This window comes from Papio anubis, chromosome 1 (genome assembly GCF_008728515.1).
Source record: "Papio anubis isolate 15944 chromosome 1, Panubis1.0, whole genome shotgun sequence".
NCBI classification, from domain to species: Eukaryota; Metazoa; Chordata; class Mammalia; order Primates; family Cercopithecidae; genus Papio; species Papio anubis.
This window is the reverse complement of record NC_044976.1, coordinates 24,379,372-24,448,672: the sequence shown is the minus strand read 5'-3', so window position 1 is coordinate 24,448,672 and position 69,301 is coordinate 24,379,372. Positions and strand designations below refer to the sequence as shown.

At 44.7% G+C, this 69,301-nt stretch overlaps 3 protein-coding genes across 5 annotated transcripts; 1 reads left to right on the top strand and 2 right to left on the bottom strand.

Moving 5' to 3' along the window:
* Positions 1 to 25,798: 25,798 nt before the first annotated feature.
* Positions 25,799 to 37,891, bottom strand: PDIK1L (PDLIM1 interacting kinase 1 like). 2 transcript variants are annotated; one of them, XM_003891376.4, is made up of 3 exons: positions 37,313 to 37,451; positions 34,490 to 34,791; positions 25,799 to 27,111 (listed from the first exon to the last, which is right to left on the bottom strand). In XM_003891376.4, exons 2-3 carry the CDS (start codon positions 34,772 to 34,774, stop codon positions 26,371 to 26,373), a joined length of 1,026 nt encoding a protein of 341 aa, XP_003891425.1. In that variant the 5' UTR covers positions 34,775 to 34,791; positions 37,313 to 37,451; the 3' UTR covers positions 25,799 to 26,370. The 2 variants fall into 2 exon arrangements, with proteins under 2 accessions (XP_003891425.1, XP_009200539.1); XM_009202275.4 differs by lacking the exon at positions 37,313 to 37,451 and adding an exon at positions 37,809 to 37,891 and having other exon boundaries at positions 26,371 to 27,111.
* On the top strand, positions 37,329 to 61,334 carry LOC116274614 (translation initiation factor IF-2-like). 2 transcript variants are annotated; one of them, XR_004183387.1, is made up of 4 exons: positions 37,329 to 38,284; positions 39,409 to 39,487; positions 58,475 to 58,509; positions 60,867 to 61,334. XR_004183387.1 is itself a non-coding variant. In XM_031665756.1 (3 exons), exons 1-2 carry the CDS (start codon positions 37,344 to 37,346, stop codon positions 39,458 to 39,460), a joined length of 993 nt encoding a protein of 330 aa, XP_031521616.1. In that variant the 5' UTR covers positions 37,329 to 37,343; the 3' UTR covers positions 39,461 to 39,487; positions 58,475 to 58,716. The 2 variants fall into 2 exon arrangements, 1 of the variants encoding a protein (XP_031521616.1); XM_031665756.1 differs by lacking the exon at positions 60,867 to 61,334 and having other exon boundaries at positions 58,475 to 58,716.
* Positions 46,153 to 47,703, bottom strand: LOC101004600 (protein SET). Its single transcript, XM_003892194.3, has one exon. It carries the CDS (start codon positions 47,677 to 47,679, stop codon positions 46,816 to 46,818), a length of 864 nt encoding a protein of 287 aa, XP_003892243.2. The 5' UTR covers positions 47,680 to 47,703; the 3' UTR covers positions 46,153 to 46,815.
* Positions 61,335 to 69,301: the final 7,967 nt, after the last annotated feature.

The window sequence follows — 69,301 nt, the reverse complement described above, 5'->3', positions numbered from 1 at the left end:
TTTTTTTTTTTTTTTGAGGAAGTCTCACCAGCCAGGCTGGAGTGCAGTTGTGCAATCTCAGCTCACTGAAACTTCCACCTCCTGGGTTCAAGTGATTCTCCTACCTCAGCCTCCCGAGTAGCTGGGATTACAGGTGCATACCACCACACCCCGCTAATTTTTGTATTTACCCAGCGCCATGTTTACATGGTCTTTGTTCAGGCTGGCACAGTGACTCATGCCTATAATCCCAGCATTCTGGGGGGCCGAGGTGAGAGGATCACTTGAGCCCAGGAGCTTGAGAACAGACTGGACAATGTAGCAAGACCCCATCTCTGTTTTAAGAAAATAAAGGAAAAAAGGTGTTTCTCAGCCGATGCTTTGGAGTGAGGATTGCCCATCAGTGTCCCACTTTGGGTCAAAAGGCCAGACCTTGGCCCTCTCATCTCCCTCAATCACAGAGGCGGGCTGCCCTGGGAAGAGCATAACCTTGGGGAAGGCGGATCTCAGCAGCTGAGGCAGACCCTGAGGGAGGTGATGGCCATAGGCAGTCAGCTGCCTACACTCCCTGCAGATAGGCAGCAGGCTCTTCCTTGGAGGAGTAAAAAGAAGTACAGGAGAAGAAAAAAGGAGAAGAATAAAGAAGTACAGGAAGAAAAAAGAAGTACAGGAACCAAGGGGTGGAAGGAAGAGTAACCCCACTCCAGTGGCCCAGAAGGAGACTTTGTACTCGCCAGCCCTGCAACCCTGGGCTCTGCAGGGTTAGAGGTCCCGGTCCTACAAGGGGGCACATTTTTGCCAAAAAGATCTGTATTGAAGGGCTGAGCATGGTGATTCATGTCTGTAATCCCAGTACTTTGGGAGGCCGAGGTGGGAGGATAACTTGAGGCCAGGAGTTCAAGACCAACCTGGCCAAGATAGTAAGACCCCATCTCAAAAAAAAAAAAAAAGAAAAAAGAAAAGGAAAAAGAAAAACAGATCTGCGTTAAATTATAAGCAATGTCTATCTCCTGGGTATACTGAGCTGCTTGTGTCCGGGACTAGCCATCAAGAAAAGGGGTCGCTGGGTATGGTGGTTCATGCCTGTAGTCTCAGCATTTTGGGAGGCTGAGGTGGGTGGATCATCTGAGGTCGGGAGTTCGAGACTGGCGTGGCCAACATGGTGAAACCCTGTCTCTACTAAAAATACAAAAATTAGCTGGGTGTGGGGGTGTGCACCTGTGGTCCCAGCTACATGGGGCTGAAGCATGAGAATCCAGGAGGTGGAGGTTGCAGTCAGCTGAGATCGCACCATTATGCTCCAGCTTGGGCAACAGAGGGAGACTGTCTAAAAAAAAAGAAGAAGCAGCAGGGTCTTGGGTCTTGGCACCCCTGTCTTGGCATTGGCACAGGTGTTTGACCCTGATTATAAATAGGAATAAGGCTGCTCTTATACAATGGGGACGAGGAGGAATCCCTGTGGATCCAGGGTGATCTCCTTGGGTGCTTCTTTGTGTTCCTTTGTTCCACTGTAACTGCAAATGGACAGGTCATGCAACTCTGGCCTGAGAAGGGCATGATGACCAGGGGCTCAGGCTTCTTGGGGATGAAGGTCTGGATCCCACCACCACGTGAGCCACCAAGGCCAGCAGAAGTGGCAGCTGAGGGTGAGGGGAGTCTAGAGCCAATAGAGGAGGAGGGAGATGAGGGCCATCACTCGCAGCCCCAGGACCGGCTGCCGTGGTGGGGGCTGTAGTTTGTCCCACTGGCATTCCTCCCCTAAGTTCCCCCTTGGGAAGAGGGCCAGAGGAATTCTGAAGGGGCTGCGCCTTCAATGTGTATAGACAGCAGCTTTCGACGGTATCCATTGCTGCCCACTAGTATGGAGTGCAGTTGGCAGATGGCCTGCCGCTGTCACCTCCTTCAGGGTCTGCCTCAGTGGCTGAGAACCCACTCACCCAAGGTCCCACCCTTCCCAGGGCAGCCTGTATCTGGCGATTGAAGGAGGTGGGGTGTAAAGGTCAGGCCATTCCAGTTTAATGCAGGACACTCAGACAGACAATAGTCACTCCAGACCTTCCAGCCAGGTCGGTTGAGCTAGAGAGGTCACGCTTGCCATTCCTAGTGATCTAAAAAAGGATAGGTCACTGGGAGATGGGAGCCAAGTCCTGTGGGGACCTATGGTAAATTGCTTACCGTTTAAAGACTGCCCCTAATGGAAGGACTCTGAGTTTAGGTGAGCTTGGCACCATGAGGTACAGGTCACAATAATTTTGTTTCCAAAATTATCCCACCCTACCCCGGAAGATCTGCAGAAAGCAAGACCATGGAATTAGGGAGATGTGAGACTCTGAGGAATGGTTTCCCTGAGGATGTGTGCAAAGCTCGTCTGATTGAGTCTGAGCAAGGGTCATCCACCAGAGGGCGGGCTTCACCCTCCGAGAAGCTTTCCTGGTACCACTTTGCCCACGGGCTCTTCCTGAGCTGCAGCAGCACAGGGGGCCGCACTGTTGCCTGGCCTCGCCGCGCACTGCCTGGACATTCTCAGACTCAGAGCTGCTGTTTCACCTGGGGACCGCTCACCTGGTTGCTTACCTTGACACTGGTGCTTGTAATACCAGTTAACTGGTAAGAGCAGCAATTTCTGAGTTTATATTGTTCTCTGTAGTGTATGAAATATCTTCACATATGTTATTCTCATTTGGTTCGCAAAGCAACTTCAAAAATAATTTATTATTATGGCCACTTTTCAGAAGAGGTAACTAAGCCCCATAGAAGTCAAATGGCTTTACCAGTCACAGAGTATGTTCCTGCTGCTGCTATCACTGACATTTATTAAGCACTTGCTATGTGCCCAGGATGATGTTAAGGGTTCACTTATTTAATTCTACAGTAATTAAGACAGTGAAGTGTTGACAGGCAGTGTTATTAGATGTGTGCAGTTTAGAAATATTATCTCTGTCTCTGATGAATGGAACTTTTATCATTAGGTAGAAACTATCTCTAGTGATGCTTTTAGCTTCAATATAGCTATTTCATCCTCTTTTTTTTTTTTTTTTTTGCCAAGTTATTTCTTTTTCTAAACTTTGCCAAGCTATGTCCTGATGTTTTAGATTTGTCTTTTGTAAACAGAACATATTAATAGTGGATTTTATTCTTTTATTTAGTGCGACATCCTTTATCTTTGGAGAATTTAGCCCACTTGTAGACAATGCTATATTTTTATTTATTTCACTCATTTTGTAATGTGCATTCTATTTGCTGTACTTTCCCTCTCTCTTAAAAAAAAACCACTTTTTTTTTCTTAAAAAAAAAAAACAAACGTGTTTAAGATGGAGTCTCACTCTTGTTGCCCAGGCTGGAGTGCAGTGGCGTGATTTCCGCTCACTGCAACCTCTGCCCCCTGGGTTCAAGCGATTCTCGTGCCTCAGCCTCCCAAGTAGCTGGAATTACAGGCATGTACTACCATGCTCGGCTAATTTTTGTATTTTTAGTAGATATGGGGTTTCACCATGTTGGCCTGGCTGGTCTCAAACTCCTGACCTCAAGTGATCCTCCCACCTCGGCCTCCCAAAGTGCTGGGATTACAGGTGTGAGCCACTGTACCCAGCCTAAAAAATACCTTTTTTACATTGATTTTTTTTTCCCCACTCTTAGTTTGGAAGTTATTGGTTCTAGGTCTGGTTTTTTTTAATGTTTATCTCAACAATTCTAACCTAATGATGAGTCTGTTTCCTGAGTTTTCCATTTCAATTAGCATAATTTTTTCATTTTCAGGAATTGCATTTGGTTCTTTTGGAAATTTACTTGCTAACACATAGTATCAAGACTTTCTTTCTTTCTTTTTCTTTTTCTTTTTTTTTTTTTTTTTTTTTAATGAGACAGGGTCTCACTTTGTCACGTAGGCTACAGTGCAGTGGTGTGATCTCAGCTCCCTGCAGCCTCCACCTCTTGGGTCCAAGCTATCCTCCTGCCTCAGACCCCCAAGTAGCTGAGACTACCGGTAGATGCCATGACACCCGGCTGATTTTTGTGTGTGTTGTAGAGACGGGGTTTTGCCATGTTGCCTAGGCTGGTCTGGAACGCTGGAGCTCAAATGATCCACCAGCCTCAACCTCCCAAGTGCTGGGATTACGGGTGTGAGCCACATGCCTGGACTATTTCCTTAAACATATTAAGCAAGATTATCTTTTATTCTGTCTGGTAATTTTAATACCTTTGAAGGTCTGTTTCCACTGCCTCCCAATCCTGCTTGTTCTTTCTCATGGTGCCTTATTACCTTGTGTTCAGGTATTTTTTGTCACTAGCCGCTCATGTCATTTGGAAATCTGTGGGAATTATTTTAGACTTGTGTTGAAGTTGAGTTTCTTCAGAGACAATTTGCATTGATTTCTGTCAATAACGTGCTATTACTACCAACTCATACCACTTTAAATTTTAAATTCTCTGAGGATTTTAGGATTACATAGTAATATTATTTGACTTGGGATTTCATGGGAGAGCTGGCTTGAAAGTTACGAACTCTTCGTTTTTTGGAAAGTTATTTTTTTTTTTTTCAGATGGAGTCTTGCTCTGTCACCCAGGCTGGAGTGCAGTGGTGTGAGTTCAGTTCACTGCAAACTCTGCCTCCCAAGTTCAAGCGATTCTCCTGCCTCAGCCTCCCGAGTAGCTAGGACTACAGGTGTGCACCATCACTCCTGGCTAATTTTTGTATTTTTGGTAGAGGCGGGGTTTCACCATGTTGGCCAGGCTGGTCTCAAACTCCTGACCTCAGGTGATCCGCCCACCTTGGCCTCCCAAAATGCTGGGATTATAGGTGTGAGCCACTGCGCCCAGCCAAAAGTTATGAATTTTTTTTTTTTTTTGAGACGGAGTCTAGCTTTGTCACCAGGCTGAAGTGCAGTGACATGATCTCAGCTCACTGCAACCTCCGCCTCCTGGGTTCAAGCGATTCTCCTGCCTCAGTCTCCCAAGCAGCTGGGATTACAGGCATGCGCCACCACACCCAATTAATTTTTGTAATTTTTTTTTTTTTAGTAGTGACGGGGTTTCATTATGTTACTCAGGATGGTCTCAATCTCCTAACCTCGTTATCCGCTTGCCTTGGCCTCCCAAAGTGCTGGGATTACAGGTGTGAGCCACCCCGCTCGGCCAAAAGTTATGAATTCTTAAAGATGATTTTATTTTCTTCTCTTCCCAGGGCCAGAGTTGATATAGGAAGATTTCATTTGTCCTCCCATCTGAGTGCTATGGTTTATTTATTTATTTATTTTCTGAGACAAAGTCTGGCTCTGTTGCCAAGGCTGGAGTGCAGTGGCGTGATCTTAGCTCACTGCAACCTCTGCCTCCTGGGCTCAAGCCATCCTCCCACCTCAGCCTCCTGGTGGACACGCGCCATCACACCCAACTAATTTTTTTTTTTTTTTTTTTGAGACGGAGTCTCGCTCTGCCGCCCAGGCTGGAGTGCAGTGGCCGGATCTCTGCTCACTGCAAGCTCCGCCTCCCGGGTTCACGCCATTCTCCTGCCTCAGCCTCCTGAGTAGCTGGGACTACAGGCGCCCGCCATCGCGCCCGGCTAGTTTTTTGTATTTTTTAGTAGAGACGGGGTTTCACCATGTTAGCCAGGATGGTCTCGATCTCCTGACCTCGTGATCCGCCCGTCTCGGCCTCCCAAAGTGCTGGGATTACAGGCTTGAGCCACCGCGCCCGGCCTCCCAACTAATTTTTTATATTTTTTGTAGAGAAGGAGTTTCATCATGTTGCCCAGGCTGGTCTCCAACTTGTGAGCTCAAGCAATCTACCTGCCTCAGCCTCCCAAAGTGCGGGGATTACAGTCGTGAGCCACCACGCCCAGCCGATTTATCTTACTTTAGCTCTTGCACTGTAGTTATGACCCTCTGCGGTCTCCTATTAGAATTCCCATTTTGGAGAGGCCTTGGGATTTATCTCCTGTCCCCCATGTATCCTGTGCAGACATGAAAGGAGGATGTTAAGGTCTCTGGGGTTTGGCAGGCATCCTGAGGGTTAAGCGCGATGTTGGTATTTACTCTCCTTTCTCCACAGTTCCTGGTTTCACTTCATTTTGGGGCTTATTTCTTACTTTCATGCAGCTTAGCAACATAATAAAAAAAATTAAAAACATTATACAATAATTTAGTTTTTATCATCAGGAGGATCACTTGGGTATCTAATTCACCATATTACTGGGATTTTTTTTTTTTTTTTTTTTTTTGAGTTGCAGTCTCACTCTTGTCCCCCAGGCTGGGCTGCAGTGGTGCAATCTCGGCTCACTGCAACCTCTGCATCCCGGGTTCAAGCCGATTCTCCTGGCTGGGATCACAGGCGTCTGCCACCACACCTGGCTAATTTTTACATTTTTAGTAGAGACGTAGTTTCACCATGTTGACCAGGCTGGTCTCGAACTCCTGACCTCAGGTGATCCGCCCACCTCGGCCTTCCAAAGTGCTGGGATTACAGGCATGAACCACCACGCCCGGCTACTGGGAAAATATTAAAACACGGATTTCATAGTCATAACTCACATTTGTTTTATGACATTTTATAGTCTTTGCACATTTTAATTTGAGTTTCATACAATATGGTTTGTGCATATTATTATTTATAATAATAATATATAATTTAATTTTTGCAACCATGAAGGTAGATATTATTATTCCTGTTTTACAGATGAAGAAACATAGGCTCCAAGTTTTAAGAGTAAAGCTAAATGACTCAACAGAGCCTTCAGCCATTGGTATTCATACTCCAATGTTCTCAGCCCTCGGAGGACAGAGACCTCCCCTCACCCCATTAAGAATCTGATAAAAGCTCTAGACTGTCTTACCAGAAATATGTGCATTGATACAAGGACACTAAAACTTTAGGAGGGTTGGGATTCTCTGAGATCTATCCATGGATTCTACAGTAAAAACTCCTGTATATTACAGTGCTGAAAGGTTGAACAAAAAGACACATACATTTTTTAGCTTTGATCACAAATTCAGATTTTTCTGCCTGTCTTTTTTTTTTCTTTTCTTTTGTTTTTTTTTTTTTCTCCCCCCAGAGTCTCGTTCTGTTGCCCAGGCTGAAGTGTAGTGGCATGATCTCGGCTCACTGCAACCTCCGCCTCCTGGGTTCAAGTGATTCTCCTGCCTCAGGCTCCCAAGTAGCTGGGATTACAGGCACACGCCACCATGCCCAGCTAATTTTTGTATTTTTAGTAGTGATGGGGTTTCACCATGTTGGCCAGGCTTAACTCCTGACCTTAGGTGATCTGCTCGCCTTGCCCTCCCAAGTGCTGGGATTACAGGCGTGAGCCACTGCCCCTGGCCTGCATGTTTCATAGAGACGGGTTTTCTCATGTTGCCCAGGCTGGTCTCAAACTCCTGGCCTCAAGTGATCCGCCCACCTCAGCCTGCCAAAGTGCAGGGATTACAGGTGTGAGCCACCATGCCCAGCCTCTTCTGCTTGTCTTGAAGACCCTTTATTCATCCAACTTTTTTTCCTAACACACATTTCCAGCCGTTTTCCACCCAGGCAGCTGTGCTTGCGTCTGTGATGATTAAGATCATGAGCTCTAAGGCCAAGTTTCCCTGGGTTCAGATCCTGGCTCTAAAACTTTCTGTGGGCCTTCGCGGGTTATCTGACCTCTCTGTGCCTCTGTTTCTCTACCTGTAAAACGGTGAAGAAGGGTACCTACCTTGCAGGGTTGTGGGGGATTATGTGAGTCGATGCATGTGAGGCACTCACAGTGGTCCCTTGCACAGAGCAATTGGTTGCTACAGTTTTGCTGTTGTTACTGTTCTATCCTGTATCGTGTGTCATTATTAGTTTCTTAGATCTCATCTGTAAACTGGGAGAGGATTCTTACAAATAAAATCGTTTTTAAAGGTATCTAACAGGCTGGGCACAGTGGCTTATGCCTGTAATTCTAGCACTTTGGGAAGTTGAAGTGGGAGGATCACCTGAGTCCAAGAGTTTGAGACCAGCCTGGGCAACAGGCTGTCTCAAAGACCTTGTCTCTACAAATAAAAAAATTCACTGGGCATGATGGCACAAACCTGTAGTCCCAGCTACTTGGGAGGCTGAGGTGGGAGTATTGCTTGAGCCTGGGAGGTCGAGGCTGCAGTGAGCCGTGATTGCTCCACTGCACTCCAGCCTAGGTGACACAGCACGACCTGTCTTCAAAAAAAAAAAAAAAGTATCTAACAAAGTAGCCAGGTACAGTAGTAGTCCCAGTTACTCTGGAGGCTGAGGTGGGAGGAGTCCATCCTTGGCAACACAGGGAGACCCTGTCTCCAAACAAACAAACAAAAAGCTAACGAAGTGCCTGGCACATAGTAGGGCTTATTTTCTTGAGAGGCAATTTTCCTTTTGCCATTTCAAGATCGCAGTGGGACTTTAATGTACTAGAGGCTTCACTTGTCTCAGTGGAGAGACAAATGTTTCACTTTTCAAGTCTCAAGGGCAATGAAATAGCTCAGTGTTGAAAGACAGGGGAGTGATCCACCCCTTCGACCTCAACAAAGGTGGTATTTCCTCAGACTAGAGGAAATAGGCAGGTGGCTGATTCTGTGAGCGCTAAGATCAACCACTGACCCCTGACAGCAAGACTTCTGATGAGATGGAATAGAATGAAAGTCCTAGTGAGCGTTTGTAGGGTGTGAAGAGTGCTCCATGTACAGGAAATACAGGCTCATGTGGACTTGGTCAATAAGCATCTCAGAGAGAGTTGGAATACCAGAGGCCCTTCTCCGAGCTCTGTGGATATGCTGGAGAGGATTAAGAGCCCCCTAAGGCATGGCTGTTTCGGAAAGGTAAAGAAATGTGATGTTCCTTAAACCTTGATGTCTTAGGGCAAATTTATAACAATACATATATATGTTAGCCTTTAATTTTCCTGCTAATTGTAACCTGTGTATTTTGTTTTCTGAGCTGAGGGCAGGAGCTGTGTGACATTCCTTTGTGGCTCACATAATCTTTTCACTAGTAATTTTTCGTGAATGAATAGAATCCCTGAATTTTAGAGGTGGAAGTACACTCAGGAATTATACCTGGTTAGTACCGATAGTGAGTCACTATTATGAAGGCCAAAGATACCAATCTACTGAAGCCTTTTGGTCCTATGCTTTTTTTTTCTTTTTTCTTTTCTTTTTTCTTTTTTTTTTTTGAGGAGGAGTCTCACTCTGTCTCTTAGTCTTGAGTGTAGTGGTGCTATCTCGGCTCACTGCAACCTCCACCTCCCGGGTTCAAGTGATTCTCCTGCTTCAGTCTCCTGAGTAGCTGGGACTACAGGCGTGCGCCACCACGTCTGGCTAATTTTTTTTTTTTTTTTTTGAGACAGAGTTTTGCTTTTTCACCCAGGCTGGAATGAAGTGGTACAGTCTCGGCTCACTGAAACCTCTGCACCCCAGGTTCAAGTGATTCTCCTGCCTCAGCCTCCCCAGTAGCTGGGATTACAGGCCTGTGCCACTATGCCTAGCTGGCTCCTGCACTTGCAGCAAGGCCAAACAGCCCCAAACCCTATTCCCTGTCCCACCCCACCAAGCCTCCAAAGTGCTGGCTCCCTACAGGCACGAGCCACTGCACCCAGCCTCTTTTTTTTTTTAGACAGTGTCTTATGTGTTGCCCAGGCTGGAGGCAGTGACACAATTCTCAAGCCTCACTGCAACCTCTGCCTCCCAGGTTCAAGCAATTCTCCTGCCTCAGCCTCCTGACTAGCTGGGATTACAGGTGTGTGGCACCACGCCTGGCTAATGTTTTGTATTTCTTTAGTAGAGACAGGTTTCACCATGGCTGGTCAGGCTGGTCTTGAACTCTGACCTTGTGATCTGCCTGCCTCGCCTCCCATGCTGGGATTACAGGCCTGAGCCACGCACCCAGCCCAGTCTTTTACGCTTTTTGAGACGGAGTCTCGCTTGTCGCCTGGCTGGGAGGCAGTGCTGACCTCAGCTCACCGTAAGCTCACCCGGTTCACGCTTTCTCCCTGCCTCAGCCTCCTCCCTGAGTAGCTGGGACTACAGGCGCCAGCCACACCGCCTCGCTAATTTTTTGTATACTTTTAGTAGAGACGGGGTTTCACTGTGGTCTCGATCTCCTGACCTTGTGATCCGCCCGCGTCGGCCTCCCAAAGTGCTGGGATTACAGGCGTGAGCCACCGCGCCCGGCCTCCAGTCTTACGTTCTTAAAGGAAATCCTGAGGTCAAGAAATTTCACCTGTAGGGACTGGGCCTAGGCTGAAAGGCAGGCCTTAGATAAACATGAAATTTAACAAATACATTCTCCACAGTCCACTGTAGCCCACAGGCACTGATATTCCTTTAGGAAGGACTAGAAGAACCCACTATCCTCCCCCATCTGCAAGCATTGATATAATTAGAGTGGACCAGTTGAGGGCCCACAAGGTCTCTCATTAGCTTCAGGAAATCCTGCCCACAAAACTGGGAGAAGCAGGGCCCATGTCAAGACTCTGGAGCAGACTAGTGAGTTTGTGAGCCAGCCGGAGCAGGATGAGAGCCCTGGCAGACACAGGGTTTTGTGTTCTGACAGGTAGGCCTGGACCAGAGTGGTTGCCTCCTTCAGGGGACAGCCAATCAACTCCAGCCTGCCTTGGGCCAATCTGCGACTTTGCTCTCTGATCCCTTTGTTGTCCATTCTTTTTTTGTTGTTTTTGTTTTTGTTTTTGTTTTTTTGAGACAGAGTCTCGCACTGTGGGCCAGGCTGGAGTGCAGTGGCATGATCTTGGCTCACTGCAGCCTCTACCTCCCAGGTTGAAGCGATTCTCTTCCCTCAGCCTCCTGAGTAGCTGGGATTACAAGTGCCTGCCACCACATCCAGCTAATTTTTTGTATTTTTAGTAGAGACAGGGTTTCACCATATTGGTCAGGCTGGTCTCGAACTCCTGACCTCGTGATTTGCCCGCCTCAGTCTCCCAAAGTGCTGGGATTACAGGTGTGAGCCACCACGCCCAGCCTGTTTTTCTTTTCAAACGGAGTTTCGCTCTTATTGTCCAGGCTGGAGTGCAGTAGCCGGATCACTGCAACCTCTGCCTCCCGGGTTCAAGCAATTCTCCTGCTTCAGCCTCCTGAGTTGCTGGGATTACAGGTGCCCACCACCACGCCTGGCTAATTTTTTGTATTTTCTTCTTTTTTTTTTTTTGAGATGGAGTCTCGCTCTGTCGCCCAGGCTGGAGTGCAGTGACGTGATCTCAGCTCACTGCAAGCTCCGCCTCCCGGGTTTTTACGCCATTCTCCTGCCTCAGCCTCCCGAGTAGCTGGGACTACAGGTGCCTGCCACCTCTCCCAGCTAGTTTTTTGTATTTTTTAGCAGAGACGGGGTTTCATCATATTGGCCAAGCTGGTCTCGAACTCCTGACCTCAGATGATCCACCCGCCTCGGCCTCACAAAGTGTTGGGATTACAGGTATGAGACACTGCATCTGGCCCAGATTTTCTATTATGTTATCTTTTAGGTGTTTTGCATTTTACGTTTAGGTCTGTGATTCATTTTGAGTTAATTTTTGGGAAGTATATAAGACCTCTGTCTAGATTCTTTTTTTTCCTTCATGTAGATGTCCAGTTGTTCCAGCACCATTTGTTGAGAAGACTGTCTTTGCTCCATTGTATTACTTTTGTTACCTTTGTCAATTTCAGTTGATGGTATCACATAGGTCTATTTCTAGGCTCTCTATTTTGTTTCATAGATCTATTTGTCTATTCTTTTGCAAATACCACACTGTCCTGATTACTGTAGGCTGATAGTCTTGAGGTTGGGTAGTGTCTGTACTCTGACTTCATTCTTCTTTGTTCAATTTTGAGTTGGCTATTCTGGGTCTTTTGCCTCTGCAAAATTCTCCTGTCTCAGCCTCCTGAGAAGCTGGGATTACAGGCGTGCACCACCACACCTGGATAATTTTTGTAATTTTAGTAGAGACGGGGATTTCACCATGTTGGTCAGGCTGGTCTTGAACTCCTGACCTCATGATCCGCCTGCCTTGGCCTCCCAAAGTGCTGGGATTGCAGGTGTGAGCAATCCCAGAAGTTGACCACACCTGGCCAACTTCTATGATATTTTTCATCAGAGGTTTGTAGTTTTCTTCACGTAAGTCTTGTATACATTTTGTTAGATTTATACCTAAGTGGCTGTTTTGAGTAAACAATTTACATCAATTTAATGTAATTTATACACTTAATTTGTACAACTTAATGTAAGTAGTAATGCCTCTTTAATTTCAAATGCTACTCACTTATTGCTGATAAATAAGAAAGTGATAGACTTTTGTACATTAATCTTGTATCTGGCAACATTGCTATAACTGCTAATTAGTTCTAGGAGTTTTTGTTGTTGCTGATGATTCCTTTGGATTTTCTTTTTTCTTTTTTTTTTTTTGTTTTTTTGAGAGGGAGTCTCGCGCTGTCGCCCAGGCTGGAGTGCAGTGGCCAGATCTCAGCTCACTGCAAGCTCCGCCTCCCGGGTTTACGCCATTCTCCTGCCTCAGCCTCCCGAGTAGCTGGGACTACAGGCGCCCGCCACCTCGCCCGGCTACTTTTTGTATTTTTTAGTAGAGACGGGGTTTCACTGTGTTAGCCAGGATGGTCTCGATCTCCTGACCTCGTGATCCGCCCGTCTCGGCCTCCCAAAGTGCTGGGATTACAGGCTTGAGCCACCGCGCCCGGCCTCCTTTGGATTTTCTACATAGACAATCATGTCATCTGTAAACAAAGACAGTTTTATTTCTTTCTTCCAAATCTGTGTTTTCTTTTCATTTTCTTGTTTTGTTGTAATAGCTAGGACTTCTAGTATAATGCTAAAAATCAGTGGTGCCTTCTAATTCCGTTTCCTGAGAGCTTTTTTAAAAATCATGAATGGGTGTTGGATTTTGTCAAATGATTTTTCTGTATCTATTAATATGATACTGTGATTTTTCTTCTGTGGTTCATTGATGTGATAGATAAAATTAATTGATTTTCTAATGTTGAACCAGCCTTCATACCTGGGATAAATCCCACTTGGTCATGGCATATAATTCTTTTTTATACATTGAATTTGGATTCAAGTTGCTAATATTTTGTTGAGAATTTTTGCATCTATGTTCATGAGGGAGCAGTATTAAGGCAATGCTGGTCTCATAGAAGGAGTTAAGAGGTATTTCCTCTGCTTCAATTTTTTGGAAGAGTTTGTAGAGAGTCAGTATAATTTATTCTTAAACATTTGGTAGAATTCACTAGTGAAACCATTTGAGCTGATGAATTCCGTTTTGAAGGTTACTATTTATTGATTCAATTTCTTTAATAAATAGGCCTATTAATGAAAAGGCCTATTCAGATTGTGTTTCTTCTTGTATGAATTTTGGCAGATTTTATCTTTCAAGGAATCGGCCCCTTTATCTATGTTATCAAACTTGTGGGGATAGAGTTGTTCATAATGTTTATTCACCTTTTGATGTCCATGGCGTCTGTAGTGATGTCCCCTCTTTTATTTCTGATATTAGAAATTTGTGTCTTCTTTCTTTCTGTTTTCTTTTCTTTTTTTTTTTTTTTTTTTTTGAGACAGGGTCTCACTCTGTCACCTAGGCTGGAGTGCAGTGGCATGATCTCTGCTCACTGAAACCTCTGCCTCCTGGGTTCAAGTGATTCTCCCACCTCAGCCTCCCTAGTAACTGGGACTACAGGTGCATGCCACCACATCTGGCTAAATTTTTTTTTTGTATTTTTGGTAGAAATGGGGTTTCACCATGTTACCTAGGCTGGTCTCAAACTACTGGGCTCAAGTGATCCACCTGCTTCAGCCTCCCAAAGTGCTGGGGTTACAGGCGTGAGTCACCACGCCTGGCCTTCTTTCTTTTTTTCTTAGTTAGCCAGGTTAGAGCTTTGTTGACTTTATTGATCTTTTCAGTACTAGTTTTTGGTTTCATTGATTTTGTCTGTTGATTTTCTGTTTTCAGTTTTACTGATTTCTGCTCCAATTTTTATTATTTTTCTTTGGCTTACTTTGGATTTAATTTGCTCTTCTTTTTCTAGTTTACTAAAGTGGAAGATTAGATTATTGATTTTAGATTTTTATGCTTTCTAACAATGCCACAAATTTCCCTCTAAGCACTGCTTTCACTGCATCCTCAAATTTTGATAAATTGTATTCATTTTCATTTAGTTCAAAATATTTTAAAAATTATTTTGAAGTTGGCCGGGTGCGGTGGCTCAAGCCTGTAATCCCAGCACTTTGGGAGGCCGAGACGGGCGGATCACAAGGTCAGGAGATCGAGACCATCCTGGCTAACATGGTGAAACCCCATCTCTACTAAAAAGTACAAAAAACTAGCTGGGCGAGGTGGTGGGCGCCTGTAGTCCCAGCTACACGGGAGGCTGAGGCAGGAGAATGGTGTAAACCCGGGAGGCGGAGCTTGCAGTGAGCTGAGATCGCGTCACTGCACTCCAGCCTGGGCGACAGAGCGAAACTCCGTCTCAAAAAAAAAAAAAAAATTATTTTGAAGTTTCTTTTTTGATTTGTGTGTTGTTTAAAAGTGTGTTGTTTTAATCTCCAAGTATTTGGGGAATTTTCCAGGTACCATTGCATTCATGTTTCTAGTTTAATTCCATTGTGGTCTGAATTTGCACACATCATGTGATTTCTATTCTTTTTAATTTGTAGAGGTGTGTTTTATGACCCAGAATGTGGTTAATTTTGGTGAATGTTCCATGTGAGCTGATAAGAGTGTGTAACATGCTGTTATTGGATGAAGTCTATAGATGTCAATCATATCCAGCTGATTGAAGTGTTGTTGATTTCAACTATGTCCTTACTGATTTTCTGCCTGCTGGGATCTGTCCATGTCTGACAGAGAGGTGTTAAAGTCTTCAATTTAAATAGTGGATTCAGCCGGGCATGGTGGCGCACGCCTGTAATCCCAGCACTTTGGAGGCTGAGGCGAGCGGATCATGAGGTCAGGAGTTCGAGACCAGCCTGACCAACATGGTGAAACCCTATCTCTACTAAAAAAAAAAAAAATTAGCCAGGCGTGGTGGCATGCACATATAATCCCAGCTACTCAGGAGGCTGAGGCAGGAGAATTGCTTGAACCTGGGAGGCAGAGGTTGCGGTGAGCTGAGATTGTGCCATTGCATCTCAAAAAAAAAAAAAAAAAATAGTGGATTCATCTACTTCTCCTTTAACTCTTGGCTCAAGCCATCCCCTTGCCTCTGCCTCCCAAGTAGCTGGGATTACAGGTGCATACCACCGTACCTGGCTGCCTGCTCTTATTTATTCATTTTTGAGACAGAGTCTCACTCTGTCACCCAGGCTGGAGTGCAGTAGTGCAATCTCAGCTCACTGCAGCCTCTGCCTCCAGGTTCAAGCAATTCTTCTGCCAAGCTAATTTTTTGTACTTTTAGTAGAGACGGGGTTTTGCCATGTTAGCTAGGATTGTCTCCATCTCCTGACCTCGTGATCCACCTGCCTCGGCCTCCCAAAGTTCTGGGATTACAGGCGTGAGCCACTGCACCCAGCGTTTTTTGTTTGTTTGTTTGTTTTTTAAGAGACAGAGTCTGACTCTGTTGCCTGGGCTAGCCTTAAATTTCTGGATTCAAATGATTCTCCGACCTCAGCCTCCTAACTGGGACTACAGGTACATGCCACTGTACTTGGCCCTCCATCACTTTTTTTTTGAAACAGGGTCTTGCTCTGTCACCCAGGCTGGAGTGCAGTGGTGTGATCATGGCTCTCTGTGGCCTTGACTTCCAGGACTCAAGCCTCAGGGCTCCCACCTCAGCCTCCTGAGTAGCTGGGACTACAGGTGTGCACCACTGATGCAGGATAGGCATGCCCCAAAATTGGAGCTTTGCCCAGGAGGGTTGTTGGCTTTACCTAGGAAAGAATTCAATAGGAGCCAATGGTGGTAAATAGCAACTTTTATTGAAGTAGCAGTGTACAGCAGCAGCAGAGGTATGGCTCCTTGTATGGCAGGGCAGTGCCCAGAGTAGCAGCTCAGAATATGTTCTTCGCTCATATTTTTAACCCACTTTTAATTATATGCAAATTAAGGGGTGGTTTATGCAGCAATTTCTAGGATGAGCATGGTAACTTCTGAGTCGTCAGGTCATTGCCATGGAAAGGGGTGGTAATGTTCAGGTGTTGCCATGACAACGGTAAACTGACATGGCACACCGGTGGGCTTGTCTTATGGAAAGCTGCTTCCATACAGGGACCTGTGTTAACAAGTCCTCAATTTGGTCTGGTGTCCAAGCCCCGCCTCTGGAGTCAAGTTTGCCTCCTACCTTACCACCACACCCAGCTATAATTTTTTAAATTTTTTCATTTTGTAGAGACAGGGTCTCACTACATTGCCCAGGCTGCCCAGTGATTCCCAACCTAGGCCTCCCAAAGTGCTGGGATTATTGGTGTGAACCACTGCGCCTGACCGCTCCATCACTTTTGAAGGACAGTTTCACAGGGTACAGGATTCTAGGTTAGTGGGTTTTCTTTTTGTCTCAACACTACACATTTTCCTACACTTGCTTCTTGCCTGCATGGTTTCTAAGGAGTTGAGTGTAATTCTTATCTTTACTCCTCTATAGGTAAGGTGTTTTTTTCTGTCTGACTTCTCTTAAGATTTTTTCTTTATTTTTGATTTCCTGAAGTTTGAATATGTCTAGGTATAGTCTGAATATGTCTAGGTGTCATTTTGTGGGGTTTTTGGCATTTATCCTGTTTGGTGTTCTCTGAGTTTCCTGGATCTGTGGTTTGGTGTCTGACATTAATTTGGGGAAATTCGACTGAGCATGGTGGCTCATACCTGTAATCCTAGCACTTTGGGAGGCCAAGGCAGGCAAATTGCTTGAGCTCAGGAGTTCAAGACTACCCTGGACAACATGGCGAAACCCCATCTCTACAAAAAATACAAAAATGAGCAGGCGCCTGTAGTCCCAGCTACTAGGGAGGCTGAGGCAGGAGGGTGGCTTGAGCCCAGGAGGCAGAGGTTGCAGTTAGCCGAGATCGCACCATTGCACTCCAGTCTGGGTGACAGAACCAGATCCTGTCTCAAAAAAAAAAAAAAAAAAAAAATTGGGGGAGATTCTCAGTCATTATTACCTCAACTATTGCTTCTGTTCCTTTCTCTTTTTTCTCCCTGTGATAGTCCCATTACATGTAGGTTATACCTTTTATAGTTGGCCGACAATTATTTGATATTCTGTTCTTTAAAAAAATTTTTTAAGACTTTTTCTCTTTGCTTTTCAGTTTTGGAAGTTTGTCTTGTCATATGTTCAAGCTCAGAAATTCTTTCCTCAGCCATGTCCAGTCTACTAATGAGCCCATCAAAAGCATCTTCATGTCTATTACGGAGTTATTCATCTCTAGCATCTTTTTGATCCTTAGAATTTCCATCTCTCTGCTTACATTATCCATCTGTTTGTGCGCATTGTTTACTTTTTCCATTGAAGTCCTTAGCATATTAATCACAATTAAAAAAAAAAAAATCCCTGGCCCGATAGTTCCAGGATTCTTGCCATATCTGACTCAGATTCTGATGATTGTTCAGACTTTTCAGATTGTGATTTTTGCTTTTTAGTATGCCTTATACTTTTTTGTGAAAGGTGGACGTAATGTACTGGCTAAAAGGAACTGCCATAGATAGGCTTTTAGTAACGCAGTAACCTGTGGGAATGGCGGGTGTTCTATAATCCTATGATTTGGTCGTGGGCTTTTCATAGGTGAGCCTGTGCCCTTGGACTGTGAACTTCACCAGTGCTTCTCTTGGTGAAGTTCCCTTAGGTGGCCAGAATGGCTAGAGGGGGCTGGAATTGGGTATTTCCCTTCCCTCAGATAGGTTAGCCTCTGCTGATAAAACCATAACACTAGTGTGTGTTGGGGGGGAGGGGGTCCCTTGTGATTGGTCCCCCTGGACTTTTTAACACTCAGAGTTGTCCACACTGAGCAATTCATCAATTACAGTTTAGGTTTTCCTACCCCTGCACCTTTTCCACACTAGTAAATTGTGATATTCTGTATCCACCAGTGCATCTCTCCAATTATGGGGGCAGCAGTTTGCCCTGTGACCTCACTGCTCTGACATATCTAAGAATTGTTGATTTTTCCATGTGTTCAGCTTTTTAATTGTTGTTAGGATGGAGTGGTGACTTCTAAGCTCCTTTTGTCCCAAACCAGAAATGGGAAGTGCTAATTTTTTTTTTTTTCTTTTTGAGTTGGGGTTTTGCTTTGTCATCCAGGCTGGAGTGCAGTGGTGCGATCTCGGCTCACTGCAGTCTCTAACTCCTGGGCTCAAGTGCTCCTCCCACCTCAGCCTCCTGAGTAGCTGGGACTACAGGCACGTGCCACCACACCAGAACCCCCAGCTATTTTTTTTTCCCCCAGTAAAATGAGGTCTCACTATGTTGCCCAGGTTGGTCTTGAATTCTAGGCTTAAGCAATCGTCTTGCCTTGGCCTCCCGAAGTGCTAGGATCACAGGCACGAGCCACTGCACCTGGCCCCTTTCTAATATTTTTAATTGGCTGGCAGACATTTTGAATTTTATATTGTTGAGAAGTGGAATTTTTGGACTCAAGTATTTTTGAGCTTTGTTCTAGCACATCATGTTACTTAGAAAAAAATGTATTTTGTTAAATAAAATGTATAGGAGACCATTATTTTGGACTAGCCTCGTACACTAGGCACTAGCAGACCAGGCCAAATCGGAATGGAGTCACTCATGCTGGGTGCCACATAATTAAACTGAACTCTGAAACAGGCCAGTCTACCCCCGACCCTGCTACCAAAAAAAATACCCCCAGGAGATTCATAGCAACCAATCAAAAGGGGCCCAGTTTATCTGAGCTGGCATGAAAATGAAGTTCCCTCTGTTTTTGTTGTTGGTGGTGGTTTTTTTAATTTTTAAATTTTAATCTTTTTATGTATTTAGAGACTGGTTAATTTTTGTTAAATTGCTTGTCTTTCTGAGTTTCATGGCAGAGTTTTTGGTTTGTTTAAATTCATTCTAAATAGACATTTAGGATGTCAGCTTCTGACTTCATGGACTCTGAGCTTATGACTCCCCTGGTCTATCACAGGCCATGCGTATGAGGAATGAAAAAATCAAAACATTTAAAATAAGTAATTTTGTTATAAAGAAATATAGTTATGCACCCCAAACACAGAAACAATTTCATTAAAAATTGGTCTTAGTTCTGGTGGGTGTGCCAGTGATTCTTTTAGGTTTGGACCTTGACTGAGAGAATTTCCAGTAGCTCTCTCCTCTCTGAACAGAAGTTCCAGATGATGTGATGGGCAGGGACTTAGGCGGTGTCCCCTGGGGGCTCTGGTCAACTAGTTGTTGGGACTGTCTGGGAGGGCGCAGCAACCCACTATGCCTGTGCCTGTTTTAACCCTATGAGGAAAGTAACTTTGAAACAACCAAACAATTTTTTGTTCTCTCTTTCTGCTTTTCTCAGCCCTTTTCTGTCTATAAAACCAAACTCTTCCACTTGGCTTATCAGAACACTCACTGTATTTTATAGAATAAGGTGTTGCCTTTTTCTAGAATCACAAAGAAAAGCCAATATAGATCTTTAAATCAAATTTGCTGTAATTTTGTCTGAGTACCTTTCAAGACTTACTTTTAAGCTTTGATAGACAGGTCCAGAATAGCTGTTAGCCTTGGCCTCACTACTGAGACGATACTCTTCTGTGATGCTCTGTGTATTGGAAGATCTTTCTGTTCTGGCTGGTAGAAATATCAGTTATTCTTGGTCCTGTGTGAGCTCCAGGATTGTTCTGCCTAATCCTTTCAGGTGATCTTTCCTGCATTCAGGTCCGATAGTTTCTTCATAAGCATGACTGATTAGTACTTAGCTGATACCGTGTGTGTGTGTGTGTGTGTGAATGTGTGAATGTGTGTGTGTGTGAATATGTGTGTGTGTGTGTGTTTTCTTTAAGGCAGGTCTTGCTCTGATGCCCAGGGCGGAGTGCAGTGGGGCGATCGCAGCTCACTGCAGCCTTGACTTTCCCGGGCTCAGGTGATTCTCCCACCTCAGCCTCCGAGTAGCTGGGACTATAGGCATACACCACCCCACCTGGCTAATTGTATTTTTTTTGTAGAGATGGGGTTTCGCCATGTTGCCCAGGCTGGTCTCCAACTCCTGGGCTCAAGTCATCCTCCTGGCTTGGCTTCTTAAAGTACTGGGATTACAGGTGTGAGCCACCTGGCCCTGCCCCAGCTGATGTCTTGAAGAAAACTTTCTGCAAAGGTCTGGAACTCTCACTGACAAATAAAAAACAAAACAAAAAAGAAAAGAAAAAAATAAACAAGGTCTGGAATTCTTTGTTTCTCTCTCTCTCTCTCTCTCTCTCTCTCATACTCCCATGAATCCTAGCTGGCTTGTGCTGCCTGAACCCTGAACTCTGTCTCCTCAACTCAGGGAGACTGTTGAACTCTGTTTAGGTACTTATTCCCTGTACGGCAGTCTAAAGATTCCCTCCAAGTTGGGGCAACCACAGGGCTCACCCCATTTGATCGTTTTCTCCCGGGAATCACTGTCCTGCACTGTTAGTTTCCCAGTGTCTGACATTTGAGTTGTTTATGGCAGGAATAGAACCCTGTTACTCCATAATGGCCAGAAGCAGAAGTCATCAGGATTTTTGCTTGCTTTTGCCCTCCTCAGGTTAAAATTATAACATGCAGCCAGAGTTGAGAACCATTGAGTCTACTGTAATTCCAACTTCCAAGTTCTAGACATTGCTGCCCTGCTCAACGCCCCCCTCGCAGCTGTGCTTCTACTGTTGCTTCTCAAATCACATCGGTAAACGCTCCCTGCCTTCTACCTAAAGTCAGGAGAAATGGCATGTCATTCTAGTATTTGGTACTTATTACTGCTTTCCTAATTTCCACGCGTGGTAGTCTATCTGAAAGAGGCAGTAAACATTCTGTATTACTATCAATCATGTTATCAGCAGGTAGAAGGAGGAAAGAAAACTGGGCTAAGGGGATTTTTATTGAACTATCCTTGTTCTTAAATATGGCTGCAGGGCAAAGAGACACGCAGGACATTATCATAACTGAATGTATTTCTCTAATAATTGTGGTAAGAATGTAAGCTAAACAAACCAATCAACGTGCTCCCTATCAGCAGTACAAATTAGCAGTAAAGGTAGCTCAGAGTCATTTCCTATGAGTCCTCCTGGGTGAACGGGAAGCACTGACATTTCCTGAGCATGCCACACATTTCTACATGCATCGGCTCCTTTTATCTTCATAGTGCTCTGAGTCAGGTACTGTCTCGCTTAAACATGTGGGAAACTGAATTTGAGGGGCTAGAGAACTCATGAAAGTCATACAGCTAGTAACAGAAAGGTAAAGAGTCTATTTTCAAAGTCTGTGTCCTTTCCTTCTGCCTGACAACAGCTGTCACCAGTAGCCCTAATGCACATTTTTTAAAAATAAAATTTTTCTTGAAGTATAACATACCTAGAGAAAAATGTAAACATTTTAAGTGCAGCTTGATGAATTTTCTTTTCTTTTCTTTTCTTTTTTTCTTTTTTTGAGACGGAGTTTCGCTCATTGCCCAGGCTGGAGTGCAATGGCATGATCTCGGCTCACTGCAACCCTCGGCTTCTTGAGTTCAAACGATTCTCCTGCCTCAGCCTCCCAAGTAGCTGGGATTACAGGCACCTGCCACCACACCCAGCTAATTTTTGTATTTTCAAAAATATAGATGGGGTTTCACCATGTTGGCCAGGCTGGTTGCGAACTCCTGACCTCAGGTGATCCACCCACCTCGGCCTCCCAGAGTGCTGGGATTACAGGCTACCATGCAACATCTGCTACTCTAAAGCCTGGGCTTTTTCTGCTAGACCAGGATGCCTTTGGTAATACCAAGTTGCCCAACTTCTGCTCAGAACAAGCTGAGCTTGAAATACCGGGCTGAACAGGAAATAAAAGAGGAAAGTCAAAAGCCCAGGCTTTTTTTTTTCTTCTTCTTCTTCTCAATTTCCTTCTAACCAATGAAAAATGATTTCAAAGGTGAAAGTACTGCCTTTAAAGACGCACTTGGCCTTCAAGAGGTGTGGCAGCCTTGTAGGTTTTCTCAAGTGGGAGTTATTATCTAACCACAAACCAACCGTCTGTCATTACACTGCACTTTAGAGGATGTCTATGATTGGTTGGCAAAGAGAGCAACATTTGAATTTAAAGAAAAGACCAAAACAACTAAGTGTCATTACTTCAGTGAGAAAGATAAAGTTTCCTTGTCAGAGAAAACTCCAACTGGAGTCAGAGATTAGGCACCAAAACCCTGCCTTAAGGTAAAACCTTTTGTCATCATCTCAGTAACTGGTGTTATTACTGTTAATTTCATCAGGAAATCAGCCCCTATTTTAAGTAAAACTCAGTGAAAAAGATACGTAAAAACCATGTGAAGGTGCTTTGTAAACTGCAAATGATTACAAAATGCTAGTAAATACCAATATTTAAAGCTTCAATTAAAAACAATCTCTAGAAAGCAAAATTTGTCTGTCTATAAAGGGAAAGCAGAAGAGTCAGAAGCTACAAGTCTTTTTTTTCCCCCATTTTTTGGGTTTTATTTTTGAAGCCACAATTCGTGATGCCTACTTTCACTAGGTCACATATAGAGTTGTTTTGTGTCTTCCATATTCCCCTCTGCTGTTCCACTAGACCACTAAATAGACTGTATCTTCAGGCATAAATGATAAACAAAAAAGTAGGCCCGACTTTTTAATAGAAAATTAAACCATGGGCTCAAGTTATAGATTGAAAAATTGCATCCCCTCATTTATTTAATATATACTATGCTTAGTCTGAGCTGCATCCTCAGCTTAATGAAACAGAAGGATAAATGAATAAAAAATTTCATCTCTGGCAATACGAGTTCTTCTTGTACGCAAAGCAAATACAGCAAGACAGCATTAAAATTTTAGAGAACTTGAAATGCTGAAACTCCTATAATTCAATCATCTTTTCCTTGGCAATCAATTCTATTTCAGAAAGAATCATTTAATAGGTTAAGTCTGAAAAATACATTGCTTCAGATTTTATACCTTCTATTTTGTGCTCATGAAGTAAAGTACTACAGAACTACTCACAAAGCCACTAAAGCAGCAATGTAGAATTTTCATGGTTTTTTTTTTGTTGAAACTCACTTTATTTAAAAAAAAAGTCATGAACAATAAATTACAATCATTTCCCCCTTTTATAAATTCTTCATAAAATATATTTGACAATTTTAACAGAAAATTTCAAAAGTTGCTTTCATTTCTTAAGTGCTGATGACTTATTTTTTGACCATTTTGTCATGCTGGTGAATTATTTTGTAGCTGCTACAATAGTTTGATTGATAACAATTTACAATTAAAAACAACAACAACGAAGAGAAAAAACAGACCAGCAGAAAGAACTATTCTGTGTGCTATTTATGTGACACTTAACACTTACTTCATCATAATGACAAAGTATCCCTTAGCACCAAAAAATCTACAGGAACCCCATCTTTCTAAGTGACAACTAGTGCAAAATAACATTCTAGGAACTAACTGTACAACCCCATATTTTAACTGGCCACAGTTGCCTATAAGCTCATTTGAAATATTTGGTCTTTTTTCAATTAAGACAAATTTCAAAAAACACCATAAACCATGGCAAGAGACTCTATGAGGAACAATTGCTTATTGAGTACCTATTATGGGCAAGGCACTGTGCACAAAGTTTTGCTTTCATTTTTCCTCTAGCAAATATCCAGGTATTTCCAAATATCACTAATCATCTTTTCTTACTCCTGGCTGGAAAAGGCCTTTGGCTAAATGCCATTTTTTAATTGTCATTTTATCAACAAACCTTTAGTGCTGAGCACACAGTAGGTACTTAATAAATACCTCTGACTGAAAGAACAAAGACAAAGAATTTACTATCATTTTGCTTGGCTATTTTAGAATACAAGGACTTGAGAAAATTCCTGAAGAAACTTCCTGATTACCTCATACCCTTATGCCCAATCAAAGAATTACACTTCACAGGTAAAATCTTTCCAAGTAAATGATAATCATTAACTATTTTACATGAGGCAGGACCAAAAACTATGCGCTTAGGAAACTGTGGCTCCAAGCACATAGATATTTGAAAAGCAAATGATGCATGGGCATACCATAATCTATGAATCTCTGCTGAAGTGCCATGTTATTGATGAGACATTATCATGATGCTTTTTCTTACTCCCTATAGCTCAACTTCCTTGGACATATCTGTTAAATTAAACTAATCTGGTGATCCAGAGGGTCAATTATCATGAGGTTCCAGGGTGTTTCCACTTCTAATTTCCAAAAGAATTCTTATACTTATTAGCTTGAAAGTGATGTTAAAAGTATATGATTTTTCATTTTAAGAGGCTTTATTTCAATAAAACCTTTAGTCCAAATTTTAAACTTCCAGATCAAGTAACACATAGTCCAGAAATTTTATGTACTGCAATTTTTTTGGTGGTGTTTTATATTGTTTCCTCTGAACACATTTGAAACAGGGAAAAATTATGACATATTCTAAAAGTTGTGGAAGTTCAAAAAAGCTGAGATTATGCAAGCTATCAATAATTTCAGTATTCTAGGCCGGGCGCGGTGGCTCACGCCTGTAATCCCAGCACTTTGGGAGGCCGAGGCGGGCGAATCATGAGGTCAGGAGATCGAGACCATTCTGGCTAACACGGTGAAACCCCCGTCTCTACTAGAAATTTAAAAAAAAATTAGCCGGGCACGGTGGCGGCCGCCTGTAGTCTCAGCTACTCGGGAGGCTGAGGCAGGAGAATGGCGTGAACCTGGGAGGCGGAGCTTGCAGTGAGCTGAGATCGTGCCACTGCACTGCAGCCTGGGCAACAGAGTGAGACTCCGTCTCATTAAAAAAAATAATAACAATAATTTCAATATTCTAATACTATTTTGTTCGACTTTTCACCAAAAATTCTAGTGCTTTATAAAGATTAACTTAGATACAATGTAAAGTCTATTTAACCTTAAAGGCTAATGTTCTGTTTTAGGGAAGCATTCTATCCTTTAGATTTTAACTATCTGCATTTACAGGAAAACAAATCGTAGACAATCATACAAAGTTAAAATCAAACTAACTTCAAGAGGAATAATGGTCTGTTGGTTTTTGACATAGACTATATCAGTGATTGTATAAAATGGATAGCTTTTCTACTTTAAAAGTAGTGGTTGCCACAATATTTTATCCATTTGCCATACTGTATACGTATCTTCTCCTATGTTAGATAAAGGTGATCAACATTTTCAACAACCATATTACTATCATTACTGTCTCAAATCAGACAAGAGAAAACAGCATCAGTGCCAAAATGAAAGAACTCCAGTGACTCAACAAGTGACCATATCAGGGCAGGCAAAGTGAGAGTAGAGCTCATTTGGTTTCTTCAACTTCAGTATAATGAGGCTTAGACAAAGTCTTCAAACCAAAAATATATCAAGTATTACAGTTCATACATAGCAAAGTTTTCAGAAACAGAATCCTGTATTCAGATTTATATCAGATTGTAGAAGCTCAAGTGCGGACGTCCCAATGCAGTGGTTTAGTTGGTTAAATAAATGCTCGGTTACCTAAAGAAGGTCGGACTGAATCACCAACCTGCTACCATATGACTGCGTGACTAATTCAACTCTTGCAGCTACAGGGCACTGGAGAGTTCAAACATATACTTCAGCAGCTTTGGATCACTTAATTTCATTTATGTTTTACCAGATAATTTTAGACCCTCCAAAATGATGCCTTTAAAAAAAAAAGCTGTATATTACAAAAATAAAAAAAACCCTAATATGATTTCATTAGGGGAAGGGGCAGAGTAGGAAGATAAGGGAAGGTTTGTTTATTTTTCATCACTGATTTCACCAGCAAATCTCAAAAACCCAAACCTACATCAAATAATTTAAACAGACGTGGCATTTTTTTCATATGGAATGCAAAATGCGTACATTCACATACTTACATATACATAAATATATACATATATGTTTCCTTTACAAAGTTTCAAAGGTTGCATTACCAGCATGCAAACCTCTTCTCCCATGGAAATTCCTAATACTGACAAGGAATGTCTAAAATACTTAAGAGACATATTTCCAGAAAACTGGACGCTCTTCTCTTCTTAGCTCTTAGAGAATTTTCCTGCCAAACTTCTATCAATAATCATTTTTTTAAAATTTACACCCACATTGGTAATACACATTTGAAACATACTAATATAATAAAATGGCCAACTTGGATTTAAGAAAAATGAGGAAAAAAAAATCCCACAAAAAATCTAAACCCTTAGAGGGTGGAGTCTAGCTTTTTATATTCTTTTTCAGCCACATAATGTTGCATCACTGTTAAACAGAAGCAGCATATCATCCATGGTATTTGCAAATAATATGTGTCACGTTTCCCAGCTGCTATCTTTAAATGCAATTTGTACTAATCTGAGTTCTAGTTCAAAAGCATCTGGGCGATCCTGAGGGTTTGCAGCCAGCATTTCCTTAATCAGTTGTTTCATTCGCCCATTCATAGATTTTTTCTTCACAGGAATGAGAAGTTCCATTTTGGGATTTTCCAGAAGTGCCTCCCCAACAGGCACAATCTCAGTTCCTTGTTTTACGTAACTCCCCAAGAGTTCCTTCTTTGTCTCTGTGTCTATGAATGTGATCCTTTCCAGCATTGCCCAGATGATAATCCCCAGAGCAAAGATGTCAGCTTTTGCTGTGTAATGTCCTTCCCAAACTTCAGGAGCCATGTAAAAATCGGTTCCACATGCTGTGGAAAGGAAACACTTGTTTACACTGACAGGTTCTTCTGGGTTCTGCCCAGAGGCTGAACAAACTTTACTTAGACCAAAATCAGCCACCTTGAGTGTAGGTTCCAAGTCACTGGTATCCAACCTGGTTTGAGAAATCAGGATGTTATCAGGCTTAAGATCTCGGTGGATGATCTGGTTTTTATGCAAGAAAGCCAGGGCACTGCTCAGCTGAAGCATGAAGCTGGTGTTAGTTTTACGATTGGGTTTCCTGGACAACAGATACTCATTCATATCTCCTCCGTCACAAAAATCCATCACAAACCACAAATAATAGGCGCTTCTGGGATCAAAGGCAATTTCTCCTTTTAATGAAGTTTCTACAAGCTACAAGAAGGAAAAAAAAAGATTACGATCATTTGCATAGGTTATACAATTCAGTTATAGGAAAAGAATAATTTAAAGGTTAAGTCAGTCTCCACCTTTAAGTGGAAACTCTATTAATATTTAATCAGTGCTTTAATATATACATTTTATTTTAAACTTTAAAAAATGCTTCAAACTGTCATTTTGTCCCTGATAAATATACACCAAAGCTCTAAACCAAGGGGTAAAAATTTTAAAATAGTTTTATTTTGAAAAGCGTCCAAGTGGCCACACATTTTCTCCATGTGTCAGTGGAGCTGAATTCTACCCACCTAGCTCATAGCTTCATAAAAAGACCAAAGTTTCAGCAGATAGACCTAGGAAATTGCCAGCTGGGGCATAAACCTCAATTAGGAAACTCTATTCAATGAAATCGCCTGAAATACACTTCTTACTCATTGCACATACACTGTCAACATAACCTGTGAAATCGAGAGAAAAATGATCAAGGAACAACTAGTTGTTGCAGAAATAGCTGTTCCTGTAGTCACTAATAAAGACTGACATCGTTACTTCATAAACTTCTATAGGCAGAATGCAAATATGTTGGCTCTTTCACTGGATGACTTTTAAAAACCAATTTATAAAAATCAAATATGCATTTTTAAAATTTTTAAATATTTTGTTTATTATTTTGTTTTCAAATATGCATTTTGATATACAAAATCAACTCAATTTGTATATTTCTTCTTTTTTTTTTTTTTGAGACGGAGTCTCGCTGTGTCGCCCAGGCTGGAGTGCAGTGGCGCGATCTCGGCTCACTGCAAGCTCCGCCTCCCGGGTTCACGCCATTCTCCTGCCTCAGCCTCCCGAGTAGCTGGGACTACAGGCGCCCACAACCGCGCCCGGCTAATTTTTTGTATTTTTAGTAGAGACGGGGTTTCACCGTGGTCTCGATCTCCTGACCTCGTGATCCACCCGCCTCGGCCTCCCAAAGTGCTGGGATTACAGGCTTGAGCCACCGCGCCCAGCCGCTATTTCTTCTTTCATACAAGCTGAAAACCTAGACTAAATCACAGTTTTATTTGTTATTATTATCTAGTTACAACTCTCCTTTACTTGAAATTCAATAGAATTACTTCACTGGACATGAACTATCATTCTAAAACACAGTATATAGTCTTTTTTTTTGAGACAGAGTCTTGCTCTGTCACCAGGCTGGAGTGCAACAGCGCAATCTCGGCTCACTGCAACCTCCGCCTCCTGGGTTCAAGAGATTCTCCTGCCTCGGCCTCCCAAGTAGCTAGGACTACAGGTGTGTGCCACCATGCCCAGCTAACTTTTGTATTTTTAGTAGAGACAGGGTTTCACCATGTTGGCCAGGATTGTCTCAATCTCTTGACCTCATGATCCACCCACTTCGGCCTCCCCAAGTGCTGGGATTATAGGTGCGAGCCATGGCGCCCGGCCCCGTATATTGTCTTTTAAAAGCATTTGTTGTATGGTGTCCTTTTCAGACCCATGAGTTGAACAGAAAAGACCAAAGAGTTGCTGAAGAGTGAATGAATTGTTAATTTCACATTCAAATCTACTGGTACTTCCTCTACCATTTGGCCAAGCACAAGCAAAGAACATCCCTTCACGCCATCTCTCCACACAGCAGACAATAGTAATTGCAATGATCTGCAGTTACCTCTTTTGCATGAGTTTTCCTTGTTGCATGTGTTGGCCAGTGAGACAGAAAATGAAAGAACAGAAAGGTACAGATCACATAATTATTTACCAGGTGCACTGATACTAAACATGCTTTTCTTCTTCTGTCTTTACTCTCAAAAGCAAACTTCCTCAATAGCTTTGAGCAATGCCGAGTCCCAGCGTTCAAAGAATGTTTTAGAGTAAGGCCAGATAGTAAATATTTCAGGCCTGACAGCCACATAAGGTCTCTGTACCATATACTTTTTCCTTTCCTTTTTTTCCCCCACAAGTCTTAAAAAAAAAAATCTAAAAACTATTTTTAGCATCGAAAACCATATGAAAACAGGCCACAGGGCCTCTGGTTGAGAGCTATGGAAATGCAGCACCCAATCTGCTTATTTTAACATGTAGAGGATGTTAGCCATTGGTTTCTCTTGACTAAGGCCCTTCAATGGCTTCCCTGTTCTCTTAGGATATAGTCTAAGCTCTTTAACATGGGTTATGAGACCTTGTGCGCTCTGACTCCTGCTGTCCCCTTCTAACCCCATCTAAAACAACTCTCACTATCTTCTTTCAATTTTTTTTTTTTTTTTTTTTTTAAAGACAGAGTCTCACTCTGTCACCAGGCTGGAGTGCAGTGGCATGATCTCAGCTCACCACAACCTCTGCTTCCCAGGTTCAAGAGACTCTCCTGCCTCAGCCTCCCAAGAAGCTGGGACTACAGGCATGCACCACTATGCCCAACTAATTTTTGAATTTTTTGTAGAGATGGGGTTTCACCATTGTGGCCAGGATGGTCTCGATCTCTTGACCTTGTGATCTGCCCCTAGGCCTCCCAAAGTGCTGGGATTACAGGTGTGAGCCACTGTGCCCAGCCTCTTCTTTCAATTTTTAAACACTTCATGCGTTTTGCTTCAAGACCTTTGTATGCACAGTTTTTTTCTGCCTAGGAAATTTTTCTCACTTATCTAGCTGACTCCTCTTCTCACTACAAGTTTTAGACAATTATATATATATTTTGTGTGTGTGCGTGCAAGACAAGGTCTTGTTCTATTACACAGGTTGGAGTGCAGTGTCACAATCATGGCTCACTGCAGCCTGTCTCCCTGGCTCAAGTGATCCTCCTGCCTGAACCTCCCAAGTAGCTGACACTACAGGCACGCACCACCACACCCAGCTAATTTTTAAACTTTTTGTAGAGATAGGGTTTCACCATGTTGCCCAGGCTAATCTTGAACTTCTGGGCTCAAGTAATTCACCCGCCTCAGCCTCTTAAAAGTGCTAGGATTACAGGCGTAAGCCACTGTGCCCATCCAGCGATTCATAACTTTTGACCCACAGGATTATATAGGTTTCCCTGTTGTATGCATCCTGTACTTGTCATTCATGTTATTTATCACAAGTACACAGACTGGCCACTAGGTTCGCATGAGATTGTAACCTCTGTTAATTGTTTTACATTTTCTTCTAGGTGAGGCTTTTGGCTATCAGGAACTGATTTAATGATTCTAACTGAGAACAAGGAAGAAGACATCTGGAAAAACATGGAGAAAAATTAAAATCTGTATGGAGAATACCATACATAGGGACTCTGTAGTCACAGTACAGATTTGTTTGTCTTTACTAAATGTAAATATTGGTTGTCTTTACTAGATGTAAATTTAGAGAAGGCACTTGCTAAATGTGTTGATGAATGTCTGGACAACTAAATAAATCCATAGAAAAGACAATTTTAATAGAGGTACCAATTACTGAGTACTTACATGTACCAAGTATTGTTTTTGCAACATCTCTAATTTTGACAACTCCTATACAAAGTAGATATTATTACCCCTTATCTTAAATATGAAGAAATAGATGCTAGGAAGAGTTGGGTTATTTATCCAAGGTCATTCAGCTAGGAAAATGTACCATAAGTGAAACACAAGTCTATTAGGCTTTAAAAGATGAAAGAGATTTACTAAGCAAAAAGGTGCTTTAGATATAAAAATCACTGAATCAAGTCTGGTAGGCCTTTACATCTTAACTTTACGAGCTAATGCCTAGCTACTATAACAATTGCTGGATCTGGACTCAGCACTAAATAATATGTTTGTTTGTTTATTTATTTATTTTTGAGACAGGGTCCCACTCTGTGACAACAGCTAGAGTGCAGTGGTGCAATCATGGCTCACTGCAGTCTTGAACTTCTGGACTCTAGCAATCCTCCTGCCTCAGCTTCCTGAGTAGCTGGGACTAAAGGTGCGTGCCACCATGCTCAGCTAATAAATCTTCTGTTTAAATATCTTTGCTTTTCTGGTTCAAAACAGATCATGCCTCTCAGTCTCTAAAACTCAATGTAAAGTTCAGCAAGGTTCTATCCACCTTTTTTTTTTCTTTTTTTTTGAGACAGGGTGTCTGGCTGTCGCTGAGGCTAGAGTGCAGTGGCCCAATCTTGGCTCACTGTAACCTCTGCCTCCAAGGCTCAAGTGATCCTCCCACCTCAGCCTCCCAAGGAGATAGGACCACAGGCGTGTGCTACCACACCCGGCTAACTTTTTGTATTTTTCGTAGAAATGGGGTTTTACCATGTTGCCCAGGCTGGTCTTGAACTCCTGGCCTCAAATGATCTGCCTGCCTCAGCCTCCCAAAGTGCTGGGATTACAGGTGTGAGCCACCATGTTTGGCTTTCTATCCACTTTTTTTTTGTTTTTGTTTTGGAGATGGAGTCTCGTTCTGTCACCCAGGCTGAAGTGCAGTGGCATGATCTTGGCTCACTGCAGTCTCCGCCTCCTGGGTTCAAGCAATTCTCCTGCCTCAGTCTCCTGAATAGCTGGGACTACAGGCACACGCTGCCACGCCCCGGCTAATTTTTTGCATTTTAGTTTTACCGTATTGCCGAGGCTGGTCTCAGACTCCTGAGCTCAGGCAATCTGCCCAACTCAGCCTCCCAAAGTGCTAGGATTATAAGTGTGAGCCACTATGCCTGGCCTCTATCCACTTTTCAGAGAATATAGTAAGAATGTTTCCAATATTTTCTATCAATTCAACTTACATAATAAGCACTTTTAGAAAAGCAATAAAATGAACAGAGGCTAAATAGTTATTTTTACTGTCATAAAACGGAAAACTGCAGGGCATTGGCTGGGCGAGGTGGCTCACACCTGTAATCCCAGCACTTTGGGAGGCTGAAGCGGATGGATCACTTGAGGTCTGGAGTTCAAGACCAGCCTAGCCAACATGGTGAAACCTCGTCTATACTAAACACACAAAAATTAGCCGGACATGGTGACAGGCGCCTGGAGTCCCAACTAATCAGGAGGTTGAGGCAGGAGAATCACTTGAACCTGGGAGGCGGAGGTTGCAATGAGCCGAGATCGCACCACTGCAATCCAGCTCGAGCGACAGAGCAAGACTCTGTCTAAAAAAAAAAAAAAAAAAAAAAAGAAAACTTCAGGGCACAGAGTGCTAAACTGCAATATAAATTCTCAAGACTAATATTGCTCATCATACAAGGAAACTTGCAAGTTTCTTAATACATGCATTCATGTATTTGTTTTCTTTGTTGTTCCTAGTCCAAAACTTTTGTTTTAAAAACAGAGGTTTGGTTTTGTTTTGAGACAGAATCTCGCTCTGTTACCCAGGCTGCAGTGCAGTGGCATGATGTCAGCTCACTGCAACCTCTGCCTCCTAGGTTCAAGTGATCCTCCCACCTCAGCCTCCCAAGTAGCTGGGACTATAAGGTGCATGCCACCATGCCTGGTTAATTTTTGTACTCTTATTTTGTACAGATGGGGTTTTGCTATGTTATCCAGGCTGGTCTTGAACTCCTGGGTTGAAGCTATCCTCCCGCTTCACCCTCCTAAAATGTTGGAATTAGAGGCGTAAGCCACCACACCTGGCCAAAAACAGACTTTTTCTTTTTTTCTTTTTTTTTTTGAGATGGAGTCTTGCTCTGTTGCCCAGGCTGGAGTGCAGTGGTGAGATCTTGGTCCACTGCAACCTCTGCCTCCTGGATTCAAGAGATTCTCCTGCCTCAGCCTGCTGAGTAGTTAGGACTACAGTTGCATGTTATCATGCCAGGCTAATTTTTGTTGTTTTTTAGTAGAGACAGACTTTTAAGTGGTAAAAGTCTGATGGTAAATTCTGAATTTAGACACACTCAAAGAAAGTTGTTTTCCAATAATGACTAGCTTTTTTTTTTTTTTTTTTTTTGAGACAGTCTCATTCTGTCGCCCAGGCTGGAGTGCAGTGGCATGATCTCAGCTCACTGCAAGCTCTGCCTCCTGGGTTCACGCCATTCTCCTGCCTCAGCCTCCAGAGTAGCTGGGACTACAGGCACCCACCACCATGCCCGGCTAATTTTTTGTAATTTTTTTTTAGTAGAGACGGGGTTTCACTGTGTTAGCCAGGATGGTCTCGATCTGCTGACCTCATGATCCACCTGCCTCGGCCTCCCAAAGTGCTGGGATTACAGGTGTGAGTCACCACGCCCGGCCAAGAATGACTAGCTTTAAGAAATTCTGCCCTAGCCTTTAAGAAGCTATGTCTTAATGTATTTTCTATTCTTTGAGTATAGAGCTACTAGAGATTTCAATTTCTGGCAGAAGCCAACAAAAGAAAAACAGAAAAGCTTTTCCATTTCCTCAGGTTTACAGAAGAGTAATTTGGGAGTTAAGAAAGCATAAGTTTTAGCTGTCAGTCTTAGCTCCTGCTCCCAATTCTACCACTTACTATGTATGTGACTTTGGATAAATTCATTATCTATACTAAGCCTCAGTTTCTTCATTTGTAATGAAGATAATAATAGTCCTTTCCTCACAGGATTTTTTTTTTTTTTTTGAGGCGGAGTCTCGCTGTGTCGCCCAGGCTGGAGTGCAGTGGCGCAATCTTGGCTCACTGCAAGCTCCGCCTCCCAGGTTCACACCATTCTCCTGCCTCAGCCTCCCAAGAAGCTGGGACAACAGGAGCCTGCCACCATGCCCTAATTTTTTGTATTTTTAGTAGAAACGGGGTTTCACCGTGTTAGCCACAATGGTCTCGATCTCCTGACCTTATGATCCGGCCACCTCGGCCTCCCAAAGTGTTGGGATTACAGGCATAAGCCACCACGTCCGGTCCTCATTGGATTATTTTAAGCAGTTGCTTTTAAAGCACTCAGCACAGAGCATGGAACTGAGGGCAAATTCAAATGTTAGCTGTGAGCACTGTTAATAACATTCAGGTGTTAAACCATGTACTTCACGAAAATTAACCGGAATTGCATGGTGAAGAAACCAAATATCCCTCTAAAACAGCAGAGGCTTACATTCAAACCAGTGATTTATAAAAGAGATGCCCAATTACCTAGGGGTGTTGCTACTGGTTGTGGAATTTTTCCTTTTCTTCTGTCCTCAAGTCCAAAATTATTGATTTCAAAGAAATGAAGTTATTAGACTGTAGTCTCAAGCACTTCTCTAGCTCCTATCTTGCCCCATTCCTATGCAGACTGGCAAGTACCATTGCATAACAGGTGGCTTATGTTATTTTTAGGTATGTGCATCACAGGTTTAAATAAAACCTTGTTTTAAGCAAACATCTACTCAATTCTTGGCAGACACTTATCTATTTCTAACTACAAAACACCTGCATTTAAAGGGAAAAGTTCTTCTGACCCTTTCATTCCTCTTCTTGCTGACCAATGCCATGTTCAAATCATTTCTATTTCCCAATCAACAACACATACCTGTAAATAAAGGGAAGAATTAGAGCCGTGGGACATCTTTTGCACCATCCCATCCTTTTGTAGGATGCATTCCTCCAAGTGAATCACATTTGGATGTTGGCTCTTGATACTGCTTAGTGCCCAGAACTCACGAAGGGCTAGTTCAACATTTTCAGGTGCGTGACATCGAATTTTCTTCACTGCCACCCGTGCAGAGGTCTTTCTGATGACTGCTTCATACACAACACCGTAACTACCTCGGCCTACCTCCCGTATTAGATCGTACTTTGGCTGGCTACTCACCATCTTCAAGGTCGAGGTTTCTGGAAAAATCAACAAAGTGCTCTGTTGAAATTATGTGTACCTACTGGCTTGTATTTCTTCTTATGTATGATTTACTTGTCATCTGTCTGTCTGCAGTGCTTGAAGGATATTTGCTATATCTAGGGGAAATCTAATTTTAGGAATAGTAACAATAAAGCTAACAGGTAGTATTTACCATATATCAGGAACTGTTTTAAGTTCTTTAGAATATTAAATTCAGTTAATCCTTATAATAATCTTATGAGGTGGATACTATTATGGTCTTTTTATAGATGAAACTATATAATGGAAAGGTTAAATGAAATGCCTAAGGTCAATAGCTAGTAACTGGTGGACCTGGGATTTGAAACCCGGCCATCTGCTTCAGACGACCAAGATATGAAGCACTACAGTATACTGTCTCTTATATGAACTGCTTGAAAATGTCACTGTTAAAAATACATCCCCAAAATTCAGCATTCTTATTTACTGATCAGGAAAAAACAGGCAAGCAAGCAAAATCCCAGCTTCTCCTTCAGGCTACCACACACATAATGGTCATAAAACAGCAAAAACAAAACCCCCTCACAGTTAGAAATACACACACCTGGCTTATGCTTAAGGCCTGAAAGTGAACCAAATCATTTATAGAACTGAAAATGTTTGTTTTCATTCGTAAAAGTGGCCAAACTCTATTTATATTTTAATTTTGTCTTTTATGTCATCTCTTTATTTCTTACAAAATAAATGAAAATAAAGTTTGTGGAAAAGAAACGTTTCTGTTTTAAAAAAATTTTTTATTATACTTTAAGTTCTAGGGTACATGTGCACAACGTGCAGGTTTGTTACATATGTATACATGTGCCATGTTAGTGTGCTGCACCCATTAACTCGTCATTTACATTAGGTATATCTCCTAATGCTATCCCTCCCCCCTCCCCCTCCTTTTTTTTTTTTTTTTTTTTTTTTTTTTTTGAGACTAGTCTCGCTCTGTCGCCCAGGCTGGAGTGCAGTGGTCCAATGTGGGCTCACTCCAAGCCCCACCTCCCGGGTTCACGCCATTCTCCTGCCTCAGCCTCCCGAGTAGCTGGGACCACAGGCACCCGCCACCACGCTGGGCTACTTTTTTTGTATTTTTTAGTAGAAACGGGGTTTCACGGTGTTAGCCAGGATGGTCTCGATCTCCTGACCTCGTGATCTGCCCGCTTCGGCCTCCCAAAGTGCTGGGATTACAGGCATGAGCCACCACACCCGGCCATTAACGTTTATTTAAAAATAAAATAAGCTACTTAGAATACAGTTACCTTTTTGTAGTCATTTAACAAGAGCTATTTTAAAATTTTTATGTTTCCTTTTTACTAATCATAAGAGAGCTGGAGTAAACAATATCTATTTAGTTCTAGGTCATTTTTGCCAATAAAGATCCTGGATATCAAGGGGCTCTCTGACAGAGTTCTTGGGAATTCAACTTAATGAACGGTTTAAAGGCGAGAGCAAAGGCCCTGCACAGAAACGCTGAGTTGAATGCAGAAAGTCTAAAGTGTGTTTCCTCACTCCCCAAACAATGTCTAGATTCTAACGAACTTCACGAACGAATTCTCGTTTGTAGATTGTGACCACGGGCAAGAAAAGTAACCTGAGATTGTACAATATTTATTCTGTACAGCTGGGGAAGCAAAAGGCTACTACTGACCCTAGAGCCTGAGAAGTTGGGATCCACTACTTTAAGTCCGTAGGATAGATTTAATAAAAAGAAATGACTTCTGAGATTGCTTTCAGTCCCACTTCCTCTAATTGGACACCCACCCTTCAAATCGCTACTGAATTTCCTAGTGTCTAATTTCCTGCCACAGAATCCTGTGCCCCGGCTGCACAGCAGACGAGCTTTCCTGCTCTACGGGGATCGCCAATCACATCCACTCAAGGTGGCTCGTGTCTCTGAAGCAGTCCCATGTCCTCTCCAGCCTGGTACGGTCCCCATGGGGAAGAGCACCCTCCTGAATAGGGAGGAGAGGGGTGTTTATGAAACCCGTGGGATCCCGGATCAAATGATGCATTCGGTGCGAACCTAAGTGACTTTCGACCGAAAGTGGCGGGCCCTCGCTCCCACTGCTCTAACCAGGCGCTGGGACGCGGGCAGGCCAGGCCAGACACCTGCTGGCACCCGGGAAGGGCTAGTCCCGGCCAGAGGTGTTGCCCGACGCGGCCACTCAGGCCGCGCTCATTGGCCAAGTGTCAGGCCCTCCCCCTCCTCGGCCGTGCTCAGATGAAGCCCGGAGGGGAGCCTCCCGAGCCCCTTTGCTCACAGGAGCCAGCCCAGCAGTTGCCTCAACTCCTCGGGGCTGGGGGCTGAGGGCCGGGGGGAGGTGGCCCCAGTGTGAGAGGAGGCCGCGGCTGGGGCCGGTGGCCTGAGGAGCGCGGGGCCTTCCCCGGGATGACTCCGCTGACAGGTCTGTGACAGGCGTCCCAGGGAGGGAGACACATGCAGGGCCGTCGGCTCTGCAGCAGGGCCTCTCCGCCACGCCGAAGGGCCAGATTTACCTCAGGGTAGACGCCGCCGCTTCTCCCTCTCATGGGCTCTGCAGGCCGCCATTATCGGGCAGCTCGCGCCTCCGCTGCCGCCGCCTCCAGTCAGCAGCCGGCGCGCGCCCCCGTGGTGCGCGCGGACACACCCCCTTACGCCGACGGCCCCGCCCCCCTCCGGCTTTCCGTAGCGCGAGCCGGGACGTTCCGCGCCACCGACGAAGCGCGCGGCCGGCGGTCCGCTCGCCTCCTCCCTCTCCCGAGGATTTGCAGAGCCGGGAGTCGTCGGAGGTGTGCGCGCTCCGGAGCGCACCACTGGTGCTGCTCCCCACAGGGGTGGCCGGGCCCTGGAACCGCGAGGCCACGCCACGCCGGGGCTCGGCCACCCTCCAGCTGCAGCGGGCGCTCAGGGCCCGCGGCCCCAGGGACGGTCTGCAGCGGCAGGTCCGGGCCTGGGGCTGCGCGCGCCCGGCCGCGGCCTCCCCTCCCCTTACCCGCCCCTCTTCCGACCTACCGAGCTGCGGGCTGGGGTGCGGGGCTCGCTGGGGTGGAACGCCCGGTGCATCTTCCGCGCGGGTGTCGGGTGCTTGCGGGGCGCGGTGCTCTTTGGCGGGCCCGCCGGGAGGTGCGGCCCGACCAAGGAGGCCTGGCGTCCGCCCCGCCGGGAGGGAGACTGCAGCTTTTGTTCGAGTCACTGAGCCATGTTTGCGGGCAGTGCAGTTACCGAGACGGCGGCGGCGGCGGCGGCGCGGGGCTGGGTGCGATCATCTGGGAGGACGCCGTCCCCTGCCCCGCCGGCGCGGTGGTATCTCCCTTAAAGAAGCCAGCGCCTCATTGTTCCCCGGCCGCGGCCGCAGGGAGCCAGGGCCACCTCCTCGGCGTGGGGAGTGAAGGGACGGCGGCGCCTGCACCTGGCTGCGGTGCCCGTGGCGCCCCCCGGAGGCTCCTGGTGGAGGGTTGGCCTGCAGTCGGCGCGCGGGAGAAGCCTCGGTATGAGCCAGGATCCACCGCGCTCCGTCCGCTCTCGGGGCGGGACAGTCAATGGGGGCCCCGCCGCTGCCGCAGTCGCTCGGCTGCCACACGCTGTCAGTCAGATCCCTCACGCTGTCGGCCTCACAGCCAGCCCGGGGTCACTCAGGCCCGCATCTCTTAGTCATCCAGTTGTTAGATCAGTAAGCATCTGCCAGAAACGTCCATTCCTTCTTCCCCAATTTTTTCTGCACCCATTACTTACTTCTCAGCAGGGTGATGAATCCTCCTCATATAGCGCTCGCTCTATAAGGCACGATGTACAAAGAATCCCTGTCGCTGTGCTCCAAGATCAACCCATTTTATTTTCTGCCTCCATTTATTCCCCTTCTCCCGAGAGTCTGGCACTGGGTTAGGTCTTTATATAAATGATCTTGCTTAATCCTAACCAGACCCCACAAGGCGAGGTTTTATTATCCTGTTTTTACAGGCGAGGAAACACCTGCCTCTTTTCACTGAAGTGTCTGTTTTGGGATGTGTCTACCTTGAATACCCACTCCTAGTGTAACACCCCCTCCCCTTAAAAAAAAAAAAAACTAAAAAACCCACAATGATTCTGTAATCTGTTAAGATTTTTGTCCTGAGTGCCATCCAAGTGTCAAGTCTTCAGCTGTTTGCTGGAAACACTGGTGTCAGCCAAGACTTATTTCGTGCCCTCAAAAGTAGCGGGAAAATATAGAAGGCTCTGCGAAGACAGCTAACTACCTGTGTGGGTTATTGATCCGAATCAGGGGAGGGACCTCTTTCTCAATCAAAGTAGCGTTTTCATTTTGTCTCAATCGTTAAGTATCATAGGAACCCTTGCTCTCAAGTTGGCTGCAGATGAGATTCGAAATCCACTCTCACCCCCAATTTAGGCTCACAGTTAAGTCTGTGAGGTGGGTTTAGATCTTGTGGGGCCTGAAGCTTAAATAATTTGGGGTGTCCTCCTGAGAAGAAAGGTTATAAAATGGCCCTGGGAACACATACCTGGAACATTGGAAAGGGTCCCTATAAGTAAAGGACTCTGAAGCTTAAGATTCATTAGCTTCAGGGTAAATGCTCCCTGTGCTTATTATGTTATGTAATTTTTTTTTTGCCTGTAGGCCTCCTGGAGGACTGAGAATTCCTGGGGGCAGGAACCTTGTCTGTGATTGATCTCTGCAGCCTCCTCAATCTGATACGGTATCAAAATACACCTAAGGCTAGCATTCTCATACATGGCTGGTGGAAAGGCAAAGTGATACTGTTAACAAGGAAATTTGGCAATATATAGCCATATTATTTGATCCAGTAGCCCTAGATCAAATACTAGATTTCGAGGAATCTAACCTAGTAATATACTGGCAAACACACACACAAAAAACCAACAAACCTGTATGTACAGGGCCATTCATTATGGCATTAATGAATAGCAAAAGATTGGAAACTGCTCACATGTCTAATGATAAAGAACTGGTTGAATAAATTATAGTACATACACAGGATGAAGTACTATGCAGCCATGAAAAAGTATGTGGAAGAGGCCTGGCGTGGCTCGCACCTGTAATCCTAGCACTTTGGGAGGCCGAGGTGGGCAGATCACTTGAGGTCAGGAGTTCGAGACCAGCCTGGCCAACATGGTGAAACCCTGTCTCTACTCAAAATACAAAAATTAGGCGGGCGTGGTGGCACTGGCCTATAGTCCCAGCTACTTGGGAGGCTGAAGCAGGAGAATCTCTTGAACCTGGGAGGTGGAGGTTTCAGTGAGCCAAGGTCACGCCACTGCACTCCAGCTTGGGTGACAGAGCAAGACTGTCTAAAAAAAAAAAAAAAAAAAACAGAGCAATACTCTGTCTCAAAAAAAAAACCAAAAAACAAAAGATGTGGAAGATTTCTTATATATACTAATAAACATATACTAATATCAAGTGATCTCTATTAAGTGAAATAAGCAAAGTGCATACAGTGTTTATAGTATGCTATTACATGTGAGTAATGGAGAGATAAATACGCATTAAGTACTTATATTTAAAAGGTAGACAATGGAAGAATAAATCCCAAACTTCTACAAAAATAGTTGCTTATATGGGATGGAGGGCATAGGGATGGGAATGAGACTTCTATGAATATACCTTTTATATAGTACAATTTTGGAACCTTATAAACATTTCACATGTTTATAAGACAGTTCAATAAAATAAAGCACTCCATAAAAATTAAAAACAAATGGAAACGAACTATCTAATGTCAGATTGGTGGTGTAACACAGAGAAAATAATTTCAAACGGCTTCTTAAGTATTTTGATTTTTTTTTTTTTTTTTGAGACGGAGTTTCGCTCTATCGCCCAGGCTGGAGTGCAGTGGCCAGATCTCAGCTCACTACAAGCTCTGCCTCCCGGGTTCACGCCATTCTCCTGCCTCAGCCTCCCAAGTAGCTGGGACTACAGGCGCCCGCCACCTCGCCCGGCTAGTTTTTTTTTGTACTTTTTAGTAGAGACGAGGTTTCACCATATTAACCAGGATGGTCTCGATCTCCTGACCTCGTGATCCGCCCGTCTCGGCCTCCCAAAGTGCTGGGATTACAGGCTTGAGCCACCGCGCCCGGCCTGATTTTTTTTTTTTTTAAGAGATGAGTTCAGGCTGGGTGAGGTGGCTCACGCCTGTAATCCCAGCACTTTGGGAGGACTAGGCGGGCAGATCATGAGGTCAGGAGAATGAGACCATCCTGGCTAACATGGTGAAACCCGTCTCTACTAAAAATACAAAAAATTAGCCGGGTGTGGCGGCGGGCGCCTGTAGTTCCAGCTGCTGGGGAGGCTGAGGCAGGAGAATGGTGTGAACCCAGGAGGCGGAGCTTGCAGTGAAGCTGAGATCCCGCCACTGCACTCCAGCCTGGGCCACAGAGCGACACTCTCCATCTCAAAAAAATAAAGAGATGAGTTCTCATTCTGTCACCCAGGCTTGAGTGCAGTGGTGATTATAGTTCACTAACTTCCAACTCCTGGGCTCAAGGGATCTTCCCACCTTATCCTCCTGAGGAGCTGGGACTATAGGTAGAGCTAATTTTAAAAATTTTCTTGTAGAGACAGGGTCTCACTGTGTTGCCCAGGCTGCTTGTAAACTCCTGACCTCAAGTAATCTTCCTTTGTCTCTCAAGGTGTTGGGATTACAGTCATGAGCCATCACACCCGTCCTTGATTGTACCTTTCTAATGGGGTATAGTCTAAGGACAAATAAAACTGCATAGAAATACGATTGCATTCATTTGTCTTATTGCTAGTAGTAATATTGATGTTGCTATTTTGAAACTATGATATAAGAACAAACAAATAAGTAATTATGTCAATAGCATTAGGAACCAAGATTTTTCAGTGTATGAGAAAGTGTTTTAAGGAGAAAAGAAGCTTAGGATAAACTTAGATCTGAATTAGATAGCAGTATGTATTTTCTTTTCAAAAATGTATTTTCAGCCTGGCGTGGTGGCTCACGCCTGTAATCCCAGCACTTTAGGGAGGCTGAGGCTGGTGGATCACCTTAAGTCATGAGTTCCAGACCAGCCTGACCAACGTGGCAAAACCCCGTCTCTACCAAAAATAGAAAGATTAGCCGGGCATGGTGGCGGGCACCTGTAGTCTCAGCTACTCAGGAGGCTGAGGCAGGAGAATTGCTTGAACCCAGGAGGTGGAGATTGCAGTGAGCTGAGATTGCGCCACTGCACTCCAGCATGGGCAACAGAGTAAGACTCCATCTCAAAAAAAAAAAAAAAAGTATTTTTTAGCTCTGTCTGCCAAAAAGGCCTAGAAGCAATGACCAACTCAGTGCACAGATTTAGTCTCTAAATACCATTTAGAGGAACCATGTTGGCCAGGCTGGTCACCCACCCCTGGAACACCCGTAGTGCACAGATTTAGTCTCTAAATACCATTTTCCAGTTTTAAAAAAATTAAAAATAATTTAAAAGTCATTGACCAACCTTAAAATCACTAAAATGTTTTAAGGTTAGTGTCTGTTTCTCAAACAACAGTCCTGGAATTGAGTCTTGTTGGACTTGATTGGCTAGGGGATAGAGGATTGGAGATAGGGTCCTTGGGCCCTTCCTCGACAAGCTCTCTGTGTCTTGAAGGATGGGACTTACTAATGGCCTTAAATCCAGAGGCTGTGGGGGCCACTAACAAATGTCTTGACATATACCTTCCCTAAAGAGTCAACTAGTGCCTGGCATGTGGTGGCACTTTGTTCATTAAGTCAGCAGTGCTCTCCACGAAATATTCTTGCCGTTAAAAAAAAAAAAAAAGGCCGGGCGCGGTGGCTCACGCCTGTAATCCCAGCACTTTGGGAGGCCGAGACGGGTGGATCACAAGGTCAGGAGATCAAGACCATCCTGGCTGACACGGTGAAACCCCGTCTCTACTAAAAAAACTAGCCGGGTGAGGTGGCGGGCGCCTGTAGTCCCAGCTACTCGGGAGGCTGAGGCAGGAGAATGGCGTGAACCCAGGAGGCAGAGCTTGCAGTGAGCTGAGATCTGGCCACTGCACTCCAGCCTGGGTGACAGAGCGAGACCCCGTCTCAAAAAAAAAAAAAAAAAAAAAAAAATGTCTGGGTTTAGTGGCTCACACCTGTAATCCCAAAAGTTTGGGAGGCCGAGGCAGTCAGATTACCTGAGGTCAGGAGTTCGAGACCAGCCTGGCCAACATGGTGAAACCCCATCTCTAATAATAAAAAAAAAAAATATTAGCCAGGTGTGGTGGTGCACGCCTGTAGTCCCAGCTACTAGGGAGGCTGAGGCAGGAGGATTGCTTGAACCTGGGAGGTAGAGCTTGCAGTGAGCCGAGATCTTGCCTCTGCACTCCAGCCTGGGTGACAGAGTGAGACCCTGTCTCAAAAAAAAGAAAAACAACAACAAAAGAAAGAAAAAGAGCGTAAGCCTTATGAAGCCAAAATCTAATTACCAGTTTACCAGAAATATGAGGGATATACAAAGACTATAATCAGTCAAACTCCAAATGTGGAGCATTCTACAGGACAAGTGTCCTGGATTCTCCAGTAGATTCATGATACAGAAGTAAAACTGGACAGTAGAATGTGAAAGTGACTTACCAAATGCAGTAACCTCATTTGGATCGAGATTCTAATGAGTTAGCTGTCAAAAGACGTCTTCAGAAATTTAAATATAGGTTAGGCACTGTGGCTCACACCTGAAATCCCAACACTTTGGGAGGCTGATGCGGGCAGATCACTTGAGGCCAGGGGTTTGAGACCAGCCTGGCCGACACAGTGAACGACACAGTCTCTACCAAAAAATGCAAAAATTAGCCAGGCGTGGTGGCACACGCCTGTAGTCCCAGCTACTTGGGAGGCTGAGGCAGGAGAATCACTTGAACCCAGGAGGCAGAGGTTGCAGTGAGTGGAGATTAGGCCACTGCACTCCAGCCTGGGCTAGAGACAGTGAGACCCTCAAAAAAAAAAAGAAAAAGAAAGAAAAGAAAAAATAAATTTAGATATGAACTTAGATGAAATTAAGGAATTATTGTTCTTTTTTGTTAAGTGACACAGTGCTTGTGAAAGTAAGTCTTTTTCTTTCTTCTTTTTTTTGGAGATGGAGTTTCACTCTTGTTGCCCGGGCTGGAGTGCAATAGCGCGATCTTGGTTCACCACAACCTCTGCCTCCCGGTTTCAAGTGATTCTCCTGCCTCAGCCTCCCAAGTGGCAGGGATTATAGGCATGTGCCATCGCACTTGACTAAGTTTGTATTTTCAGTAGAGACAGGGTTTCTCCACGGTTGTCAGGCTGGTCTCGAATTCCTGACCTCAGGTGATTTGCCCACCTCAGCCTCCCAAAGTGCTCGGATTACAGGTGTGAGCCACCATGCCCGGCAAAAAATAAATCTTTTTCAATTGGAGCAGCACATGTGTATTAGGGATAAAATAAAATGAGGTCTGGAATATGCTTTAAAATACTCCACTAGCAGCAGAGCAAACAAAAAGAGAGGGGAAGATTGGCAAAATATTGATAGTTACTGAAACTTAGTGCTGGGTACATGAGGCTTATTATACCATTCTACTTTTGTGTATGTTGGACTCTTTCCATAATAAAAAAGTTAAGACAATCACGCTCAAAAAAGGAAATGAGTATTTTGGACAAATGGGAACTTGGATGTAGCAAGCCTGCCCCCTGGTGGCAGATTCCATTGGTGAAGCTGATGCTCCAGTCTCACTAAAGCAGGTCTGAATTCCCAGACCTGTGGAGATCCAAGTCCTTTATCCCACAAGAACCCTACGAAGTGGAGAATATGAGCCTAGTCTTTTACATCTGGAGAAACTGAGACTCAAAGGGACTCAGTAACTTAAGTTCCTAATAAGTCACCGGTGGAGCTAAGACTCCTGGAGTCTTTGGACTCCAGGTCCCCAGCCCCATAAATCAATATGAATCTGAGCCTTACGTTTCCTGTCTGAACAGAGGTCACATGGGAAGAGGCAAATGGGCTGTCCCTACTTAGAATGGGTCCACCGGAAGCAGATTATCATGGAACAATTTTACCTATAAACTATAGATAAATACAAATCGGTAGTATAAATAAATAATAGGTAATATTCGTACTACCGTCTGTGCGAGGCACTGTGCAAAGTACTGTTTTAGAGTGATCTCATCTAATCTGCACAGCGACCCTGTAAAGCACGTACTATTATTGTCCTCCCTTTTACAACTGAGGAAACAGAGGTTCTCAGAGGTGAAAGTCACACTGGCACTTCAATTGGGGTCTAACTACAATGTGTGTGTGTGTGTGTGTGTTTGAGATACAGTCTCGCTCTGTCCCCCAGGCTGGAGTGCAGTGGCACAATCTTGGCTTACTGCAACCTCCGCCTCCTGGGTTCAAGCGATTCTCTCACCTCAACCCCCCGAATAGCTGGAATTACAGGTGCCCGAGTAGCTGGAATACAGGCGCATGCCACCCCACCTGGCTCATTTTTGTGTTTTTTAGTAGAGATGGGGTTTCACCATGTTGGCCAGGCTAGTCTTGAACCCCTGGCTTCAAGTGATCTGCCCGCCTTGGCTTCCCAAAATGTTGGGATTACAGGCATGAGACACCATTCCCGGTTGTGTGTGTGTGTTTGAAAAGACTTTATTTTTAGAGAAGTTTTAGGTTCACAGTGAAGTTGAGTGGAAATTACAGAGTTCCCATATATACCCTGTCCCCAAGGCACATCTTGGAGTCTTCCTTCCTACCAGATTGCTGACCCTGAATTTCTCCTCTGGAGAAATTATAAGAGGCCTCATTGATGCATTGTTAGAGACCTAGTACCCACTGAGCCAACCACAAGTTGTTATCAAAATGCCACAATAAGGTCATTAAGGACAATTGGCTAGGCCTGTCAGTGAATGTTTTGGGAGCAGCTCCTAACTGCTGTAGCAGGGAGAATCCCTGTCAGTGTCCTCTCCCTTCTCCTTCCCAAGCTTGGGGAGCTCCAGCCCCATTTCTTTCTTTCTCTCTCTTTTTTTTTTTTTCTGAGATGGAGTCTTGCTCTCTTGCCCAGGCTGTAGTGCAGTGGCGCAATCTTGGCCCACTGCTACCTCCACCACCTGCGTTCAAGCAAATCTTCTGCCTCAGCCTTCTGCGTAGCTGGGATTACAGGCATGCGCCACCACGCCCCCACACCCGGCTAATTTTTGTGTTTTTTTTTCCTTCGTGTACACATTTAGTTTTATTGTAACAAAGCAACTTGTACACTTTTGAAACTGAGCATCATCTTTCCTTTCCAGTGAAACAAAAAGAAAATTTAAAAATTAACAGGAACAAAATTACAATAGAGAATGTCAATTCCAAATAAGATCCTACAGGTTCTGCTGATTCTCCCATTGAGTGGCAGGGCTCAAGTCATCATTAGGAGAGAATTTATTTTTAAAAGTGTCATCTTAAACTGCAAGGATGTCTGTCAAATATCATAATTAAACATGCCAAAGGAGAAGCCACGTTGTCAAAATGCCCACTTAACCCACCCAAACATCTCAAACCCACCCTTTGCTGACCTTCTATAACCCCATTTTTTAAAGTTTTTTTTTCTTTTTTTAAACAAGAGAAAGTAGACAGATACATGTTGGTAAATGCTAACTGTCCATATTCACACAGAGACACAGTGTACTCTCTGAGCCCAACATACAGAGAAAGGAGGAAACAAGCTAGAATTCTTTGCACTGCTACACAGGGGCCTAGCACCCTCCAGCTTCCAGCAGAGCGAAGGGAGCAGGGTTTTCTTTCTTCCCACAGAGCTCGGTGGTGTTGATTCCATACAGTTTTTGTTGAGACAGGAAGGGATAAAAATGAACTTTGAACAGAAAGAGGTAGAGACTCTTTTCCCATTGTATTCTGCTCAAGGTATTTCCCCCCAAATAAGTTGAGAACCATGGAGTAGAGAAAAGAGAACTCAAGAACAAGGCGACTGAGCACAAGAGGAAAAAAAAAAAAAGACTGCAACTTGCTCCCAGGGACTGGAAAAAATTTTAAAAAACGAAGGTTGGAATCCATCAGTGTTCTATTAGTCATCTTCTCCCTCATCCTCCTCTCCTTCCTCCCCTTCATCATCTTCATCTTCTTCACCTTCATCCTCATCCCCTTCATCAGTATCTTCTAATCCTTCCTCCTCTTCATCATCATCATCATCTTCTTCTCCTTCTCCTTCTTCATCATCCATATCAGGAACCAAGTAGTTCTGTAATGGGTTTGGCCAAATATCATCTTTGATGACCTCTCCTAACTCATCAGCACCTGCATCAGAATGGTCAGTAAACCAGGTAAAGAAGCTCTCTGGTTCCTCATGCTGCCTCTTCCTGCTGGCTTTATTCTGTGTTTGACTTGAACGTTTCGTCAAATCCTTTCCAGATTTCCATTTGATTTTGGTGGACTTTGAAGATGGATCACCACTCTCCTTCAGATGAAATTCTTTGGAGAGAACTTTATTTTCAAAGTAAGGATTTCCATCAAAATAAAAATCTGTTCTGTAACCTGATTTAATATCTTCAAATTCTGTCACTTCAACTCTGGTCAAATAATGCAGTGCCTCTTTGTCTTCCTCCCCAAGCAGTGCAGACACTTGTGGATGGTTGACAAATGTTGTTACCCAAAAATTTGGGATTTTGGTGATCAATTCTGACCTCTTCTGAAAAAATGGTTGGTGGAGTTTGGTATATTTCTGTTCTACTTTCAAAATCTCATCACTAGCTTGTTCATTAAGTCTGTCTATTTCATTTTGTACTTCCTTAATGTGTTCAATTGCTTCTTGCTGTTCTTTTTCTCCCTTCTTCAGCAAGCCTGCAGAGGCCAATGTCTCCTCCGGTCCCAGAGCAGGCGGTGGTCTTGGTTTCTTCTTTTGAGGCAGTGGAGACTGGCATTTAGGGGCCATGCTGTTAGGGAAGTCCAAGAACCAGACCACGAGTCTTCTTGCCCATCTGGAAGCAGATTGAACACTCTAATTTTTGTATTTTTGTTAGCGATGGGGTTTCCCATGTTGGCCAGGCAGGTCTCAAACTCCTGACCTCAGGTGATCCACCCGCCTCGGCCTCCCAAAGTGCTGGGATTATAGGCGTGAGCCACTGCGCCCAGTCTCCTTAGCCCCATTTCTGCAGGGGGAGGCTGAGGGAGAAACTCCTTTAGGGAGGGTACTAGCTTTGGCACTAACACGCTGTGTGATCTTGAGCAAGAAAGACTCCTCCCTGCTGTGGGCCTCAGTCTCCCCATCTGCAAAATGAGGGGGTCTGACCAGCTCATCTCTAAGGATCCTTCCAGCTCCAACACTCTGATTTTTCAATCCTACACCTCCACTATGCTTATAATAAGACCAAAATGTTTATTTCTGATCCAGCCTCCGAGACAAGTGATCTGGGGGCTCACAAAGGTCTTGTGCCAGGTATAACTTTGGCTGTTTTTGTCTTTGGATGGGTCCTAGTTGTCTTCTTGGTGAGGACTGAGAACAGCTAGAGCAGCTGATGGTTAAGACCCAGGTTCACATCTCCTTCTCCTGTGTCCAAGAGCTGCTGGGGTGCCACCATCTGAAAACCATGCTGGATGTGAGGGTTGAGAGTGTCCTAAACTGAGGATTCACCCATCTCCTCAGCAGGTCCTGAGGTGTTAAAGCTTGGGTTTCCTGTGATTCTCTGGCCTCTTCTGGATGCTTCATGTTGCAAGAGAGAAACAAAGTGACTGAAAGGAATGATTGGTACATATACCTAAGAGAAATGGAGACGGGAGGGCTAGCTTCAGGAAGGAAGTTTGATTCAGCAGCTCACCTGTCACCAAAGACACCAGTTTCCTCTGTTCTGCCTCCCATGATGCTGCCTTCGTCTTAAGGCTGGCTTCCCTTGTGGGCCTGAGGGTCACCAGTGGGAATTCAGCCTTATGAGTTCACATCCTGCAGGAATGAGAAAGTCAGCTTCTCTATTCCTCAAACAAGATTCCTAAAATTTAAGTCTTGTTGGACCTGATTGGCTAGGGGCTAGGGAGTAGGGAGTAGGGGATAGGGTTGTAGGCCCCTTCTTGACCAAGCTCTGTGTCCTGAAGGATGGGGCTTACTGGCAGGCTTAAATTCAGAGGCTGGTGGGTGGCTAACAAATGTCTTGACATATACCCCTTCTCAGAAGTCAACTAGTGCCTGGCACATGGTGGCACTTTGTTCATTAAGTCGACAGGTATTTGGTGAATATCTACCACATGCAAGAAATTGTGCTTGATGCTAAGAAAAAACAGTGAACGAAAAGATAAAGTCCCTGCCCTCATGGACTTCCTCTGGGAGGAGAGACAGACATATAAATATGCAGACAGGGCCGGGCGCGGTGGCTCAAGCCTGTAATCCCAGCACTTTGGGAGGCCGAGGCGGGTGGATCACGAGGTCAGGAGATCGAGACTATCCTGGCTAACATGGTGAAACCCCGTCTCTACTAAAAATACAAAAAAATTAGCCGGGCACGGTGGCGGGCGCCTGTAGTCCCAGCTACTTGGGAGGCTGAGGCGGGAGAATGGCGTGAACCCGGGAGGCGGAGCTTGCAGTGAGCCGAGATCACGCCACTGCACTCCAGCCTGGGAGACACAGTGAGACTTCGTCTCAAAAAAAAAAAAAAATAAAAATAAATAAAATAAATAAATAAATAAATAAATATGCAGACAGTACAGTTCAACTAGTGCCAGCTGAGGTTACACAGCCCAGGGGAGGAAATCCAAACTGTGCTTTTATGGAGGGGAATGGCGGGTAGGAAAGCTTTAGAGAGGAGGTAGCATTTACACTGGGCCTTAAATTTAGCCATTCCACAATGTATTCGTATTTCAAAGTATTATGTTGTACACATGTGTAATATATACAATTTTTGTCAATTTAAAAAGAAATTGAGATTTGAGGGTCAGAGCGAGACACTCCTTTAAGCTGACATTCTTCAAATATTTGCTCTATGGTTATTTAGAGCAGTGGCTGGGAAGGAGGCACAGATAACCAACCACACTTAGCTTCTCGATGGTGCTGACATCTTGGGCCCTGGACAAACTGTAGACCCCACAAGGCCCACTAATCCATGTACCTGCGAATGTTACTTAGGCTGGCCCCTGACCTCCCGGCCCCAAGCCTTATCCACATTTGTCTTCCAAGAGTATACAGACCTCTCCTGGAGAGGAGTGCTAGTGAATGGAATATTCTCCAATGTATGGGAGCCAAAGTGCCAGGCACCATGCTAGGCACTGGGGATATGGCCATGAAGGAAACATACAGCATACACAGTGCGTCTTCATCTGTTCATGCTGCTATAACAAAATACCTTAGACTGAGTAATTTATAAACAACAGAAATTTACTTCTCCCAATCCTAGAGACTGCAAAGACCAAGATCAAGGTACCAGCAGATTCTATCTGTGGTGAGAGCTGCTCTCTGTGCTTCCAAGATGGTGGCTTAGTGCTGCATCCTTACAAGGCAGAAGTGGGAGGGCAAAAAGGGATGAATAGCTCCTTTGCACCCCTTTTACCTTTTTCTCTTTTTTTTTTTGAGACGGATTTGCGCTCTGTTGCCAAGCTGGAATGCGGTGGCATGATCTCGGCTCACTGCAACCTCCGCCTCCCGGGTTCAAGTGGTTCTCCTGCCTCTGCCTCCTGAGTATCTGGGACTACAGGCACATGCCATCACACCTGGCTAATTTTTTTTATTTTTATTTTTATTTTTATTTTTAGTAGAGACGGAGTTTCACTATGTTGACCAGGATGGTCTCCATCTCTTGACCTCGTGATCCGCCTGCCTCGGCCTCCCAAAGTGCTGGGATTACAGGCATGAGCCACCGCGCCCGGCCTCTTGCACCCCTTTTATAAGGTCACTAATCCTACCCATGACGGCTCCACCCTCATGACTTAATCACATCCTAAAGGCCATACCTCTTAATACTATCACACTAGCAATTCAGTTTTAACATGAATTTTAGGGGGACACATGGAGACCATAGCGCAGTGCCTGTTCTCATGAAACTTGCCTTCTTATTTATACCCACAATGATCATGGAAAGAGACACAGACACAGTTCTGGAAAGTGCTATGCAGGAGAAGCATGAGACTTATTAGGAGGCAGGGAGGAGGTAGTATGGGCCACGGAAGGCCTCTGAGCATAAGACAGAGGCCTTTTTTTTTTTTTTCTTGAGACAGTCCCACTGTGTTGCTCAGGCTGGGGTGCAATGGTGTGATCTCAGTTCACTGTAACCTCTGCCTCCCGGGTCAAGCGATTCTCCTTCCTCAGCCTCACAGACAGCTTGCGACTACAGGCACACACCACCATACCTGGCTAGATTTTTGTATTTTTAGTAGAGATGGGGTTTCGCCATGTTGGACAGGCTGGTCTTGAACTCCTGGTCTCAAGTGATCTGCCCACCTCAGCTTCCCAAAGTGCTGGGATAACAGGTGTGAGCCACCATGCCCAGCCACATGTGACACGTATGCTAAGAAATGACCCAGAGGCAGAAATGAGCTAAGTGAGCAGCGGAGGGAGGAGCATGCTTGGCATTCAGGACGACCTGTCCAGCTGCTCTATGCAGGCCTCAGCTGGAAGTTTAAATCAAGAGCTGGGGGGAGAGGATGGGGAGAGGAAGACACTAGGAACCTCCATTGTGGCTATAAATATAAGCGTTTGCTTCCAAAGCCCAACTTTATCAGTAATAAGTCGCATATTTTTATCTCTCCATTGCCTTGATAGCCATTTGGATTTCCTAATAGGTCTAGATCCCAACTGGAGGGGGAAGAAGTTATAAAGTTTAGCCTTAAAACCCCTACACAAGCGGGGGTGAGATCCTATCGGGTCTCGTAGATCATGTTATGAATTTGGGGATAAAAGCAACAGGTCAGCAAGGGTCTTTTTTTTTTTTTTTTTAATGTGGTAAAATAGAGATAACAAAATTTGCTGATTTAATCATTTTAACTGTATAGTTCAACAGCATTAAATACATTTATATTGTGCAACCATTACCACCATCCAGAACTATTATTATTATTATTATTATTATTATTTGAGATGAAGTCTTGTTCTGTCTCCCAGGCTGGAGGGCAGTGGTGTGATCTTGGCTCACTGCAACCCCCACCTCCCGGTTCAAGCAATCCTCCCGCCTCAGCCTCCCAAGTGGCTGGGACTATAGGCATGTGCTACTATGTCCGGCTAATTTTTGTATTTTCAGTAGAGACAGGGTCTCATCATGTTGGCCAGGCTGGTCTCGAACTCCTGACCTCAAGTGATCCACCTGCCTCAGCCTCCCAGGGATTACAGGTGTGAGCCACCCAGCTGGGACATTCAGGGGTTTTTTTTATCATCCCGGACTGCAACTCTGTATCCATTAAACAATAGTTCCCCATTCCCTCTCTCCCCAGCCCCTGGTAATGTGATAACCACTATTTTACTTGTTTTTTTTAAGACAGAGTTTCACTCTTTTCTCCTAGGCTGGAGTAAAATGGTGCAATCTCAGCTCACTGCAACCTCCACCTCCCAGGTTCCCAGGTTCAAGCGACTCTCCTGCTTCAGCCTCCCAAGTAGCTGGGATTATATGTGCCTGCCACCATGCCTGGCTAATTTTTTGTATTTTTAGTAGAGACGGGGTTTTACCATGTTGGCCAGACTGGTCTCAAACTCCTGGTCTCAAACCCCAGGTGATCTGCCTGCCTCGGCCTCCCAAAGTGCTGGGATTACAGGCGTGAGCCACTGTGCGCGGCCTCTACTTTCTGTCTCTATGATTTGACTATTCTAGGTACCTCACATGAATGGGATAATTCAGCACTTTTTTGTGTGTGTCTGGCTTATTTCACTTAGTGTAAGGTCTCCAAGGTTCACCCATGTTGTAGCATGTGTCAGAATTTCCTTCCTCTTTAAGACTGAATAACATTCCGTTTTATGTATATACTGTGTTTTGTTCATCTGTTAACCTGTCAATCACCAGAGAGTTTTAAGTAGAGATTTTATTTATTTTATTTTTATTGTTTTTGAGGTAGGGTCTTGCTCTTTGCCCAGGCTATAGTACAGTGACATGGTCGTGGTTCACTGCAGCCTTGACTTCCTGGGCTCAAGCAATCCTCCCATCTCAGCCTTCCAAGTAGCTGAGACCACAGGTGCGTGCAACCACACCCAGCTAATTATTTGTTTGTTTATTTATGTGGAGACATAGTCTTGCTATGTTGCCCAGGCTGGTCTTGAACTCCTGGCCTCAAGTGATCCTCCTGCCTCGGCCTCCCAAAGTGTTGGGATTATAGTTGTGAGCCAACACATTCAACTAGGTAGAGACTTTAAACACACTCATATGTCCAGTTTAAAAGATCACTCTAGGCCGGGTGAGGTGGCTCACACCTATAATTCCAGCACTTTAGGAGGCCAAGGTGGGCAGATCATTTGAAGTCAGGAGTTTGAGACCAGCCTGGTCAACATGGTGAAACTCCGTCTTTACTAAAAATACAAAAATTAGTCAGGCGTGGTGGCACATGCCTGTAATCCCAGCTACTTGGGAGGCTGAGGCATGAGAATTGCTTGAACCCAGGAGCCGGAGATTGCAGTGAGCCAGGATTGTACCACTGCACTTCAGCCTGGGCAATAGAGTGAAACTCAGTCTCAAAAACCAAAAGATCACTCTGGCTGGCAGATGGAGACTGGATCAAGAGTGAGCAAGAGGGCAAGGAGAGATGAGTTGCAAAAGTTTAGGCAAGAGATGATAGTGGTCTGGACCAGGCTGTGAATGAGGCGATGGAAAGAAGTCGATTTAAGGGCAGGTGGGAGATTGCACAGGATCTGGTGTTTGAAGTTTGGGATGGGAAGGAGGAATAGCCAAGGAACTGCTGGACGTAGGGAAAACTCACTGCTCCTTATCGGCTCAGAGCTGAGGGGGTCTTTTGAGCTGAAGATAAGGGTGCCTCTCTACACATCTCAGGGCTTCCTTCTCTGCTTTCTGACTCAGACTGAGACACCAAGAAATTTTCTGTTGATCATTTGGCTTCCTCTGTGGCTTTCTAACAAGGGAGGACACACCAGTCTTTTGATATACACACATTCTTGCCTACTTGACTGATAAATTTATCTTTGTAAACTCACAGATTGTTATCTGCTTTATGATTGAGTCAGAGTCTGTTGCTTCATTGTTGTTAGCCCAAGGGTGAATCCTCTCTTAATGTAAGCAAAAAGTTAGAGTTTTGACATTGTAAAGTTGAGGCCCAAACTCCCTATTATGGCAACTTCACCAAGAGAGTCTTGTGGATCTTTCTCATGGTGTTCAGACTTCTCGTGGAGACACCCTTCCGGACCACTGTATTATATGCTGAGTATTCAAGCTCAAACAGGGATCGGGAAGTAGACAATTGAGTTGAGGTGGACACTGTAGTGATGCTATGCACCCATAGCTTGCCCCTCCAGTTACATTCACTGTTGGTGCCACACACTCTTTTAGGAAAGCAGTCTGTCAGTATTTACCAAGATGCTTTCAATATCAGTCCTGCTTCTGAGAGTCTGTAGCCTAAGGAAATGATTTAAAATGTGACATTCAATGTAGCATTATTATTATTATTATTATTATTATTGAGACGGAGTCCTGCTTTGTCGCCCTAGCTGGAGCACAGCGGCGTGATCTCAGCTCGCTGCAACCTCTGCCTCCCAGATTTAAGCAATTCTCCTGCCTTAGCCTCCTGAATAGCTAGAATTACAGGTGTGCACTACCATGCCCAGCTCATTTTTTTTTTTCTTTGTATTTTTAGTAGAGACGGGGTTTCACCATGTTAGCGAGGCTGGTCTCGAACTCCTGACCTCAGGTGATTCACCTGCCTTGGCCTCCCAAAGTGCTGGGATTGCAGGCGTGAGCCATTGCACCTGGTCCAAGGTAACATTATTGATAACGGTGAGAAACTAAAAGCAAAACGTGTCCAAAAACATATCCATAGGATAGAATATTCTGCAGCCGTTAGAAAGTGGACATTCTCAAAAGAGTGGATCTTGTTCTTAAACAGGTGAAACTAATCTATGTTGATAGAAGCCAGAAGGTTACGTGAGGGGAAGAAAGGTAGTTATTGACTGGGAAGGTGAGGGAATCTTCTGGAGCACTGGAAATGTTCTGTTTCTTGAGGTGGGTGGTGGTTACATGGGTGACTACACACATGAACATTCACTGAACTTCACATTTTATATGTGTGCACTCTACTGTGTGAAATTAGACCTCAATTTAAAAGAATGAGCTCTAAGACCATGTAGCAATCAATGCCCAGTGGGAAATGTCACCAAGTCCTTGAGAGACGGGCCTTGTCTGTTCCGTTCCTGGAGAAGAAGGGCTTTGTTCTGTTGGCTGCTGTATACTCAGAGTTTAGAACAATGCTTGGTGCGTAGTAGACCCTCAACAAAAACCTACTGAATTATTATAGTAAATGCTTAGAATAAAATGTTAAATGAAAAAAAAAGTCCCAAAGTTACACAACTCTTTTTATTTATTTATTTTTTTCTTTGGATGCAGAATCTCACTCTGTCACCCAGACTGGAGTGCAGTGGTACCATCTCTGCTCAATGCAACCTCTGCCTCATGGGTTCAAGCGATTCTCCTGCCTCAGCCTCCCGAGTAGCTGGGATTACAGGCGTGTACCGCCACACCTGGCTAACTTTTGTAGTGGAGAGGGGGTTTTGTCATGTTAGCCAGGCTGTTCTCAAACTCCTGGTTTCAAGTAATCTGCCCACCTCAGCCTCCCAAAGTGCTGGGATTACAGGCGTAGCCACCATGCCCAGCCAGAGTTTTACAACTTTTAAGCACATGATGGTTACGATGTTACAAAAATGATGAACAGGAAAAAATCTAAAGGAAATCGAGTGAAATGGGGTTGGTGGTTGTGCTGAGTGGTGTGGTTATAGGAGACTGTATTTTATTTTATTTTATTTTATTTATTTATTTATTTTATTTTATTTATTTTATTTTATTTTTTGAGACGGAGTGTTGCTCTGTCGTCCAGGCTGGAGTGCAGTGACGCGATCTTGGCTCAATGCAACCTCTGCCTCCAGGGTTCAAGCGATTCTCCTGCCTCAGCCTCCCGAGCAGCTGGGATTACAGGCATGTGCCACTGCTCCCAGCTATTTTTTTTTGTATTTTTAGTAGAGACGGGGTTTCACTGTGTTAGCCAGGATGGTCTCAATCTCCTGACTTCGTGATCCACCTGCCTCGGCCTCCCATGCTGGGATTACAGGCATGAACCACCGCGTCTGGCCAGGGGACTGTTTTTGAAAATTTCGTTGATGGATGCCTTCTCTCCATTCTATCCATGATTCTGTATGTAACTTCATTTGGAAACAGCAACTAACGCTGAGAAAGTGCTTATTCTGTGCCAGGCTTCACACTTACAGAAATGTCTACTTTCCATTTATCAACTCACTGCATTTTTGCAAAAATCTTATGAAGTATTTATCCCTATCTTACAGACAGAGAAACTGAGGCACAGAGAGGTTAAGGAACCTGCAGGTTAGGCCGCATTAAGGGGCGGCCCTGGGAGGGTGGCCCAGCAGGAATCTGGCTCCAGGGGCTGCAGGCTTAAGCAGTATGCCTCACTGCCACTCAGAAGCCAAGATCAAAAGGCTAAATTTGCAGCCTCTGTGACTGAAAGGCTCGAACAAATGGGCTACTCTGCTCTCCTCCCCCTGTGATTTTCCCTTTTTCCTGGGAGACTCCAAATATGAAGCACCTGAAAGGGGTGAAGGGAGGAGCGATGGATGGAGAACCAGGGACCAGAGGAGAAGAGGTGGGCAGAGGCGGAAAGGCCCCGCCTGCTCCAAGCACAACCTCGCCTTCCCTGGGCAGGAACAGATGTTCCTGTTACCCGATTCCTCACTCTAGAAGCCTGGGGAGGGCCCCTCTCCCAGGCTGGCCCTGCCCCTGGCCCCTGGCCCCTGGGGCCATCACGAGGCCTGGGCCAACAGCCCTGATCCTGCTGTTCATCCACTGGAAAGGTGGCTTCCTGGAAGCTCGTCCCCTCCCTCTGTGTCCCATCCTAGTTCACTCTGTTCCTGGAAGTTGAAGAAACCAGGCACAGAGCTTCCGTTGCGCACCAGCCAGCCGGAGCAGCGTGCCTCCCTCTGGCTCTCACCACCCACTAGAGGGGAGAAGACGAGGGCTTGGTGCTGCTGGAGGATAGGATTTGAGTTTCTCTCTGCAGCTCACTTGCTGTGTGGCCTAGGGCAAGTTCTTGACCTCTCACAAGCCTCAGTTGTTTCATATCTGAAATGGAGATACTAAAAGTACCTGAAGGGGTGGCTGTAGGATTGAATGCAACAATGTGGGTGACGCATTTGGCACAGTGGCCTGGCACTGTACAGCACTCAAAACAGGGTAACTATGGTTACTATTATTATCCTGCCACCCTCATTCTCTTCAGGGTCACGGAGGGGTTGGAGAGATGGCTGAGAAGGCACGCAGATGCCTTGGCTCCAGTAGGAAACGCCTTTCTTATCAGTGTAGATGTCAGAGTCTGTCAGAGTCGAGTTACTAATACCCAGCCAGCCCACCAGCTTTGCATTTAGCATTCCAAGATGGAGAGGTGGGGAGGGGAGGGCTGGGAAACAGGTGGCCAGGGCAGGAGAAGGAGCCGCTGGCCTCGCTCGCCATGGGAGCAGTCCTTCCCAGCCTCAGCAGGCAGTACTTGGCGCCTTCTCTGCCAGACACTCTCCACCTGCACTCTAAGGTCTGGGAAGGTGTGAAATTCCTGCATGAAGTCAAACGCCAGGCTGTCATCTCCTCAGTCCCCTATGGGCACAGCACTGTCCTTCCAGGGATCCAAAGCCCAAGAGAGCAGCGCTCCCAGAAGGAAGAGATCCAGGCATGGAACAGAGGACTCTCAAAGCTGGAAGGGGGCTTAAAGGGCCCCCATCTGCCTTAGGGGTTTAGACACAACCCCTGCCTTGGACTCAGGCAGACCTGTGTGATCGGGAAAATCTACATCCTTCAGCCTCAGTTTCCTCAGCAGTTAACTGGGAATAATACTAAGTTTGAGCCCTTTGTTTGAAATGTTTGTTCCTCGGTGTTATAAATAAATAGTACTTGGACATAAATTTAATTTATTTAGTAAGGCCATTTTTACTTCCTGCCAGAAAGGGTACACTCACCAGCAGTTTTGCCGCAAGAGTACACCGAACAAAGGAGACAGAGTCGTTTATAACCTGACGCGTCCACTCCACTGCTGTGTCTGGTTTCTGTTGGCTGGAACGGGACCTCACAATCTGTATCTGTCCCGATTGGCTAGCGACTTAGAACTTTTTAAAAGAGGCAAAGGTAGAGGGGAACAAAGGAAGGAGGAAGTAATTTGTAGAATGCTGAAAAAGGTAAAAACACTTTTAAATAAGGAAGAAGAACAGGCTATGGCCTAATGCTTGCTTGGAACAGTATAAGCATGCCAGGGCAAATATTGGAAGCTAAGAACATAAAGTATATTGATTTCTTTATTACAGCTCGCAGATATTTAAGAATGTTAGCACAGGTCTTTGAATAAATTTTGCTTCTAAGAGAAGTTACTATTTATTCCTAATTAGACGGGGAGGAAAGTCTTTGAAGAGGAACCTCTACTTTACTTTTTACACCTTCCATGTATGAAAGGAAAATAAAATCTCGGGACCCCCAACTCACTGTGCCAAAAGGGAAAGTTAAGTTTGGAAACTGAGTCACACATAAACAATTGCCTTTCCTTCTCTTCTTAAACAGGTATCTCCCCAGCTGGCCTCCCTCACCCTGAAAATGTAAGTGAGCAGCTTATCTTGACGGGTATGGGACAAGAGGAGACTAGAAATAGTCCCACCGCCCACCCCAGAGGAATGCGTATTTGACTTCTCCCTCTGCTGTGTGTTTGTCTTATGTAACGTGTAGATTTACTGAGCACATTGAGCATGAGAGGAATACATAATTTTTTGTTTGTTTGGTTTTGAGATGGAGTCTCACTCCTGTTGCCAGGCAGATTACGGTGTGATCTCGGCTCACTGCAACCTCCGCCTCCCAGGTTCAAGTGATTCTCCTGCCTCAGCCTTCAGTAGCTGGGATTGCATTTGTCGCCACCACGCCCGCTAATTTTGTATTTCAGTAGAGACAGGGTTTTACCATATTGGCCAGGTGATCCTGAACCCTGATCTCCGGTGGTCACCATCTTTGCCTTTCCAAAGTGCTAGGATTACAGGCATGAGCCACTGCACTCGCACCCAGCCAGAATACAGACTGTTCCTCTACCCCCTCCTTTCCATGTGCAACATGTGGATTCAGTGAGGGCTCAGCAAAGCCTCAAAACAATGTAACCACTTGTCTCAGTTTTTCTGCCCTCCTTTTTTTTTTCTTTCCTCCTTCCTCTCCAGCTCAACCTTGGCAAAATAAACCTCTAAACTGACCAAGACCTGTCTTAGACACTCTTCTTGGTTGACACATGCAATAGAAACATTTTCATTTGGCTGTTGAAAGGACAAATGAAATAATTCCTAAAAGCACAGGGATTAGTGTACAGCAAGTGTCTGGTAATAGTGGGTGTTGTTGGTAGCCCAACTCCTCATTTTTATACACAACTTCCCATTTTGTTCTTCCCCAGGAGAGCCATGGCAGATCTTTTTTTTTTTTTGGGCGAGGTCTCACTGTATCCCAGGCTGGAGTGCAGTGGTAGCGATCCTGCGGCTCACTGCAAGCTCAGCCCCGGGTTCAGCCATTCTCCCGCCTCAGCCTCATAGCTGGGATACGGCGCCCTTCACAGCGCCCGGCTAGTTTTTGTATTTTTATTAGAGACAGGGTTTCACCATGTTGTAGGATGATGCCAGATCTCTGACCTTGTGATCCACCGCCTCGGCCTCCCAAAGTGCTGGGATTACAGGCTTGAGCCACCGCGCCCGGCGCCATGGCAGATCTTAAGAAACAAAGATGTTCCAGGAATTTTTCATTCCTCCACTTGAGCTAACAAATTATACCAGACAATGCTTCTTTGTTTTCTTAAAACAAAAAAAATTTTTTAAATTGATTTAAAAAAGGTAATACCCTTTATTTTTTACAGCAGTTTTTAGGTTCACAGCAAAATTGAGAGGAAGGTACAGACATACCCCATAGAGCCCTGGCCCCTACACATGCACAGCCTCCCCGACTATCAGCATCTCCCACCAGAGCGGTACCTTGGTTTTTTTGTTTTTCTGTTTTTTTGAGACAGTCTCACTCTGTCGCCCAGGCTGGAGTGCAGTGGCCCAATCTCGGCTCACTGCCACCTCCACCTCCTGGGTTCAAGCGATTCTCCTGTCTCAGCCTCCCAAGTAGCTGCGATTACAGACGCCCATCACCATGCCCAGCTAAATGTTATATTTTTAGTAGAGACAAGGTTTTGCCACGGTGGCCAGGATGGTCTCAAACTTCTGAGCTTAGGTGATCAGAGCAGTACCTTTATTACAATTGATAAACCTATGTGGACACACTGTCACCCCAACCCAGAGTTTACATTAGTGTTCACTCGGTGTTGTACATTCTAGGAGTTTGGACAAATGTATGGTGACATGTATTTACCACTGTAGTACCATATAGAATAATTTCACTCATGTAAAAATCCTCTGTGCTCTGCCAATTCATCCCTTCCTCCCTGCTTACTGCTGACAACCACTAATTTTGTTTTTTTTTCTTTTTTTGAGATAGAGTCTCACTCACTCTGTCGCCCAGGCTGGAGTGCAGTGGCATGATTTTGGCTCACTGCAACCTCTGCCTCCTGGGTTCAAACAACTCTCCTGCATCAGCCTCCTGAGTAGCTGGGATTACAGGCATGCGCCATCATGCCCGGCTAATTTTTGTAAGTGTTAGTAGATATGGGGTTTCACATGTTGGCCAAGCTGGTCTTAAACTCCTGAGCTCAAGTGATCCACCTGCCTCAGCCTTCCAAAGTGCTGGGATTACAGGTGTGAGCTACTGCGCCTGGCCAATCACTAATTTTTTAATTGTCTCCATAGTTTTACCTTTTCCAGAATGTCATATAGTTGGAATCATATAGCATGTCAGCCTTTTTTCAGATCGTCTTCTTTCACTTAATTATATGCATTTAAGGTTCCTCTATGTCTTTCCATCACTTGTTAGCTCGTTTCTTTCTTTTTAGTGCAGAATACTATTCCACTGTCTCGATGTACCACAGTTTATTTATCCATTCACCTGCTGAAGAACACCTTGGTTGCTTCCAAGTTTTGGCAGTTATGAATAAAGCTGCTATAAACATTCATGTGTAAGTTTTTGTGTGAACATAAGTTTTCAGCTCTTTTGAGTAAATACCAAGCAGTGTGATCGCTGGCTAGTATGGTAAGAGTATGTTTAGTTTTGTAAGAAACTGTCAAACTGTCTTCCAAGTGGCTGTACCATTTTGCATTCCCACCAGCAATGAATGAGAGTTCCTGTTGCTCCACAGCCTTGCTAGCATTTGGTGGTGTCAGTGTTCTGGATTCTGGCCAATCTAGTAGGTGTTTCATTCTAGTAGTGGCATTTCGTTGTTGTGTTAATTTGCAATTCCCTAATGACACATGATGTTGAGCATATTTTCATGTGTTTATTTGCCATTTGTTTATCTTCTTTGGTGAAGTTTCTGTTCAGATCTTTTGTCTATTTTTTTTTTTTTGTCTTGTCTTGTTTTGAGACGGAGTCTTTTTCTGTTGCCCAGGTTGGGGTACAATGGCGTGATGTCGGCTCACTGCAAACTCCGCCTCCCAGATTCAAACGATTCTACTGTCTCAGCCTCCTGAGTAGCTGGGATTATGGGTGCCCACCATCACACCCAGCTAATTCTTTTATTTTTAGTAGAGATGGAGTTTCACTATGTTGGCCAGGCTGGTCTCAAACTCCTGACCTTGTGATCAGTCCACCTTGGCCTCCCAGAGTGCTGGGATTACAGGTGTGAGCCACCAAGTCCAGCCTTGTCCATGTTTTAATTGCGTCATTTGTTTTCTTTTTTTTTTTTTTTTTTGAGATGGAGTCTCGCTCTGTCGCCCAGGCAAGAGTGCAGTGGTGCAATCTCGGTTCACTGCAAGTGCTACCTCCCAGGTTCACGCCGTTCTCCTGCCTCAGCCTCCCAAGCAGCTGGGACTACAGGCGCCTGCCACCACGCCCAGCTAATTTTTTGTATTTTTGGTAGAGACGGGGTTTCACCATGTTAGCCAGGATGGTCTCGATCTCCTGACCTCATGATCTGCCCGCCTCGGCCTCCTAAAGTGCTGGGATCACAGGCCTGAGCCACTGTGCCCGGCCCATTTGTTTTCTTATTGTTGAGTTTCTTGGTATATGTTGAATAATAGTCCTTGTCTTTTGCAAATATTTTCTCCCAGTCTGTTGACTTGGCTTGTCATTATCCTGACTGATTTTTATTAATGACTCAGGATTTCTTTTCCTCTGTTACTAAAAAGTAAGTGTTCTGACCAGGCGCAGTGGCTCACACCTGTAATCCCAGCACTTTGGGAGGCCAAGGTGGGTGGATCACTTGAGGTCAGGAGTTAGAGACCAGCCTGGGCAACATGGTGAGACCCCTGTCTCTACTAAAAATAAAAAAATTAGCTGTGTGTGGTGTTGTGTGCCTGTCATTCCAGCTACTTGGGAGGCTGAGGCACGTAAATCCCTTGAATTTGGGAGGTGGATGTTGCAGTGAGCCAAGGTTGCACCACTGCACTGCAGGCTGGGCAACAGAGTGAGACTCCCTCTCAAAAATAAATAAATAAATAAAAATTTAAAAATAGGTGTTCTTAAAAGTTTGTATCATATGAAGAGCAGAAAGGCTTGACTTTGCCAGTGCTCTTGCCTATGGAGGACCCCACATTTGGCAGGTATAGCAGGTGACATCCCGCATGTTCAGGATTGTGGCCCAGAGAGGGAGTGTGACTCGAGATTGCACAGCATGTTCACTAAGCTAATATATTCTTCTCACACACATAGCCTTCACAGTAATCACAGAACTCTTATTTGGTTTGAATGAGACTCCTGGAATGTGTCTTCTTTCTTCTGTACTTTAAAAAAGTTGCAAAAAGAAAAATGTAACAACAGCAGATTTTTTTTGAAAAGGACAAAACCAAAACACCCATAATCGTAGCATCTCAATAACTGACTGTTTGACTTTTCTGAGGATGTTATCTATCTGGCAAAGGTTGGGACGAGGTGAGCCCACATATTGTAATAGTTATCATCTTAGTGTATCTTACGCTTTTTTGTTTTACTTTTTTTTTTTTTTTGAGATGAAGTTTTGCTTTTGTTGCCCAGGCTAGAGTGCAATGGTGCATCTCGGCTCACTGCAACCTCCACCTCCCACATTCAAGTGATTCTCCTGCCTCAGCCTCCAGAGTAGCTGGGATTACAGCCATCCGCCACCACACCCGGCTAATTTTGTATTTTTAGTAGAGACGGGGTTTCTCCCTGTTGTTCAGGCTGGTCTCAAACTCCCGACCTCAGGTGATCCGCCCGCCTCGGTCTCCCAAAGTGCTGGGGTTATAGGCATGAGACATCACCCCCAGCCTTGTTTTACTTTTTTCCAGGTTTCAATACAATGTATTAGAATGGCTGCATAACCCTTGGGGCTGTCTCTGGAGTGTCCTTCCCCAAGGTTGTCACTCAGTCAGCTTTTCCACATCATCCAAGTCTCAGATCAACTGTCCGCTCCTCAGGGGTCCTTCCTCGAACATCGTATCTAAAGCATCCAAGGCAATCTCCCTGATTGAAAGTCTCTCTCCATCCTATTACTCTCTATATTTATATTTATATATGCACACACACATACATAATATATATATATATTTTTTTTTGTGGGGGGGGTTTTGGTAGAGTTGGGGCCTTGCTATGTTGCCAAGCTGGTCTTGAATTCATGGACTCAAGCGATACCCCCATCTCAGCCTCCCAAAGCCTGTCCTTCCTTCTTTCCTTCCTTCTTTCCTTCCCTCCTCTCTCTTTCTTTCTTTTTTTAGAATACTTTATTATTGTTATTTTTTATAGAGACAGGATCTGGCTATGTCACACAGGCTGGAGTGCTGCAAAACCATCATAGCTCACTTTAGCCTCGAACTCCTGAACTCCTTCTCCCTCAGCTTCCTGAGTAGCTGGGACTACAAGTGTGTGCCACCATGCCCACCTAAGTTTTAAAATTTTTGTAGAGACAGGATGTCTCTATGTTGTCCAAGCTGGTCTCTAACTCCTGGGCCCAAGTGATCCTCCCACCTCGGCCTCCTACAGTGCTGGGATTGCAGGCACGAGCCATTGCTCCCAGTCGATTCTGGTTTCTTTTGTCTTTTTTTTTTTTTTTTTGAGAGATAGAGTCTCACTCTGTTACCCAGGTTGGAGTGCAGTGGCGTGATCTCGACTCACTGCAACCTCTGCCCCCTGGGTTCAAGGGATTCTCCTGAATCAGTCTCCTAAGTACTACAGGCACACACCACCACACCCAGCTAATTTTTTGTATTTTTAGTAGAGACAAGATTTTGCCATGTTGCCCAGGCTGGTCACGAACTCCTGACCTCAGGCAATCCGCCCACCTCAGCCTCCCAAAGTGATGGGATTACAGGCATGAGCCACTGTGCCCGGCCTGGTTTATTTTCTTGATAGCATTTGTTACATCAGAAATCATCTTTATTTTTAAAAATCTGTCTTCTCCTGCCAGAATATAAGCTCCCTGGGGAGAAAAGGGAACTTTTCTCTCTTGCTTTCTCTGTATCTCCAGTGCCTAGAACAGTGCCTGGCATGTAGTAGGTGCTCAACAGATATTTATTTTATCAACTTGAGAATTCAGCTGACTGACCGGGCTCAGTGGCTCACACCTGTAATCCCAGCACTTTGGGAGGCCAAGGCAGGCGGATCATCTGAGGTCAGGAGTTTGAGACCAGCCTGGCCAACATGGTGAAACCCCATCTCTACTAAAGATACAAAAATTAGCCGGATGTAGTGGTGGGCGCCTGTAATCCCAGCTACTTGGGAGGCTAAGGCAGGAGAATTGCTTGAACCTGGGAGGTGGAGGCTGCAGTGAGCCGAGATCGAGCCATTGCACTCCAGCCTGGGTGACAGAGTGAGACTCCGTCTCAAAAAAAAAAAAAAAAAACAGAATTCAGCAGACCACAGTTTACCTGGTTGGTCATTGAATATCCTTTTTAAAAATAGCTTATTAACTGATGCTGCAATAGATGTCTTGGGGAGCCAGTATATCAAGGAGTTTTGGAAGAAGGTTTTGGCAAAAGACATGGGTTCCTCTCTCACCTCTGTCATTTACTAACTTTGTGATGTTGGGCAGTATATTTAACTTCTCTGTATCTCAGTTTCCTTATTTGAAATGAGGGTAATATTAGTGCCTATCTCATAGGGTTATTGTGAGGTAAATAAAAGGAAAAAAAATTAAATAAAAATAATGCATGTAAAGAGAGTACTTAGCAAAATGCCCATGAAACAGGAGCAACCCATTCCAGCATGTTCTGTGTGCTGGGCACTGCTCTAAGTATTTCCCAGGTGTTGTCTCATGTAATCATCAGAATCATCTTTTTTTGTTGGTTACACAACAATGGTTATTTTGTGAACATTTATTCAGCTACACACTTAGTCGTGTACTTTTTGGTATTTGGATTACAGTCAGTAAAAGGTTTACTTAACAACAATAACAACAACAATAAAAGCTCTATGAGGAAGGAAACTTTATCATTCCCATTTTATAGATGAGGAAACTGAATCTCAAAGAAGTTAAATCATTGGCTCAAGATACAGCACAGCCAGGTGCAGTGGCTCATGCCTGTACTCCCAACTACCCAGAAGGCTAAGGTGGGAGAATTGCTTGAGCCCAGGAGGCAGAGGTTTGCATGAGTTGAGATCGTGCCATTTAACTCCAGTTTGGGTGACAGAGCAAGGAAAAAAAAAAAAAAAGATCAGGGCTAGGCGTGGTGGCTCACGCCTGTAATCCCAGCACTTTGGGAGGCTGAGGCAGGTGGATCACCTGAGGTCAGAGGTTCAAGACCAGCCTGGCCAACATGGTGAAACCCTGTCTCTACTAAAAATACAAAATTAGCTGGGTGTGGTGGCACAGGCCTATAAATAATCCCAGCTACTTGGGAGGCTGAAGCAACAGAGTCATTTGAACCTAGGAGGCGGAGGTTGCAGTGAACTGAGATTGTGCCATTGCACTCCACCCTGGGCAACAGAGTGAGACTCCGTCTCAAGCAAACAAACAAACAAAAAGATCATACAGTAAGTGGGTGGGGCTGTGGGTCCACAGCTGCTCACTGCCAGACCCATTTAAGCACTCATTAAACAGTAGCCTTTTATTATTATTAACATTTAACATTTTTGTTGTTTTAAAAACTTTTTTCTATTTTAAATAATACTTCAGGGTGTATCTTTGGCCATTTCTGGCTTTTCTCTGGTTTTGAATGACTTCCTTTAGATACAATCCCGAAGATAGAATTAACTGGGGAAAATAGGGTCCAGAGAGTTGATGTGACTTACTCAAGGTAAGTAGTGGTGCTTGGAGCAGGGCCACCACGTACAGTTGTATAGATTATTCACTTCACTTGATCTGGGGGTGAGTGGGCTTCCCAGGGGAGTTCAGCCTTGGGCAGGGTTTGAATAGGCAGAGGAGGGGGTGTTCCAAGTAGGGGCCCTTAGAAGGGGAGAACGGGAGGGTGTGATGGAGAAATAGTGGGAAATCAGTTCCAATGGAGCAGACAGTCGGAGACAGGATTTTAGGAGACAGGTGGGACTGGATCATTCATTCATTCCATAAACATGCTAAGCAGCATTGTATGCCAGGCGCTATTCCAGGAGCTGTAGATAGCAGTGAACAAGCTCATCCAATCCCTGCACTCATGGAACAGATACTGTCTTAGGCGGAGGGTGGGGACAAACAACTGACACAGAAATTGAGTAAAATATAGATTGTGATAAATATTGAGAAAGAACCAAGCAGGTGCTCGGTCCAGGAGTAGTAGGACGGGGCCTGTTTAAATAGAGTGGTTAAAGAAGGCTTCTGTGAAGAGGTGACATCTTAGCTGAGGAGGAAAAGACTATTCTAGGCAGATCACATAGCAGGTGCAAAGGCCCGGAGGCAGGATGCTGCAGAGATGGCGTTCAAAGCCATGCAGAAGAGAGTCTTGAGGGGTTGTAAGTTTAGAAGTCATTTCAGACAGCCTTGAGCAAAGGATTCTTTTTCCCCAACCCCATTCCAGCTTTTTTCTTTCTCTCTTTCTTTTGGAGACTGAGTCTCACTCTGTTGCCCAGGTTGAAGTGCAGTGGCGTGATCTCAGATCACTGCAATCCCCACCTCCTGGGCTCAACCAATCCTCTCACCTCAGCCCCTGCAAAGTAGCTGGGACCACAGATGTGCACCACCATGCCCGGCTAATTTTTGCATTTTTTTGTAGAGACGAGGTTTCTCCATGTTGCCCAGGCTGGTCTCAAACTCCTGAACTCAAATGATCCTCCTGCCTCAGCCTCCCAAAGGGCTGAGATTACAGATGTGAACCACTGCACCCAGCCCCTAGTCTGATCTTTGTTCTGAGTTCAGCTGTACTTTTCCATCTGCCTGCTGGTTGACCCACAGAGCAGTTACCTCAAAGTCATGTGTTCTTCCCAAACAGCTCCCCACCTCCCATCTCCTTCTAAATCTCTACACTCTCCCTTGACTATTGCTGAGCATCTTGAGTCTTGCTTCCTCATTCTCTCACTTCTATCTCTTCCTTGGCCACTTTTCTAGACCAGGGAGTCAACCAAGTACCATAGTGTGATAGGACCACACACAAGCACTGTGAAAGTACTCAGACCTGGGCTCAAATCGCAGCTCTGCCATCAGTTCATTTCACAGGGTCTCGGTTCGTTGGTTGGTGTAGGGAAGTTGTACCTTGGTGGCTGGAGAGTAAATGAGATGATGTTGGAGGTGACAGCAGCTGGCACACAGTAGGTATCTGATGAGTGACAGTGCCTTGCCCTTTCCCTACCAACCTTGGGGAACTGTCTTGTTTTCTTCATAGCTTGGCTTTTTCTATTTAGGAAGCAGAGAGGTGGTTGAAGTTCTTGGGTAATCATTGACTCTCAAAATATCTCTCTGGGGAACCAAAATCTCCAATATTTCTTTTCAAAGTATTTAAAACAGTTAGCTTAATTTGCAGTCATAATACTATCATTAACTGAGTGTTTATTACCTGTCAGTTACTGTGCTAAGTACCTTATATATTTTCTCTTCTTTCATCCTCATGACAACTCTATGAAGAAAGTTCCATTATTGTCACCATTTTATAGTTCAGGAAACTGAGGCTCAGAAAAATGAATTGACTGGCTTAAAGTCATATAGCTAGTTAAGGGATGAAACTGGGACTTGAACCTACATTTATCTGGCAACAAAAACCTGAGTGCCTGATCACTAGACCATCCTGCCTCACAGCCTATCTGGCCAAAGTAGAGAGAGAGTCAGCGTTTCATTTCCTGCATGACTGGAAGCTCAGAGAAGTGAGAGGCTTGTTCAGAGTCCCATAACGGACTGGACACTAAGCCAGCGTAGGGTGGGTCTGGCCCCAGGTCCCAAACCTGCCCCAGCAGAGAAAACTGGGAGGTGTGAGACTTCAGGGCATCCTGGACCTTCCTCCTAGAGCTGGACTGCCTCTCCAGAGCAACCGAGCCATAAACACAAGCGGCTCTTTCAACACGACACTGAGCCTGAGTCACTGCGTATTTATAGATGGGCCTCTTCTCCTTGCCTCAGCTTTGCCAGGATTTATCAGGTTCACTTGGGGTTCAGAGGGTGACAACCTGTTTATCATCCAAGGTGCCCAAGCTGGATGTTGGGACATTCTCCGAGAACGAGATCTGGAGTCCTGCCTGTGTTTAGACCTTGCCTGACCCCCAACACCCAGACTGATGCAATTCTCCCTATCCAAGTTGTGCCCCCTTCTACCAGATACTCCCCATGCTTACCCCATCACAACCTTATATACCTAGATAATTCATGGTCTCGGGTTAAAATGGGACAGAAATGCTGCTTCTTTCAGGAAGACATCCTGGATTGATCTAGGAAGGTTAAAAACTTTCCCTAACCCCACTGCTCTGAGGGAGTAAACTCTCTCAATGGTCAGATAATTAATCATAATAACATTTGCTAAGACTTTGGGAGGACAAGGTAGGAGGATTGCTTGAGGGCAAGAGTTCGAGACCAGCCTGGTTACATAGCAAGACCCTGTTTCTACAAAAAAAAAAAAAAAATTACCCAGGTGTGGTGGCGCATGCCTGTAGCCCCAGCTACTTGGAGGCTGAGGCAGGAGGATCACTTGAGCCCAGGAGGTTGAGGCTGCAGTCAGCTGTGATTGCATCACTACACTCCAGCCTGGACAACAGAGAGAGAGAGAGAGAGAGAGATACCTTGTTTCAAAAAAAAAGTAAAACAAACATTTTCTAAGGACCTTCTGTGTACCAGATACCATGCTAAGAGTTTTAACATTACCTTTTTTTTTTTTTAAGATGGGGTTGCCCAGGCTGGAGTGCAGTGGTGCAATGACAGCTCACTGCAGCCTTGAACTCCTGGGCTCAAGTGATCCTCCCGCTTCAACC

Excerpts from the sequence above, each read along its gene's own strand:
- PDIK1L (XM_009202275.4), bottom strand. The coding sequence starts at position 34,774 with ATGGTGAGTAGCCAGCCAAAGTACGATCTAATACGGGAGGTAGGCCGA. Across the intron at positions 27,112-34,489 it reads ATTCTTCCCTTTATTTACAG|CTTGTAGAAACTTCATTAAA; the intron begins GTATGTGTTGTT and ends TCCTTCTTGTAG.
- LOC116274614 (XM_031665756.1), top strand. The coding sequence starts at position 37,344 with ATGGGCTCTGCAGGCCGCCATTATCGGGCAGCTCGCGCCTCCGCTGCC. Across the intron at positions 38,285-39,408 it reads GGCGCGCGGGAGAAGCCTCG|GCCTCCTGGAGGACTGAGAA; the intron begins GTATGAGCCAGG and ends TTTTGCCTGTAG.
- LOC101004600 (XM_003892194.3), bottom strand. The coding sequence starts at position 47,679 with ATGGCCCCTAAATGCCAGTCTCCACTGCCTCAAAAGAAGAAACCAAGA.